This window comes from Gossypium raimondii, chromosome 5 (assembly GCF_025698545.1).
Source record: "Gossypium raimondii isolate GPD5lz chromosome 5, ASM2569854v1, whole genome shotgun sequence".
In the NCBI taxonomy this organism is placed as follows: domain Eukaryota; kingdom Viridiplantae; phylum Streptophyta; class Magnoliopsida; order Malvales; family Malvaceae; genus Gossypium; species Gossypium raimondii.
Genome location: NC_068569.1, coordinates 29,018,909 through 29,090,997, shown reverse-complemented (window position 1 = coordinate 29,090,997; position 72,089 = coordinate 29,018,909). Strand labels below are relative to the sequence as shown.

The 72,089-nt window shown below is 33.8% G+C and overlaps 5 protein-coding genes across 5 annotated transcripts; 2 read left to right on the top strand and 3 right to left on the bottom strand.

Annotated features, from left to right (window-relative positions):
- Positions 1-4,584: 4,584 nt before the first annotated feature.
- On the bottom strand, positions 4,585-8,785 carry LOC105765947 (putative nucleobase-ascorbate transporter 10). Its single transcript, XM_012585234.2, has 13 exons — positions 8,633-8,785; positions 8,342-8,439; positions 8,043-8,219; positions 7,763-7,863; positions 7,610-7,685; positions 7,302-7,361; positions 6,961-7,145; positions 6,626-6,722; positions 6,343-6,429; positions 5,975-6,033; positions 5,801-5,892; positions 5,296-5,528; positions 4,585-5,127 (listed from the first exon to the last, which is right to left on the bottom strand). Exons 1-13 carry the CDS (start codon positions 8,769-8,771, stop codon positions 4,909-4,911), a joined length of 1,623 nt encoding a protein of 540 aa, XP_012440688.1. The 5' UTR covers positions 8,772-8,785; the 3' UTR covers positions 4,585-4,908.
- Positions 8,786-22,752: 13,967 nt separating this feature from the next.
- On the top strand, positions 22,753-26,400 carry LOC105770891 (uncharacterized). The gene is made up of 8 exons (XM_012592250.2): positions 22,753-23,047; positions 23,378-23,451; positions 24,135-24,176; positions 24,867-24,908; positions 25,248-25,331; positions 25,438-25,525; positions 25,882-25,979; positions 26,081-26,400. The coding sequence occupies exons 1-8, from the start codon at positions 22,873-22,875 to the stop codon at positions 26,105-26,107; spliced, it is 630 nt and encodes a 209-aa protein (XP_012447704.1). The 5' UTR covers positions 22,753-22,872; the 3' UTR covers positions 26,108-26,400.
- A 902-nt stretch (positions 26,401-27,302) lies between these two features.
- LOC105770890 (U11/U12 small nuclear ribonucleoprotein 31 kDa protein) lies at positions 27,303-28,468 on the bottom strand. The gene has a single exon (XM_052631465.1). It carries the CDS (start codon positions 28,437-28,439, stop codon positions 27,672-27,674), a length of 768 nt encoding a protein of 255 aa, XP_052487425.1. The 5' UTR covers positions 28,440-28,468; the 3' UTR covers positions 27,303-27,671.
- A 15,940-nt stretch (positions 28,469-44,408) lies between these two features.
- On the bottom strand, positions 44,409-48,007 carry LOC105770886 (protein FLOWERING LOCUS D). The gene is made up of 4 exons (XM_012592247.2): positions 46,156-48,007; positions 44,842-45,603; positions 44,707-44,752; positions 44,409-44,587 (listed from the first exon to the last, which is right to left on the bottom strand). Exons 1-4 carry the CDS (start codon positions 47,906-47,908, stop codon positions 44,446-44,448), a joined length of 2,703 nt encoding a protein of 900 aa, XP_012447701.2. The 5' UTR covers positions 47,909-48,007; the 3' UTR covers positions 44,409-44,445.
- A 2,109-nt stretch (positions 48,008-50,116) lies between these two features.
- Positions 50,117-61,927, top strand: LOC105770887 (exocyst complex component SEC8). Its single transcript, XM_052631712.1, has 4 exons — positions 50,117-50,353; positions 50,843-50,917; positions 61,273-61,497; positions 61,580-61,927. The coding sequence occupies exons 1-3, from the start codon at positions 50,207-50,209 to the stop codon at positions 61,333-61,335; spliced, it is 285 nt and encodes a 94-aa protein (XP_052487672.1). The 5' UTR covers positions 50,117-50,206; the 3' UTR covers positions 61,336-61,497; positions 61,580-61,927.
- The last annotated feature ends 10,162 nt before the right edge of the window (positions 61,928-72,089 follow it).

Below are 72,089 nucleotides of genomic sequence, written 5' to 3'. Positions count from 1 at the left end.
TGCCAATAACCAATACTTGTAAAGGTAAGGCCTACAGAATATACCAATATTGGCAGTAAATATTGTGTGGTGGAGATGGGTTATCAATACTGATGTCACATCATTCTTCTATGTGTACCCGACCATTATAGGTTTCCAATATGATGTTTGCCTTCCTACATTGCTTGTAAACTTGGAGGAGAAATTGTTATATTAGCAAAACAAAGGGAAAATAAATGGCCATAAAATATTATTAAAAATAAAAAGAGAAATAGCAACACCAAAACATTAAAGAAGGTTCAAATTATAAAAGAAAAAATATTTTTCTAGTAAAAGGGCCAAAAATAAAAACATTATTAATAATAAAAGTGAGAAAAAAGAGCAAAGTTGAAACACTAAAGAGTGTCCAATTTAAAAATAAAATTAATTTCACTAGAAGAAGGGTTTGAACCTTCAAACTTATAGTTAACAGCCACACACTCTAACCAACTGAGCTATTCTAGCATATTATAACATTTAAAATTTTAATTAATTAATAAAGGATATTGATCGCACCCCACCGTGCTTGCGTCAAGACTATGAATCAACACAATTATAAATGTAGTGGTGTCTGCTAGTGTGAAAAGTAATAATTTTTATTGTCAGAATAGAACACTTCGAGTATTCCAATGATCTAACCCAAAAGAGTTCGGGTGATAAGGTGATTAACAATGAAAATGCATGTAAACAATAAGTCTAGCTAGCTACTCACTACATATTACAGTACGTCAATTAATATTCGAGGGGTGATTACACTATTTAACTATATAATACTAAAAGGGACTAAATTTCAAAATAGTAAAGAAACTTCAAATTAGAAATAAAATTGATTTCGCTAGAAGGATTGCGAACCGATGTGCCAATAACAAGTACTTTTGAAGGTAAGGCCTATTGAATAGACCAACATCGGCGGTGAATATTGTGTGGTGAAGATGGGTTATCAATTCTAATGTCACATCATTCTTCTATGTCTACCCAACCATTATAGGTTTCTAATATGATGTTTGCCTACTTACTTTACTTGTAAAACCTGTAGAAGGAGGAACTGCTATACTTGAAAAATAAAAGGAAAATAAATAGAATAAAATAATATTAAAAATAAAATAGAGTTACACGGCCTGGTACACGGGCGTGTGGCTTGGCCATGTGAACCAAGTCAGAGAGTTACACGGGCCGGGACACGGTCGTGTGTCCCTACTTCGAATGTCCACACGGCCTAAGACACTTGCGTGTGTCTCAGCCATGTCACCCCTGTAGTGTGAATTTTTCCATCTTTTCCCATGAAGTTTTAAATGTTTTTTATTTAGTCTCAAATCATTTCTAAAGTGTTTCTAAGGCCTCAAGGGCTCGAAAAAGGGACATTATGCATGTGTTTGAATGGAATATGATGTGTTTTATAAAATGATTGTAATTGAATGTTTTAAGTTAAAAGTTTTTGGTAATGCTTCGTAACTCTATTCCAGCAACGGATACAGGTTAGGGGTGTTACACTTCTTTTCTTTGTTTTTTTTATTTTGCTTCATTCTTTGCTTGTCATCTTACTATCGATTCTTTTTCATCTTTGTTACGAGCATGTTGTGGTGATATTAGTTTTGAGTGTAAGTAATTTGGTGTAAGTATTTTTGTTTTGTCTTTGGTGATAAAGGTTTTTGGCACTCAGTTTGCATTTTACTGTGTTGCGGATTTCGTGTTTGACAGTTTTTGCATTCTGATAGGAGAGGAATGTGTGGCGTTAGAAGAACCTTCGACAAATTAAGTACTTTAAACGACTTTGGTTGTTGTTAGTTTTGTGGTAAGTGTTCACATGTTTATTTAAGGCTGTTTTTCCTTTAGAAAAGGGGTAAATTTTGGGTTATTTAGTGTTGGTAATCGATTTGATTTGGTTTCGTGTGTAGGATTCAGAGTGCGCTATTGTGTGGTTTGTCAAAAATAACATCAGGTGTGTGTGTTTCTAACCCAAAACGTTGTTTAGAATTCAAAAAATCTGGGAAAATAGAGGTTTTTGAAACTGCTCTACGTCAAACGGTTGTGTGTTAGGCCGTGTGCACCACACGGGCGTGTGGTCGGTCGTGTGTCAGGCCGTGTGGAGCACACATGCGTGTGAGATTACATGGGCAATTTGGGTAAGCCGTGTGGGACACACGGGCATGTGTGATCATATGGACAAATTAGGTAGGTTGTGTGCACCCAATTTTCAAAAATTTTCACTTAGGCACGTTTGACTCAAAAATTCGTAATTAAACCTTCTGTGGGGTCTGTTTGGCTTAATTAAGACTCGAAATGTGACATATGTTAATATGTGACAGTATGTGATATGCTTAAAGTATGTGAAAAACTTATGTACGATTTGTGTTCTGATATATTTAAAAGCATAATTACGTGTAAGAACATGAATGACACTTGTATCTAGAATAACTGTTAGTATAAGCAATATGATATGTTATGATCTGTAAAATATATTTAGGTATGCATGCCATACCATTCATGTGATATGTACGTATGTTATTATGATTATGCATGTGCATTGGGGTGGGTTTGATATGATGGAGGAAGTGTTTTTTGGCAATATTACTGCAATTTTTGTAATTTCGGTGGTTAAACCGCAATATATATCTGGCAGCTCAGCTGCACCATTATGAGTGGCATACCACCATGACTTAGTGTGATTGGATGGACAAACTCTTGTAGTCCTATTTGGTGTGATTAGTTGAACAAAGTTGATGTGTAGCGGATGGGGGTAGGATTTGTTCTGATTTGATATGACATCCTGATATGATATATGCATTTGGAAATATGACATTCTGATCTGATATATGTTTTTGGTAATATGACATTCTGATATGATATTTGTATAAGTGCATGTTATAAGTAAACATTATGTTTGTGGACTGACTCACACATTGGGCTTCTAGCTCACCCGTTTGTTTAATACATTTTAGGTGATCTTTAGACTTAAGACCGAACGGCGTGCAGGAGCTCGGATTGATTTCCGGTTTGAATTATTTTAATTAATATCTCTGGACTATTGATTTTTGGACTAAGTTTTCAAGTTTGGTTTTGTTTTTAGGTTTTGATATATTTGTCGATTTTTGGGTGTTCTTAAACATAAAACTACAAAATCATATGAATTTGACAAATTGGAATTTGGTTTTCAAAACTTAAAAACTCTAAAAATATCCGCTGCAAAATTAAGTATCAAACTAAATGTTTTTCCGTAACATGAGTAAGTCCTGTGCATGAGTTTTTCTAAATAACAATGCAAAAGTTTTGCTAAAAATTAATATTTTCAAATCATGTGATTCCTAAAGTTGGAGTGAAATTTCTAAAAGTTTCTGCTGTTTTTTATAAATAAATGTTTAAGGGATCATGCTATGAAATAGGTATTTTCAAACTTGAGAATTTCTTCAAACTCATATGAGCTTAGTTAAATTTAAGATTTCAGGTCACACGATTTATAAGCTAGATTTTAAATTAGTTTTTCAAACAAGTTGATTTAACTTCTCCAGATTCGGCCATAACATCTAAGTTGGATATGAGGTGTTACTTACCTTGCTTGTAAACTTGGAGGAGGAGGAATTGCTATACGTGCAAAATAAAGGGAAAACAAATGGCCAAAAAAATATGAGAAATAAAAGAGAAAGAGCAACGACATAAATAGAGTGATAACTTATAATAAAAAAAAGCCCTTATCATCCTAAAGTTTATGTCAAGTTGACTTGTGATTCTACCTCAATCAACGACATTATATATATACACATGATGTGGGTGAATTTTGTGTAAAATATTAAAATTTATTTTAAAAAATTGGTTAAAGCAGTAGTGTTGAGGTTTTATAAATGTTGATTCATGGGCTCAAACTTCAAATCTTAGCATATGCAAGTTTTTTTATTGATTTTATTTAAAATATAAGAAATGAAATTACTCTTATAATAATAATAATTTATTTTAGTTGAAGAAATGTGTTTTAATTATTTTTCCAATTGAGTTAGTATCCAATTAATTTATGATGACAACTTGATCGAAGTTTAAAGTTAATAAAGATTGTATATTTAGCTTATTAACACATGGCTAGACTTATGAATTTATCGATACAAATATCATAGCACCTTATACCATATGCAACATTGCATTTTAGTCTTTTATTGAAAAATAAATAAATTTGTCCTTATATATTAGATGAAAGATCAAAATAGTCAATCTATTAAAATTGTGCTATTAAATAAATATAAGAATAATAAAATTTTAACCCTTAACTTTTATATATTTATTCAATTTAAACCCTACTCTTTTACTTTTATTCATACAACATTAGCTCCCAATCTTATCCTTGCTAATGCAATATTATTTGGTTTTATGTTATATCAAACATATATTAACAATTATAAAAAAATTCAGAAAACTATAAATAAAAATTATAATTCTAAAATTAAGAAAATGCCTCTTCAAAATTAAAAAAATAAAGTTAAAAATCTAAAAATGATAATTCCTTTTTCAAATTTACAATTAAAAAAAAAAACCATCATCTACCCTCAGTGAACTGTTAAAATTCTAACATAATATCCCCACAAACCCTATGATAAGTCTAGCCATGTTATCCTTAAGACAAGCGAAGGTCAATTACAAAACAAAACTATGTCACCATATTATGATCGAAAGCCAGTTGCCTCCAGACATCAACTTCTTTTATACAAAAAGAAAAATGAAAACACAGATAGATAAAGGAAAAAGAAGAGAGAGTGTAACATGAGGTAAAAGCAGCTGCTAGATTAGCCAAGGTGACTCAAAAACAGCTTCTTAAATAAAGGTGCAGGATAAAAAGGAAAATTAGGAAGATAAATCTAACTTGGAAAGCATATAATTTGTCACAGTAAATATTTATTTTTCAAAAGGTTAAATTGATGGGAAAAGCTTGTTAAGCCTGAAGGGTAGTGCATAGAATTCATCATTCCTAACATCTGATTTGTAAAAGCTAAACTTTTCCCACCAGTTCAATCCAATGTCCTTTCTGCTTTCATCATTTTCTCGACAGAGTGTTAAATCAAAGAATAAAGCAACCAAAGCAGCAACTGTTGTATGAGACATGAAGATCACAACCACTATGTCACTGAACTGCATTTCATTAGGAAAAAAAAAAGAAAGAAAATTGTTCAGTTGCTAATAAACAGGGAGTGATTAATTTATTAGAAAATTGTTCAATTTGGAGCATCATATCTCTATATAAACCTAGGTTGGCATGAGTCCGAAAATTTCAGACATGGATATTTCAAGGAATCTTACCAAACCAGTAGGGTGGGCTGATCTCCAACCACCATGAAAATATTCTCTGAAGTACTGTGGAACTGATAAACCCATGAAGAAAGAGAAGCCTAAAATGAATTTTGTTTTGAAACTATTCAAGTTACAGAATTGGAGAAAGCTAAGACCAGCAGAAGAGACAAAGCTGAAGAGAACGCAATATACTGCTGCCACAATTGGTAATGGTACAGAAGCGAAAAAGGCTCCAAATTTTGCTGGAAAAGTTCATAAGAGAGAACAGATGAGTAATCATTAAAAGAAAGAAATTATAGTGCAGCATCTATGGAAAAAATATGAAATGAAAACGTACTTAAAGCTCCTGTTTTTGACATGGAGTGAAATGGAAAATAACATTGAGTTTTGGTAGGGAGAAAAATGCAGTAAATGAAAAGGATGGAAAAGATGGTAATTTTTCCATCCATTTACTTCCCTTCCTTCCATTTTCTCTCCTACCAAACAGTGTTAGCGTTGAGCTTTGTGGGCTTACCAAATATAGAAAAGAAAATCATAAATCCAGCTGATATTTGAATTACTCTGCGGCTTCCAACTCTTGTCAATGCCAACAGGCCTACATTTTCACTATTGAAGAGCAAAGTATAGAGGTCAGCCTAACAGAACCAAATTTCAATTATGTTTAATGATAAGTTTCAAGTTTTATTACACTGATGCAGTATTGCCTGTAACAGAGCCAAGACAGCCATTGAGCAATACCCCAATTCCCTGAAAAAAAAATAAGAGGAAAAATTGCTTTGAATGTACAAAACAGGAAAAGTCTAGTTTGATTACGTAATGACCTGGCTTTCAGGGCGTCTCCCCCGCATCGCTTATGCACCGGTACCTCAATGGGAGACCTTTTCAAAACACAAGCACTTTGATGACAAAGTCTTGAGGAACCGACAAGTACTCAAAGAGGACAATACATCTAATGGAAGAGCATTCGAGGCAATGGATAACTCACGGTGCGTAAGAGGAGGCAGAGGAGAAGTCCCAGAACACCAGTCATTACCACATTTAAGAAACAAACCGTACCAGCCAACCAGCACCTCGACTAATAACAGAAGGTGGGACAGGTGTAGCACTACCATATCTTGCAGCTGCAAAGAATGTACCAGTTGACTGTGCAAATAAGAACATGATGATCAGTGAAATCTAAATATTTTCACTCTTGAGATCAAATCCACAACTTATGTTATTCAGACTCTGCATTTCATGTTCAATACATACTTCAGTAAAATTAAGTTACGACCCTCCAAATATATTAAAGAACTTAAAATGGAAAATTGTGAGTGAGACTTTGAAGGATTGCTCAAACCTCAAATAGAGAAACAAAAGCAGGAGCCATCATAACAATGGCATCTCCAGCATTAAAGGTGGGGCTTCCCCATTGAAAAGGATAAGGTAAATATATCCTGCAGTTAAGGACATAATTTGGGAGTAAGACCAAGTCAGAAAATAAAAATTAACATATAAAAGAATATTTAATCTTTGACAGGTTCAAGTATCCATATTCAACATATTCGGATATTAGAAAATGGGTATGGAGATGTAATTCTCCAAATATATGGTAAAGTTTTTTAAAAAAATTGGGCATACTTTTGACAGACACATGACCGTATCCGACACTCAATATGAGTCAAAATTACATACCAAGGAGCTGTGCTAATGAGTCCAGCACGATCGGTTCGACAGCTAATCTGGGTGTTCTCAGGTTTGTGCTTGTATACAGTAGTTGAGGTTAAAAGTTGAGCAAATAACCACGTAATTGAGACTGAGAAAAGGATTGAAAATCTGCCACAGAGGGAGCGCTTTGATTCTAAATAACGAGGAAGAAACTGCAAAATCATGAGAACTTCAGTGAAATGGAAATATCAACAGTAAAACAGTATAAACATTTGGATTATTTGGTTAACTATGAAGCTTAAGAGGGAATTTGTAAAGCTTTTAGTTCTTTAGTGTTTGACAAATTGTTTTCTAAAGAATAAACATACCTGTGAAATAAAAACCATGAGAATAATCCCTGGAAGGCCAACTTCTACACACTTTGCGAGCTTAATTAAATGGGGGAAAAGAAAGGAATCAGCTAAAATCATATAGCAAGAGATGGCTGCAGTAGCACTGAAATTATCAACAACTGAGAACAAAACAATGAAGGATTTTAACAATACAGTTTTAAGATATTTTCCATGTGCTGTCATAGATACTGAGATTTGATCGCCAACCTTGCGCAAGTTTACATCAAAAGTAAATGTAAAGATGTCACAGAACCTGGTCATTACAAGGATACACAAGAACTTACCATGGGGAAGCCAAGATGATAAAGTCCAAGCCCAGTAAAAGTTACGTATGGAACAACAGACAGAGGGCTAAGAAATCTGTAGAAGAGATAAAGTAGTGAGGATGATATATGCCAAACAATACAAGAATTAACCTAAATACTTGAAGATCTAACCTCACAGCATTTCTCCATAATCCCAAAAATCCTATCGTACACTGGAAAAATGCAGCACCTATGAGTGCACCCTGAATCCCTCTCATTGTTCGAACGAACCTCTGTAAAATGATCCAATTTATATGAAATTGAATTTCAAGGCTCCTAAAGTAAGAAGGTAAAAAGCTAGCTGCACTTTTAAGTAAGGTTACTCGAACTCGCTGTATGTGTTCAATACGGGAACATATCTACTTCAAGAAGAAAATTAAGAGGTGGTTAAAATGATGCAGTTGAAAAGAACCTCATAAGGATCTGAATAAGAAGTGTATCTGCTTGCTTGGATAATGGAAGTTACAGGAATCAAATAAGCATATGAACCCACTACTACTATGGGGAGTCGGGTTCCGAAAAATGACTGGAAAAGTGTGCTTAGCCCTGAAACAAAGAGTAAGTTCTGGATCACTGCTGCCTTCTCAGTCTGTGTTTAAAAAAAGAAAAAAGGGGTGGGGGTTTAGCTAGATTTAAATCACTTGCATAACATATCAAACAAAGAATAAAAAAAGGAAGAATCAAGCAAGATAAAACCAATTAAATCCTCACATTTCCACCGCCCATTTGAGGAACAATTATGCTTGGAATCAAAACAGTGATGCCAAGAGTGAGTAGATAATGCTGGAACCCCAATATAATTGCTTCGGCTGCATAAAATATTGAAAATATAAAGCAAAGAAGAGGTTCAATCAATTCAAAGTTTTTTCAGCTGATTCAATTCTATGTTTAGGTTCTAAAAGAAAAACCAAGGGACATTGCATGAAAATCATAAACTGTGACCAGAAGCCATTAGAACTAATCTAGTAATAAATAACAAATGAAACTAGAGTTTCTACATACGCCATGGAGGAGAGCTGTTGATGCAATATTGAATTCCGGGCAATTGCTCCTTCACTGAATGCGGTTGTGGCGCCTCAAACTTCTTACTATTGGCGGCAGCTCCGCCACCATCGTTACCATCACCACCATTTTGGGCCATGTTTGCAAATGCGAATGAAACGAGGCATTGCTTAAAAGGGAATGGAAAGGCTAACGTTACATAGTTTATAAAAATTAAATATTTATGGGAGATTTAAATGTTTGTAGCCTACATTCAATTTAAATCATTCTAATTTGACTGTAATGAATACGTTTTAATTGTAATTGTTCTAATAATTCAACCGTCATGTTGTTTTTGAAATTTATTAGGCGTTAAAATTTTATAATTGTGAAATAGTAAAAGTAGAGAAACATTCTAATTAGTATGAAAGAAATGAAATGAAACATTTATTAGCAAAAAGAATCTTACTAATAGCCAACTTCGTCCAGTTTCGGACCCTCCGACAGCAACGAAACCAAGTCTTCATCAACTTCAAGTCCCTTATCAACTTCTTAGCATGCACCGACGGACAACTCTATCCGCCGAGACGAAGGACGTCTGTAACGAAATCAGACAGAGAAGGGAAATGGAAAATAGACATAGAAGTTTCAATTTCTCCATTTTTCTGGGTTTCTTTTTCTTTTACTGAGAGAGAGGGAAGTGAGGGGAACGTACAAAAGAAATAAACATACATAGCATGAAAGAGAAAATTATAAGGAAAATATTAGTTAATTGACGAATGGCAGTTTTGAAATTTTTGTATAATAGATCTCTAATATAATAATACTAGATTTAGAGGAGTAAAACTCCACTAAGTTTCCAAAAATCAAAAAAAATTTAATTTTAACTTAATCAAATTAAGTTATTCGAGTTATTCAAATTGTCATAGTAACTCGAATAACTTATTAGAGTTTGAGTTGAGTTAAATTTAACAACTCAAATAATTCAAATAATGATTAGTGTAAATATTTTTTGGTCTCTGTCAAACTTTGAAAATGAACAAATTGATCTCTCTCTAACTAAAATTCAAAATATTTATAAAATTTCAAAATTTATATATTTTTTAAAATATATAATGAAAGTTAAAATTTTAAAAATATTAAAATAATAATTTTAGAGACTTAAATAAATAAATTAATCATTTAAGTTTATCATACTAAAAGTATTTTGTTTTGTTTTGAATATTTTTAATTATATATAATTTCAAATTTATGTAATTTAACATGAAATTGATTATATTATAACAATAGTTAAGGATTTAAATCCAGGCATAAAAGCTGAACAAACCAGCAAAGCAAAATACTGTGATATTTGGCTTTCATCTACTGAACAAATAATTAAGTAAACTACTAGTAACTTTGGTACCGTTGGACATAGCTTAGAGAAACATTTTGGATGTATTTTGATGCATCGTTTAGAGTTGATAGCTACTTTCTAAATATTTTCTATATATTGATTTATAGACTAATTTCAATCTTCTTCTTTTTTAATTTTTAATCGGTAACTTAATTTAATGATCATCTTTTATTTCTAAATATAGTTATAAACAAAATAAAATGATCAAAATAAAAAAATTAAAATATTAAAAAATCAATACACACCATATAATTGTTCAATACCGAAAGTTTTTTTAAGAGCACAAATATAATATATAATTTGCATTCAAATTATTACAAACAAAATTATTCAAAATTAATCATTACAAAACATAATTATAATTTAAACCAAAATAATTTTGGACAATAACAATTCAAATTTAGGCACTCAAAATCTCATTCTAAGCATAGCATTTTTTTTCATCTTGGAACAAGTTTGTGCTGACAGTACCGACCACATTGGATCAAAACCTTCACTAATAGTTTTCATTTGTTATCTTCAATATAATTCTCAACGATTTTAAATTAACTTTATGATATTTTACAATTTATGTAACCGTTTAATTAAACTAAAGATAAAATTAATGTTATGTCAAAAATTCACAACTTATCTTATTTAATGTAATTACGAACCATATTAAATAAAAATTTATCAAGATGAATGTTAAAACTCAACCATTTTCTCCTAATTCATAACAAATCAACATTGCACAATTCCCCACCATATCAATGATCAAATTCAATCCCAAATCTTACTTTTAAATAATATTACTAATTATAATCATACCTCTAAACAATGAATATTTTGCTACTATTATCACGATAGAAGTCAATCACAAATCTTACCAATCACTATTTGTATCCATACCTTTAAACAATGCACAAGTCGTTACCATTATGATGACCAAATTCAATCTCAAATCACACTTTTAACAATATAACTTATCACAATCGTATTTCTAAAATCTACACAATTTATTACCATTGTCAGAATCAAAATCAAATCTAAATCACCCTTTTAAACAATATAACTAATGAACAATCATACTTTTAAACAATCAACACATTGCCACCATTATCACAGTCAAATTCAAGCCTCAATCATACTCATGCTTCTAAATAATATAACTAAATTATCACAATCAAATTGGAGGTCAATTATGCTTAAACAATGTCCGTAATCACAATCACAATCACAATCATACTTTTCAACAATGCACAATTTGCGACCATTATCACAATCAAATTCGAGCTAGAATCTTACTTAATATAATCAGATAATCTAACACTAAATGCATATCTCAAACTCAAATTTATCTGACGTCAAATTTTACCCCAACAAAGTAATGTCATTTCCCTCATTAAACCACCCTTCCTAATCACTGATCAGAAAAAATTAAGCAAATATCCACACTAAAGATACAATAAATACACTGAAAATTAAGCGACGTCCATTATCAACGGCGATGGAAGCGCTGAGGGTTCTGCCGTTGAGTATTTTCTTGTGCATGACACTCATTGCGGATAGCGCGTCCTCGCGGGAAACAAACTGGACAAAGGCGACCCCCTTTGGATTCCTTGTGGCGCGGTCTAATTTGAGGACTGTTACGCAGGCAATTTTGCCAAAGGTGGAGAAGAGAGTGTGAAGGTCGGAGTTTGTGAGGGAGTAGTCGAGGTTGGAGACGTAAAGGGTTGGCTTCGATTAGGGAAGGCTTTTTTAGAAAAGTGACCCTTTAATTTTTAAAAATTATAAAAATGACTCAACTTCGAGATTAATTATGGGAATGACTTAAAATCTATAGTGGACACTAGTGCTGTTACTTCCCAAGGTGGCACCACCCAAAAATTTCACTCAATCATCAGTCAATCATTCAATTACTAGTTACATTTAAAAAAATAATATATTTTTATGGTGCTGCCACCTTCCCAAACGGCACTCGTATGTGTTTTTTGAAATATCCGTATTTTTACGAGTATTCCCGAAATAGAAAAAAAAATTAATTTTGGTGACAGCTCCAAATGTGGTGGCACCAGTGTCAGTAAAGTTTTTATTATTTTTGGGTGTCGCCTCTTTATGTGGAGTCACCAAAATTTATAAAATAAAAAGTTCTTGGTCCCAGCTCCAAATATGGCGGCACCGATATTTTTTTTTCTTTTTCGGTGCTACCTTTTCATGTGGAGACACCAAAATCTATAAAGAATACTTTATTTTTCTAGTGCCAACTCCAAATGTGGCGACACCAGCAATTTTAATTTAAAATTTTTCGATGTCACATTTTCATGTAGAGGCACGAAAACCAATAAAAAAATTCCCCCTAGTGCCAACTCCAAATGTGGCGGCACCAACATTTTTTTTTGAATTTTTCAGTGCTCTCTTCATGTGGAGGCCCTAAATTCAATAAAAAAAATTTTGGTGCCAACTCCAAATGTGATGGCACTAGGTAAATTTTTTTTAAAATTTTAGGTGTTGCCTATAAATGTGGCAGTAGCAAAATCAATATGTTTATATAATCTCCCATCTTAGGCAGAATTCATTTATCTGTGTTTGTTTTGTCACATTTATTGCTAATTGTTGAAGAGAGGAGAAAAAAAAGGCAAGTCTTTTTTTATATAGAAAAGAGAAGGCACAAAGAGCCTTAAATTAACATATTACATGTGGAAATTCCTAGTTTATCTTTTAGAATCAACTTCCTAACAAAAAATATAGGAAAATCAATGATTTCAAGTTCAGTCTCACTAGACGGACAAGTTCACGCCAGCCAATCAACCACTATGTTACCTTCCCTAGGGATGTACTGAAATGTAACTGCTTGGAAATAACAACACATCATTTTAACCTTTCGAGCAATAGTCAAGGTCTCCTTCAATATTTCAATAGCCATTCGACAATCACTTTCAGTAATAACTTTAGTATACTTCTTGAGCCGAGCAACTTCAAATCCATAGAGAATTGCCAAAGTTCAAAGTTTAAAGTGGAGCCTCTACCAAGGACTCTTCTAAATCCTTCCACCCAATTACCACGAGAGTCATGAACCACCCCACCAACAACAGACCAATTTTCATTCCTACTTGTCGCACCATCAATGTTGATTTTTATCCAATCACAGTCAGGTGGTTTCCATCTTCTCCATTCAACCTGATCACTTCTTTTTTGTTTTGATTAATTACCATATTATAGGCATTAGTAACTAAACATTCAGATCTTTTAATCAATTCATCTATTGTACTAAATACTTGTTGGAAAATGAAGGTGTTTTATTCTTCCACAACACCCAACACAGGGTCGCAAAAAAATTTGAGGATTTAATTCTCCTACTTTAAGTTTAAATTCATCTCTCAAATTGGCCATCACCCAATCAATTAAATCCAAGTCTATGAACCGCGAGAAATTATTAATCAGCACCACCTTCTGCCAACATTCAATCGCAGTCCTATAGTCCCTTAATACATGTCAATTTGTTTCTTAGACACCACCACAAATCAAGCAACCAGTATAATTCGACAGCCAGATTTTAACCCTTTCAACATTCGTAAGTAATCTTCAATGCATAACCAACCATAGAAAATGTTTAATCCTTGGTGGTAAGTCATTCCCCAAATCTCTTTCCAAGCAAAATTATTTTCGGTATCATAAATTTTGACTAAACTTTTATAAGCTTCCTTAATAGAAAACTTACTAGAAGCATTATATCTCTAACAACATTTGTCCTCTCCCAACTTATCACATGGTGGATGACACGTCACTAGGGGTGAGCAAAACTCGATTTGACACAAAAAAATTTGAAAATAAATTCAAATTTCGAGTTAAACGATTCGAGTTATTCGAGTTAACTAAATTTTTTTTTTTGAATTTTGAGTTCAAATCGATTTTAGTTTTCAAATTCGAATAATTCGAATAAACTGAATATCAAATTATAATATTTTACATTTTTACCTCAAACCCCCAAACCTTTTTACTTTTCCCCCAAAACTTACTCCTTCCCACTTTCCCTCAAAACTTTTACTTCCCTCTAGAGGTGTTCATGGGTCGGGCCGAGTCGGGCCCATAAAAAATTTGGCCTGAGTCCTAGGCCCAGGCCCGGCCCGAAATATGGGCCTGGAATTTTGTCAAAGCCTGGCCCGGGGAAAAATTCCTAAGCCTGGGCCCGGCCCGGCCCATTTTTTAAATAAACACAAAAAAAAATTTAGAAAATTAAAAAATGTATTTTAAAAATATTTTAAAAATAAAAAAGTATTTTAAAATATTTTTAAAAATAAAAAATATATATTTATTATATTCGGGTCTGGCCGGGCCCGGGCCAAAAAGTGGTACCCGAGGCCCGGCCCGTTTTCTAAACGGGCCTCATTTTTTTGCCCAAGCCCATATTTCGGGCCTATATTTTTACCCAAACCCTCCCATATTTAGGGTGGGCCGTCGGGCCGGGTCGGGCCACCCGGCCCATGAACACCTCTACTTCCCTCCCCTCCCAACCCTCTATCTACTCCAAAACTATTTCCCACCAATTTTTTTTAATATTTTTCCTCCAAAATTTTACTCTCCTCATTTACTTTTCCCCAAAATTTTACTCCCAAAAACCCTTAAAAGTTTTTATTTTCCCCAAAAAACTTTTACTTTCCTCCCATCCCACCCCCGATCTATCCCAAACTCATCCCCTCCCCCATTTGTTTTTTTAATATTTTCCCTCCAAAATTTTTCTTCCCCAAAACTTTTTATTTTCCCCCTAAACTTTTACTTCTCACCCTTTACTCCCAAAAAAAAAATCAAAATCATCCCAAAAAAAATCTCTAAACCTAAATAGTAATAATTTTATTTATATATACTATTTATATTATTAAATTAAATTTTACATTTTGTATTATTTATATTATTGAATTGTTTAATCAATTGAATTATTAATGATGTCATAAAATTTTCGTGTTAAAATTTTACGTTGGTATCAATTTCACATTTATCTTTAAAATAACTTTTATTAAAAAATCACATTTTACATTTAATCTATTTTTAATTTCAAAATACATAGTGACAAGAATCAGAAGATAATTGAAGTAACTAAACAAGCAAAAAAATTAATAAATAAATTATGAGGTGATAAAAGTTAATAACAAATTTGATTATGATGGACAAATTTGATTATGGTGAGTGACAGTGGTTACAAGGACCCAAAATTATTTTTTAAAAATTGAACTCGAACAAATATATTCGTTCTATTCAAATTTCATCTCACTCAACTCGATTCGAGAAAATTTCAAATCGAGTTAGGATAATAAAATATGATCCGTCAACTTGATTAACTCGAAATTTTTTCATTCGATTTGATCGAATGCTCACCCCTACACGCCACTATGTATTCCAAAACCTCCATGCTAAAAAATCGATGCAAGTCTATCCATTTCCATTTACCATCAGTATCCACAAAATTGGTCACTTTCGCTTGTGTAGGAATGTTTGGTACATTAAGCAAACGGTTACTAAGCAACCCCAAATTAGAGATCAAAACATCATGAATGAGACTAACAGATTGGCCATCGCCTATACTCCAACAAAGATTTTCCCTAAACCATTCCCAAATTTTAGACAACAACCGCCACACATAAGAGCTGTTAGTCCTGTGAATTGAAACCGGACAAATCTCACACATCCTGTACTTACTTCGCAAAACTTTAACCCATAATGTTTCAAGGTTAGTCACTAATTGATACGCTAGCTTCATAAGGAATGAAACAATCTGAGTAACCACTCTTCTCAAACCAAGCCCCCCAAACTTTATCAATTGACAGCAAATGTCCCATCCGACCAGGGGCAGCTTCCTTTCACCATTTGTAGATCCCCAAATAAAATTCCTCACAATTTGTTCAATCCTCTCACATAAACCAATAGGAATCATTGTCCATTGCATGAAATAGCTTGGAATAGCCAAAAGAACTAACTTAGCCAAAGTCACTCTTCCAGCTAGGTATAAAAGTTTGGCATTGAATCCATTTAACCTCTTGTACACCTTGTTAATTACAAATTGAGATGTACTTTTAGTAATTCTTCTGTGAAATAGAGGAATTCCTAAATAGATACCCAAATCTTCCACCTCTTGAAAATTCAAGACTCTCCTAATCAACCTCTTAACTGAAGCCGAATAATAAATCTTTGACTTACCGACATTCGTTTTTTGTCTTGAATATTCGCAAAACTGTTCAAGAATCTTCTTCATAGTTTCAGCATTATCCAGACTGGCCTCTCCAAATAAAACTAAATCATTAACGAAGAAGAGGTGGGAAAGGTTTGGGCCCCCTTTCCCCAAATTTATAGGTCTCCACATCCTATTAGAAACAAAGCAGTCTTTCTTTTTAGTTGGAGTATAAAACATAAAAATTTTATTGAAGATTAATAATCAAATTCTCATTTATGTTCATTTTGACGGGGCCATTTTACAAAGGCCGATTGGTTGTGTATTTGAATCTCGACAAAAGGTTAGAATGAGGTTAGATAAAAATGTAAGTGTGCTAGAAATGAAAGAAAGGATTGGTACCACAATAGCTCGACGTTGTAGGAGGAAAATGTCTAGACTATTCTACAGATTTTCAATTTCTTTCAATCCATCGAAATTTCAGCAAATGAAACTTGTAGGCAAAGAACACTTGGGCTAATGGCGGGAATTTATTGCTCAAATGGGGATGACAACACTTAACCAATTCAATTGCTGAGTTAGTCAATCCCGAGCCTATTAAAAATGTCACTCTATTAAGTCAACAATACGAGTTTGACTTTGATCTTAATGTCAGATGGACAGAATAATCTTGTTATAGAGGGCCATCAATAGGGGCTGAAAATACACAATATAGGTCGATAACGTATAATAACCCAATTCTAGTCCGTAATTTAAAGATACGTCCTGAAGTGAGGGGCACCGATGCAAACGGTGAAGGATGGCCCTATAATGATAGTCATTCTCACCATGATGGTGAAGAATATGGTGACCCCGACCAAGATGAAGTCTCAGATGATATCGACGATGAAGGTGTGAAGGAGGGTGAAAATGTACACCCCCTTTGGTCGAGCACCCAAGTCGTAGGATTATTATACAAAATGATCCTGGGGCAGACATGTTGAGTGTAGACCCCGATGCAACACATGCACCTGAGTTCCTTGAGTATAAAGATATACTACCTGCTCATCGATTGATGGCATATTTGAAAACGGAAGATTTGTTCGAAAAATTCAAAAAAAATATTACTGGTGTCACCACATTTGGAGTTGGGACTAGAGAACTAAATTGTTTTTATAGATTTTGGTGCCCCCACATGAAGAGGCGACACTGAAAAGTAAAAAAATAACATGGGACTAGAGAACTAAATTGTTTTTATAGATTTTGGGACTAGAGAACTGAATCGATTGTTGGGGATGTTAGTGGTGCATTGGATGTTGACACCATTTTTTGGATGGAAAACGGGGTCAACTTGAGTTTTGAAAAATGATACGGGAGTCGCCACCAATCCTTTTTTATGAGGTGTGATTGGATCACCTCGAAAAGTGGTTGTTTTTAATAAACGGTTTGATTTTATTAAAACAACAAGTTTGGTCCACGAAATTCAAAAAAAACGGGTTCGGGACGTTATGCACGAGGAAGGATTAGCACCCTCGATACGCCCAAAATTGGTACCTAGTTGATTACTTAATGTCTTAATGTCGAAAATTGAGAACTTTGGAGGATTTTAAAAAAATACGATCCTTCACGTTGAAAATTTTCAAGAAAAAGGGTATGTTTTACGTTATTCGAGAAAGATAATCATATCCAGTAAGTTAGGACACAATGTCTCGAATTCCCGATACGCGAATGAAAATGCTTGTTCAAAAGATATTTAACTATCTTGGATAAAAAAAGGGATCACGACCAGTAAGTTAGGACACGATCCTTTTTTAATTCCTGATATCGTTTAAAACTTGAGTTTGAAAAGATTCATGTAATAAAGTTTAAAAGAATATTCAATTGTTTAAATCCAATAAAGAAATCGCAACCCAATACATTAGGGCACAATTTATCAAAATATTAAACATTGAATATTACATTTATTTCGAAAAATTCTCATCTCGAGAAAACAACGTGTCACATCCAATGCGTTAGGACACAACATATTGAATTCTCGATAATGAGCTTTTTATCATTTTTAAAAGAGTAATCTCGATTATTTAAGTTCAACGAAGAAAGTTGGAACCCAATACGTTAGGGCTCGATTCTCTCGAAGATCCAAAATACCGAATATTACTTATTTCTAAAATTTCTTGCTTGAAATGTAAATAAAAGTGGGTGTAATGGAATAACAATGATAATGATGTAAGTAAAAATAATACAAGCAAAAACAAAAGATAAATAAATAAGAAGTCACATGTATATAAATAAAATCATTCACATATGTACAATAACGAGCAATAAACAAATAAAAATTCTAAAGCATAATAAATAATAATAATGGACATACAAATAAATGAAGAAAATAAATAAAAGATGAATATATGGATTTAAAAAATAAAAGCATAAATATTTACATATATAGGTATATAGATTATAAAATAAAATAAATATATATATAATATAAGTATATACATTATAAAAATTGTGTATGTACATAAATTTATAAAATATGAAATATATATATATGTATTCTAAAATTATTATATAAAATATATATATATAAGTAAACATGTACATATATATACGTATATAACTATCATGAAATATAAAAATATATATAAATATATGTGGATATGTAAACAAATTATAATATATACATAAAATATATAAGTATGTATATGTACATATATATGTATATGAATTAAAACATGGATATTTATACGTATACATATGTATATAAAAATATGAAATGTAAAAAAATATATTTATAATAAATAAAAAGTATGTACGTGAGTATATATAAAAATATGTATACATATATATAAAATATATATAAGAGCAATTATAATAATAATGGTAATAATAATAATAATAATATTAAAATAATGAAAATAATAATAATAATGAAAATGCTAAAAGGACTAAATCAAGTAAAAATAAAAATCTTGGTAATTTCAAATAAAAAGTCGAAAAGGACCGAATCGACATCGCCAGTAAAGCAGGGGACCAAAATGGGAAATAGACCAAGCGTTCAAAACGCAGACCTGCTATGGACTAAAATGAAATGAAATAAAATTTTGTGGCCAAATTAGAAAATGCAACAAGGACCGCATTTAAAACACCGCAAAGCGGAGGGGCCAATTGCGTAAATAACCCCTCAAGTGAAAAACACGCGGATCACGGTCTGGACGGGTCGTCGCCATGGTTGCGCCTAAACAGCGCCGTTTTGGATGTTTAAAGGTGGGCAAAGCAGTGCGTTTTGCCACCTATATAAATAAAAAAATTTTAAAAATTCATTTTCTCTTCTTCTCCAAAAAACTAAAAATTTCTCTGAAATCTCTCTCCTCCTTTTCTCCGGTCAATAGCCCTACGAGAGAGCTGTCATTATCTTGTCCGACCACCGACAGTGGTGGAAAATTCAAAAAGGTAATTTAAACTTTTTTGTATTTTGCTAATATAAACTGCTTTTATATGTATATATGTATGTATGAAAATAGGAAATGAACAGGTAAAAAAAGATGCGAAATGAAAAAGGAAAAAACCTTGGAGTAAATCTATTTTGTTTTTTATTTCTCTGCTAATGTTCTTTTCTTTACAAAAACGGAAGGAGCCCTGTTACAAGAATGAAGTTCGCCCCTTTACAATCTGCTTTCCATCGATTTTTATACCGAAAATAAAATAAAAACAAAGCCCCTATTGCTTGCTATTGTGGTTTTTCTTTATTGTTTGCAGTGGAGCAGTGGCGATGGGACGAGTGGCGGTAGTGGCAGTCTGGCTGCCAGCAGAGATGGTGGCGAGGCAAGTGGGGTCTGGCGCTAGGCTAGGCTAGGGTTCTTTTTACATTTTGTATTTTGGGCCTTTTGGGCCATTAGGGTTTAGTTTTAATTTTGGGTTTGGGCAGGAATGGGTTAGGTCAAAATGGGCCTGTACATTGGATATATGGTCGTTAGGTTGCATTGTGGTTCAAATGATTATAGGAAAATTACCATGGGACACTCATGATCAAGATGAATTAAGGGACAAGCTTTTGAGGGAGAATCACCCAATATCCCTAAAAACATGTCGGAGCTAGGAAAGAGTTTCTTAAGAAAATGCTTTACCATTGACCCAAACAAAAGGTGGAATGCCAGCGACCGACTATATCACCAATAATCTTCACTATGTTTTCAAATGCAAAAAGTATTATAGTTTCGAGATATTCTACCATCACCAGGTTTTACCATTCCTAATAAAGTCTTGTTAAGTTCTTAGAGGAAAAAAAATTAAGAAAGAAGATGGGTTCCTATCAAAACAAAGTGACGGGGTAGTATTTATGCTTTCTTTTGATTTAAAAATCAATGTGGAAATTTCATCATGGATTATATTTTTCCTCTTGTATTACATTATACTTGAAAAGAAAAACTATATTTCACGTGATATGTTTTGTATGGCTTTTTCATTACTTCAAATTATTATTATATATCATAGATATATATAATATTTTAATTTGATATGTTTAGTTTTTAAATTTAACTCGAATAATTTTATTTAATTGAAAAAATTTCAATTCAAATTTGGATGATAAAATAGGACTCGTGAACTTGATTAATTCGAAAATTTTTACTCGATTCGATCAAGCGCTCATCCCTAACTAAATTTATGTGAAAATTTTATATAACAAATATATTTATTATTTTTCATATAAAATTAAAAACTACGCTAAAATCAAAATTTTTATACGTATGATATATATATATATATATATATATATATATATATATATATATATATATATCTCAATGTGGATAAACTTTTATTGATTTATAAAAATATTAAAAGACAAAACACTCTCATAATCATATAATTTATTTCATAAATAAAATGAATAGTTTGATAATTCTCTAATTGAGCTAAATCCTGTTGATGGATGATCCCAATTCAATAAAAAACTTTATAAATAGTATACATAAATTTGGAATCATGGCTCTCCAACTATTTTTTGAGTTGTGTCTAGTTCTTTTGTTTAACTCATTTTTGATTTGTTCTCATATTATGAGTTTAGCTTTTTGGTCTAAGCTAACTTCTAAAATTAACAATTATTCGATCACATTAAAGCTTGAATTTAAGATTTTAAAAAAATATCAGAAAATAACTTCAAAAAAAAAATTCAAATCTCAATATATAAACAATTGCCGAGTTGAAACCTAAAAAATTATACTAACTTATTCATTTTCCTCTTGTACTTTGTTTTCTTTGATTTTAACTCTATTGTTTGTTATATGCATAAATTATTTCATAATTGTGTTGATTTAGAATAATCATCTCTTGTCAAGTAAAAAATCCTAATTTTATTTCTCCAAATTGTTTGCTTCTTTTTGTTTTTGCCTAGCGATGGTGTTAGTCTCCGGGTCAGTTATCGCCCACCTTTTTCTTTTGCCCATTAACCCTCTTTTTCTTTCGTCTTCTCATTCATTCTATACGTTTTCTCTCTTTTTGGTTTACAGATCTATTTTGTGAGTATTTTTGTTGTATTCACAAGTTTCTTTTAAAAAGTGGATAACTTTTCATTGACTTCTTAATCTGCTTCTATTTTGAGACTTTCAGAATAATAAATGATTTCATGAGTCGGTTTGGACTCGTGTTATCTTAAATTTTATATGTTTTTTGTTTGTTTTTTCATTGTTTAATAAGTTTTCACTTTTAGAAGTTTTTGTCTACTCTTGTAGTACGCTTTTTAGTCTTGCTTATGCATGTAGTCTTGCTTTTACGAGTAATTTTTGGGTTGATTTTGTTGTCATCCCCTCTAGTTTGGTAGATGCTCAATTCTTTTGTCGATTTATGCCCGCCACTTTAGACCATCTGGGGTTGATTTCCTTACTGTATTAAGTAATTACAATCAATCTTGATATGTTGAACTTGAGGTGTGACAGAACCGATTGTATTTAATTGATGCTAAAGCTGAAGCTTTTATTATGTTGATGAAGTTTGTCATTTAGCACGTATAACGGATGTTTGTTATTTCCTCTTGAATCATATAAATTTATTCATTGAATGAATTAATAAATTTCTCTTAAAAAAAAACCATATCGTTTATTTGCTCTTTCAAATTTTAACGTAGATTGTGAGGGAAATGAGCATAGGTTTCAATTTTGGACACCTCCGTCGCAAATAAGAGATTGTGAAGTTTGATGTATTTATCAAGTAAATTTATGAACTGTTGAATGAATGAGCTGTTCAATAGTACCACATTGGAAAGAGATTTTTATGTTACTCATACTATTGCCTTGTTTTTCCATTTTGTTAATATTCTATTTTACTTCTCTATAACTATAACCAACATAATCTATATTCTTACATTATTTTTCTTTATTAAAGGTGTTTACAAGTTAAATTAAACTACATCATTTTAAAATAATTTTGAGTTCGAGTGGGGTTAGCCCAAATTATTCATTTTATTATTTAACAATAAAAATATTAAATATATAATTTTATATTAATATTTTTATAATTTAAATTTAAATAAAATATATGGACTTACTGTATCGTAATTCAATTCACATCGGGCCGACACAGGACCGGTCTAAGATTGGTTACTATTTTGGTTTTCACGTGTTGATAGGTGGGTGATTTGATTAGAATGGTGGCCACTCAAACGGCTTATCAACTGAAACAGAACGCTATCAAGAAAATTGAGAGCCAAAGTTTCTGAACCCTGAAAAGAACTGAGGCAAATTAAATTAAAAGATGGCTTTTAGTGTTGGGTTTCGTTTCAATCTTCTGGGAAAGCCTCAATCTTCGCTAATTCCTTCAGTTTCTTCAATTTCTTTTGCGGTTTCTTCATTTTCAGCTAATAATGTTGTCTTTGATGGCTTCAAGAAACAGAACAACCCCATTACACAAACAAGAGCATCAGCTGAAGGTTTGCTTATCCTTTGAGACTCCATATCTGCTTTTCTTTTTTGGCTTTAATGAAACACTCTTTTGGTTTAAAATGGGTACCCATTATTTTGAACTTTGGTTAAGGCTATTGATTTCTTCTTTCTTGTTTTATTGGTGTTAATTATCATGAATTTTGGACATTACAAGAGTTACATATAGGAAATTTGGTCCACCAATACTTGTTTTCGAGTCTGAGTAACATAGACTGAGTCAATTCAATGTAATTTGTTAATTTGTATGCAAATTTCTTATGCTTAAGAGTTCTTCTTTGATGTGTACGTGTCGATATTCATATATTCGTGCTTTGCAGGACTTCCCAGTGAATTAGCCGAGGATTCGAAGTTCGTTCCATTGAATGCCGATGATCCCACATATGGTCCACCTGTAAGTTCCGGTCAGTTTCTTACCTCATTCTTGAGTGAATCTTTGCACTAAAAGTGTCAAATAATAACCATTCTCAACAGGAACCATTTACACTTTGGCTCCGAGCGTAACTGTTGGATATTTATATGCATCTTATATAAGCTTTTTCTAAAAATAATTCTATTTTTTCTCATTTTTGGAGTCTTTAGAGGTTCATTTCCCAATATATGTTGTGCTTATAACTTCAAACCTTTTAACTCCAAAAGCACTTTTGAAGTTATAAGTAATGTTAAACAGATAATTTTTGGAATCAAAAATGTTTTTGGACCTAATTGCAAAAACGCTTTTTCACAGCATTTTTAAAAAACAACGTTAAATTAGCCCAATAGTCAAAGTAACATAAAATTTGTTATGGAGAAAAATCCTTGTAACCATTCTCATCAAGCCTCATGAACGTAGCCTATGTTGCTTATACTTGGGTACAAGTGTGTCTGATATTTGTACGTATCTAAAAAGGGCATGTTCTTTTTTTTTCTAAAGTTTCTCGCATATTTGAAGTCTATCTAATATACATATTCATATATATGACAGCATCCTTAAAAGAAAATGAAGAGTTTGAGTAATATAAAATGTAGAACATAGATTATAAATACATTGTCTGAACCCATTTAACATTTGGGATTTTAATCTTTATTTGCTTGTAGGCTTTATTGTTGCTCGGATTTGAAGTCGGTGAGGCAGAGAAGGTAATGTTTGGTAACATTTTACTTGTCTTTTTGGATGAAACTTCATTATCTGTGGTACATTCTTTCCAGAGCTTGAATAGGTTATATGCACAATGTGAACAACATAGATTGTTGCATCCAAAATTTCATTAGGGTTTTCATAATCTTATAAAGGGAAAACTAATGGAGGATAAATTTTCTTTCCCCCATTTCTTGGTGTGGTTTAATACTAAGTTATTCAGACATCAATTCTTGCAATTTTTTTTTCTATGTATTTAGAGGATTGTACTTCCATACCTACGTCTGGATACGTGTCGGACACAAGCATTCAAGGAAAATAAAGAGTCGAATTAAGGTTTGAGGAAGGTTGAACATGAATTTACAACCCCTTTCTTGGAAGTTGGAGGGGGTCTGCAAGGGGGAACAGGTGTTGGATTACATCCTTTTCAAGAATTTATTTGGAGTCACCTTCTATTATATACTGTGAGTAGTACATTAGCTCTAAATCAACCTAGATCTCATTTAGTGTTGTGGGCGTGTCTGTGCCTAAGGTAATATAAGGGTCCTAGCGTCTGCAATTTACCCTGCGTCCTTGACAACAGTCGCATTTGTAAATAGTTGTTTTGCAGCTTAATGTGTGTTTGTGTTGGACTAATTCTTAGAATGACGGCCTTACTCGCCTTGCAAATTCTCCATGTCTTCTTTGAACAGATACGACAGTTCTTGAAAGAATTGGACGGTGACTTCATGGAGGTAATACTTATTTACTTTTGTTGTTTTGACTCTTTATTTCCTTAAAAGTGTTCATTTTTTACATCAATATCCAACAAAATGTGCAATGTGCCCGATAAGGGTATGTTCAACTTTTTCAAGATTTCTGTGTATGTGAAGGGTTTCTTTTAGTACCATATCCCATTTTTTTTTTTTTTGTTGATAAAAACCATATCCCATATTTATGTCCGAATATATGGTGTACATTTCTTCTACTTTAACATAAAAGAAAAGGGTGACATAAATTAAGATTGCCGCCTTCACATATCCTTTGAACATGTTGCAATATAATTTATCTCATTTGAATGGTTATATGTTCAGATTATTTATTGTACTGAAGACATGATTAATGGTTCTCTTTGGGAGGCCGTGAATACAAGGCAACCTAACTTGGAACAAGTGAAGGTTGATTTCTTACCATCTTTTTTTACATTCAAGTCACTTTCCTTCCTTCATCATCATAAGCATGCCAATCATGTTTAAATGTGATTTACACCATTACATTCTGCAGATTGCAAAATCACTGCCAAGGATCTGTTTTTTCTCTGGTCTTAGTGGGGAGGAGATGATGATGTTCATTGATGCTTTCCCTGAGACTGGTATCCTACACTTTTACCCCTATTGAAGTCTTATGTTTCCAATTCCCCCCCCCCCCCCAAAGTTCCTCTGTCCAGTATATATATTCGGATATAGCTATGGGGGTATGATCCTCCAAATGTTTGAGAAAACTAATAAAAGTTTAAACATTTGCAGGATACATAGCGTATCCGACACTCACCTCGAGTCTAAGCAACATAAGTTACAGTTGAATTCTATATTACACGGTCACATATTTGGACTGATATGAAAGTATAATTCTCCAAATACTGGAGAAAACTTGAAAGAAATTTGAGCATGTCAAGATTCAGGACTGAAATTATCAGACATTGCAATGGTTGCTTATATTTGCATGCAGGATTAGAGCCAGCTATATTTGCTGCACTAGTTCCCAACAGTGCTGATAAACCGGTAGCGGAGTTGATAGATGAAATTATGGGAGATCATGAAATTCTGGTGAGTTGGTGTTTCCCTAGTTACCTTTTCTACATTTACACCCAAATCCGAATAATATTATCCAGCAGCATATCTTATGCTTTTAAATGTCTTTAATGCAGGCTGCACAACAATCAGGGTCAACATAACACGTTGACCACTGCAACCGCAATGTTGGTTCTTAAGGATTTAAATCAAATCCCCTGATTCAGGCATAAAAGCTGAACAAACCAGCAAAGAAAAATACTGTGATATTTGGCTTTCATCTGCTGATCAATCCATTTGGTAAATTACTAGTCACTAGGGTACCGTTGGACATACCTTAGAGATGCATTTTGGATGTATTTTGATGGATCGTTTAGAGTTTATAGCTATTTTCTGTATATTGATTTACAGACTAATTTCAATCTTTTCTTTAATCAGTAACTTAATTTAATGATCATCTTTTATTTCTAAATATAAGTGTAAACAAAATAAAATGATCAAAATAGAAAAAGGAAACATTGAAAATTAATTTAAAATATAAAAAAAAATCAGTACATACCAATATAACTGTCCAATACCAAAACCTAATAAATTGGTACAGGTTCTTTTAAGTGAACAAGTACGACATATGATTTGCAATCAAATTACTACAAGCAAGCATGATTATGTTCTAAACCAAAATACCTTTGATTCAAAACTTCACTAATTGTTTTCATTTGTTATCTTCAATATAAATAAACTCAAGTGCAACACTCTCAACAATTTTAAATTAACTTTATGATATTTTACAATTTATGTAAAGATAAAATCAATGCTATGTCAAGAATTCACAGCTTATCTTGTTGAGTGCAAATACGAATGGTATTAAATAAAAAAATATATATCAAGATGAATGCTAAAACTCAGCCATTTTCTCCTGCTTCATAACGAATCAACAATGCACAATTCGCCACCATATCAATGATCATATTCAATCCCAAATCTTACTTTTAAACAATATAACTAATCACAACCATGCCTTCAAACAATGCATAATTTGCTACCATTATCGTGTTCGAATTCAATCCCAAATCGTACCAATCACTATTTGCATCCATACCTTTAAATAATGCACAATTCGCTACCATTATCATGATTGAATTCAATCCCAAATCGTACTTTTAAACAATATAACTGATCACAGTCACACTTTTAAACACTGCACAATTTACTACCACTGTCACAATCAAATTTGAGTCTAAATCACACTTTTAAACAATATACTAATCACAATCATACTTTTAAACGATGAACACATTGCCACCATTATCACAATCAAATTCAAGCCCTAATCACAATCATACTTCTAAACAATACAGCTAATCACAACCATATTTTCATTCGCCACCATCATTATCACAATCAAATTCGAGCTCGAATCTTACTTAATATAATCAGATAATCTAACACTAAATGCATGTCTCAAACTCAAATTTATCTAACATCAGATTTTACCCCAACAAAGCAACAACATCTCCCTCCCCAAATCACCCTTCCTAATCACTCATCCGAAAAAATTAAGCAAATATCCCACACTAATGATACAATAATACACAAGTGCAAGAACTGTTACAATCTATTCAAGCTTAAAGTCATAACAATAGTATAATGTACCTCAAATTTCAAATGATTCCAGGTTAAATTTGGGTGTGAAAAAGCAACCCCCTTTTCTCCATTTCCACCATTGAATCATTCTTCCTCATCACTCTCGTCACTAAAATAACTGGCTTTTCTTGTCATCTTCTTCTTCTTTTCCTCCGCCATCTCCGATTTCCTCAACCTCTCCTCCGCCGCCCCATCCACCACTGACGCCCAATTCTCCTCTTCAAACCCCTCTCCACCCTCTGATTCTTCCTCTCCCCAATCCCCACCATCCTCCCTCTTCTCTCCACCGCCGCCACCTCTCCGCCCTTTCTTTGGCACCGGTCTCTCCCTTGGCCCCAACTGATTCTTTGGACACTCATAAGATAAATGCCCACCAGCCCCACATTCATAACATCTAGACTTATCCTTATAAACCCTTTTCTTAATAAACTCCGGGGCTCGTCCATTATCGACGGCGATGGAAGCGCTGAGGGTTCTGCCGTTGAGTATTTTCCCGTGCATAACACTCGCCGCGGATAGCGCGTCCTCGCGGGAAACAAACTGGACGAAGGCGACCCCCTTTGAATTCCTTGTGGCGCGGTCTTTGAGGACTGTTACGCGGGCGATTTTGCCGAAGGTGGAGAAGAGAGTGTGGAGGTCGGAGTTTGTGAGGGAGTAGTCGAGGTTGGAGACGTAAAGGGTTGATTTCGATGGGGCTAGACCGCCGGACCCGCCGCCACCGCCGGTGGATTTGGAGGTGGCTAGATTGGGATTAGAGGAGGAGGACGAGGGTGGGGCGACGGCGGAGGAGTAGCGGAAATAAAAGGTTTCGTCTTCGTCACTATCGCTGTTTTTGGTGGATTTTCTTTTCATTTTCTTTAATTTGGAAATTCTAAAGGGCAAAGCTGTGACTATAAAGACGGGTAAATGCACATTTACTCAATCATCCTTCAACTTTAAGTCGCATATTATTTAGATCCAAAATTCAAAATTACCTTATTTTCCTCTTCTTTTTTTGAAATTAAAAATACAATATTTTCTAAACACGTTATAGCAATTCAATAATTAATTCAGAATAATTAGAGAATTGAATAAAAATAATAATGAAATTGCAACACACAATTGAATCATACAAACAACACAAAACAAATGTCATTTGTGCAAATTAAATCACCCACACATTCTATGCAAAACATATAAATTTTGAATCATTTAAACATCTGTTGACACCATTTTTTTTGATGAAACGGGGTCGACTTGGATTTTGAAAATAAAAACGAAAATGGGAGTCGCCACCAATCCTTTTTTTGATGAGGTGTGATCGGGTCACCTCAAAAAGTGGTTGTTTTTAATAAACGATTTAATTTTTATTAAAACAACGATTTTCGTCTACGAAATCCAAAAAACGGGTTCGGGAGTCGGTTATGCACGAGGAAGGATTAGCACCCTCGATACGCCCAAAATTGGTACCTAGTTGATTACTTAATGTCTTGGTGTCGAAAATTAAAAAACTCAAAAAGAATTTAAAAATACGATCCCTCTTTATATTGTTTTATCTTAAAAAAAATTACTTGGATAAATCAAAATGAAAAATGTCTTCTTATCTCGAATTAACAAGATGTCACATCCAGTAAGTTAGGACACGGCACCTCGTATTTTTTTTAGAGTAAGCTTGCCTTTTGTTTTTTTAAAACCTCATTCGTTTTAATTTTTAAAAGGATATTCAGTTATTTAGAATCAACGCGAGAAAAATCGAAGCTCAGTAAGTTAGGGCACGATTTCTCGAATTTTCTAAATCAGAATATTGCCTTTATTTTCAGAATTTTATGTGTTTGGAAATTTAAAAGGATATTTTGCTATTTAGGTTTAACGAGAAAATCGAGACCCAGTAAGTTAGGGTACAATTTATCGAATTTCCAAAATGCAAAATATTGCCTTATTAGAAAAAAATTCTTTTTGATGTACGGTGTTAATATGCATAGCAAAATAATAACGAATACGGTGGCATAAAAGCAACACGAGCAATAGCAACAAAAATAAGATCTGTGGTTTTGTCCGCTCCGCTACTGCTTAGGGAGATAAGACTTGATGCGATCCGCTCCACTATTGCTTAGGGAGATAAGATCTGTGGTTTTGTCAGCTCCGCTACTGCTTAGGGAGATAAGACTTGATGCGATCCGCTCCACTATTGCTTAGGGAGATAAGATCTGTGGTTTTGTCTGCTCCGCTACTGCTTAGGGAGATAAGACTTGATGCGATCCGCTCCACTATTGCTTAGGGAGATAAGATCTGTGGTTTCTTCACTCTATTCTACTGCCAAATACAGGGAGATAGAGTTATCGGCTTCAATGTACTCCACTGTAGTCAGGGAGGTAAAATCTGTCATCTTTGATCTGCTTCGCTACCAAATACAGGAAGGCAAGATCTGCAATCTTCAATCTACTCCACTGCCAAATACAGGGAGATAGAATTATCGGCTTCAATGTACTCCACTGTAGTCAGGGAGGTAAAATCTGCCATTTTCGATCTGCTTCGCTGCCAAATACAGGAAGGCAAGTTCTGCAATCTTCAATCTATTCCACTGCCAACCAGGGAGATAGAGTTATTGTCTTCAATGTACTCCACTGTAGTCACAGGGAGGTAAAATCTGCCATCTTCGATCTGCTTCGCTGCCAAATATAGGAAGGCAAGATCTGCAATCTTCAATCTATTCCACTGCCAACCAGGGAGATAGAGGTATCGGCTTCAATGTACTCCACTGTAGTCACAGGGAGGTAAAATCTGCCATCTTCGATCTGCTTCACTGCCAAATACAGGAAGGCAAGATCTGCAATCTTCAATCTATTCCACTGCCAACCAGGGAGATAGTGGTATCAGCTTCAATGTACTCCGCTCCACTGCAACTTCAGGGAGATAGAATTATCGGCTTCAATGTACTCCACTGTAGTCAGGGAGGTAAAATCTTCCATCTTCGATCTACTTCGCTGCCAAATACAGGAAAGCAAGATCTGCAATCTTCAATCTATTCCACTACCAACCAGGGAGATAGAGTTATTGGCTTCAATGTACTCCACTGTAGTCACAGGGAGGTAAAATTTGCCATTTTTTATCTTCAATCTATTCCACTGCCAACCAGGGAGATAGAGTTATCAGCTTCAATGTACTCCACTGTAGTCACAGGGAGGTAAAATCTGCCATCTTTGATCTGCTTCGCTGTCAATGCAGGAAGGCAAGATCTGCTATCTTCAGTCTGCTCCGCTGTCAGTACAGGAAGGCAAGACTAGTTTCTTCGATCTGCTTCACCGTCAGTACAGGAAGGCAAGATCTGCTATCTTTAGTCTGCTCTCTGGGGAACATGACCTGTAGAATCCATTTTATGGACCTATTTATGCTTAGTGTTTAGGATGACATGATCAGAATAAATCAAATGCTCCTAACTAGATGTGTATGAATGATATTTGAATGAATGTAAAATGTCATGAGAATGATCCCTTTTTAAAGTTTGGGTTGTCGTTGCTCGTTGTTCGTCAAGGTTCTATCACTGATGTTTTCCCGTTCAGCAAGTATCTTTGACAGAAGACTCAAAGAAATAGTCTCAATTTAAACTATCATTTCTCAAATGTTTCCAACCCTTAGGTTTGGTTAGTTCTAAACAATAGTCATGTTTCAGGTCATCGTATTATTTAGAAACTTTCAGAGTAATATGCAGAACTCCTTCTGTATGAGTATTGTCAGTCCATTAATCGTTATTTCAATGAAAAATGCTTGAAAAAGATTATCAAAATGGACAAAATAAAATTTTGTTGAGAGTAAAGATCTAAACAAACAAATCAATCAAGACAGCAAATTTTGCTGAGATACGAGATGTATAAGATGAAAAAGATTATCACAATGGATAAGATGGAAATTTGTTGAGAGCAAAGCTCTAAATGAACAAATTAATCAAGATAGCAAATTTTGCTAGAATACAAAATGAGAATAAATTAATCAAGATGGCGTATTTTGTCAAAAATACAAAAATGAATAAAATAGGAATAGGTGCCCCAGATATCATAGCATGAGCTTCTCTGCCCCAAACTTCTTGAGGACCCTTTTGAACTTGATATGTGTCTAGAAGTCCTAGAAGACTTTGTTGATGCCCCAAGATGTAGCATCTCTCTTTCTTATTAATTCGGAGAGGACAAGACTACCGCATGCCCCACCTTTGATCAAAATTTGAACTGCCCATTCCTGGGTTTTCAATTCAAAACCCCTTTGGTCTCAAGGCGCCCTTTGCGGGTTTTCACCTTGGCCTCTCCTTTTTCTTTTTTCGTTCTTCTTTTCTTTTTTCTTTTTCGTTTCTTTTTTTCAAATGAAGTATTTATTGCTTGAATCAAAATTCTCAATATTAGGCAGGTTTTTGCCATCCATCTTGGTCAATATCAATACTTTTCCAGATAAGACCTCCCACATAAGGTCCTTTCAGTTTGGGATCCACTTTCTTCTAAAGTACTTTTGTATGGGAAAGGTCTTCTTCGATATCAGGTCCCCCTCAAGGAATTTTTTTTTGGGCGAACCTTTTTTGTTGAACTCGCATCATTTACTGTTGGTACGTTTGACCATGACGGATAACTTTCAACCTTTCCTTATCAATCAAATTTAACTGATCATATCGGGCTTGGATCTATTCTGCTTCATCCAACTTTAGCTCTGACAAGATTCAAAGGGAAGGAATATCAACTTCGATGGGTAAGACTGCCCCTATTCCATATACCAATGGGAAATGAGGTGCCCCGGTAGATTTTTTTTTGTTTTTTATTTTTTATTTATTTTTACCTCCACTGAACTGTTCATTTTGGGCGACATGGTGTTAATCTTGAACAGACTGCAAACTTCTGATGTCGCGCTGTTGTTCAAATTCAATGCATTGTCTGATATGAGCCTTTTGGCATTCCATACAGAACATATGATTTCTTTTTCATGAATTTTCCATCTGTTCATTTTGACACCGGCATATGAAGCAGCTTTCACCCATTTAGTGAAGTAATCGATGACCACAAAGATGACTCGATGACCACCAGAAGCTTTCAGCGCGATCAATTCGATGACATCCATGCCCCTCATAGAGCAAGGTCATGGAAGAGTCATAACATGAAGAGATGAAGAAAGCACTTAAGTCTTGACTCCACAAATTTGACACTTGGTATAACTGATGCAATCCCCTTCCGTGGTGGACCAGCAGTAACCATATCTCATGATTTTCTTGGCCATTATAAATCAATGCATGTGTTCCTCAAACACCTCTTTTTTTCCTTAACAGCGTCTACGCGTCTTAGTAGCTCAGTCATATATTGATGCAAAAACATGACGTATCGCTTTGTCTCTGCGGTGATACAGGATTTGATCTTCAGCTCTTTCTCTTCTCTTAAGCTCACAATTTTCACTGATTCTTTGTAAAGTAAGATCTGTTTCTCGACTTGTTCTACCATCCTTAAGTCTCGATCATCTTCGAAGTTTTGAGGTTCCTCTAGACACATATCTTGCTCAAAAAAAAGTTCTGAGTTAATAGCAATGTCGCTCATATCGTTGATATCTGGAGTTCTGTTCTAGGGAACGAAAGAAGACTCAAAGAACTAATGAATCAAAAGGGAATTATTTGTGTGGTATGAGTATGAATAAAATGGAAGGAATAAAAAATGTTTGCCAAAACAAGACACAAAGATGCATTTCGTTGAAATAAAGAATAGTGGACATGTGCTTTTTTCACAAAAGGATTTTCTATTGCACCCAGGCTTAGAGCAATAAGAGCGTTCCAAATATTACGCTGAAATGGTCCTAAAAATTACAAGAATCTCCTCCACAGTCTAGTTGTTTAGAACACCTCTAGGGATGTAGAAACAAATTCCTGATAGATTTTTTTATGTCCCTTCTTCAAGGGCACAAACATCATTACCTTCCGAACCATCAATATATTCAAACAATTCTAATTTTTTATCATCCATCTGGTTCTGTACAATAGTTCTGAATTTAATACACTTTTGAATTTTAGGAAATTTATTGTATGCAATGAAATGTAATGTCAATGAAAAGATGCATGCAATGTAATGCAGATGCATGAATGCGTATTTTTTGGATTTTAAGAAATTTATTGTATGCAATGAAATGTAATGTTGATGCATGAATGCAAAAAAAGAGACATTGATTCTTGGTTCAATTCTATTAGAACAACTTTACTAGAAAACAAATCTCTTTACATAAAATGGATATATATATGGTTCTGCCCTCATAGGCGGAGATATTCGATCCTCTTCTTCATTTGAACGTTAAGATAAATCTCACGAACTCTTCAAAAGGGACGTATCTTCTATCTCCTTTTTACTCAATCCGGGCCGTGACTCGTTGCTCACTCAACCTCGTGGTGCTCGTTGGCTTCTCTTTTAAGAAAGTTCAGCGGCTCTCGAATAATCCTTGTCACCTAGAATTCTTGGGCCACGGAGCAATGGTTGTGTAGTCCTCCATTAAACTATCATCCTTCTCTTATCATATTTTCTTGGACCATATTCGGACAACTGTATTATTATCCATTTTATCAAGAAACCCATTTCCTTATGATAAGCTCTCTATTTAACAACCGAACGTGAATCAACACCTCTTTTTATGATGGAAATGCAATGCAATCATAACAAAAAGGAAAACAGGTTAGTACAAAGCAAAAGCAAGCAAGAATAAATAGAACACCTATTCGGGTGAATACTAGGGAATCGAAGTGGTTCTACCTAGGGTAGGCTCTTAGGGCTCTCTACATGTGGTTTAGTTCTAAAGCAAAGGTACCTGAACCAGCAGATTCCTCGATCCTTACCCATTATAGGCTCATACGGACCGAGTTCGGTTCAGGGGAATACATTTCCCTATGGCTGTACGGAGATGAAAATCTCACGAAGACATAGGTACGGATGTATCCCGAAAGCGATCCACTATCCCATGCGGAGGTGAAAACCTCACGAAGGCGTAGTTTCTCACTCCCACTTAAAAGGGTGTGACCCACGGTCATGCAATGTAATGCAGCAGTATACCAAGTTTAAACTACCACAGCAATCAAATCATAATGATAAAACCCAAAATCAAAACGAATGAAATGCAATGAAAGGATCGTCAATTTAAATCAAATTCTTAATTTTCGACGAAAAGACAAAAAATTATCAACTCGTGGCTTGACTCTCGTATTTTGTCCCCAGCGGAGTCGCCAAGTTGTTGACACCATTTTTTTTGATGAAACGGGGTCGACTTGGATTTTGAAAATAAAAACGAAAATGGGAGTCGCCACCAATCCTTTTTTTGATGAGGTGTGATCGGGTCACCTCAAAAAGTGGTTGTTTTTAATAAATGATTTAATTTTTATTAAAACAACGATTTTGGTCTACGAAATCCAAAAAACGGGTTCGGGAGTCGGTTACGCACGAGAAAGGATTAGCACCCTCGATACGCCCAAAATTGGTACCTAGTTGATTACTTAATGTCTTGGTGTCGAAAATTAAAAAACTCAAAAAGAATTTAAAAATACGATCCCTCTTTATATTGTTTTATCTTTAAAAAAATTACTTGGATAAATCAAAATGAAAATGCCTTCTTATCTCGAATTAACAAGATGTCACATCCAAGAAGTTAGGACACGGCACCTCGTATTTTTTTAAGAGTAAGCTTGCCTTTTGTTTTTAAAACCTCATTCGTTTTAATTTTAAAAGGATATTCGATTATTTAGAATCAACGCGAGAAAAATCGAAGCTCAGTAAGTTAGGGCACGATTTCTCGAATTTTCTAAATCAGAATATTGCCTTTATTTTCAGAATTTTATGTGTTTGGAAATTTAAAAGGATATTTTGCTATTTAGGTTTAACGAGAAAATCGAGACCCAGTAAGTTAGGGTACAATTTATCGAATTTCCAAAATGCAAAATATTGCCTTATTAGAAAAAAATTCTTTTTGATGTACGGTGTTAATATGCATAGCAAAACAATAACGAATACGGTGGCATAAAAGCAACACGAGCAATAGCAACAAAAATAAGATAATAAAAGGGACCAATCAGTAACATACAAAATGACAAATACATAGGCAAATAAAATCGAATCTTTCTTTCTAAATAATAATGAAAGTGTAAATAAATAAATAAATAAATAACGAATAGATGTAAAACGATATGCATGAATGTACACAAAATTATGAAAATATGAAAAATCTATATACGTGTACATATTGTGAGATTATTAAATATAAAAATATATGTAAGTATGTATATACATGTATAGGTATATGAATTAAAATATGTAAATATATAAGTATATATATATGCATATATATAATATGAAATAAAAAAATGTGTATTTAAAATAAATAAAGAATATGTACATGTATATAAATTATAAAAAGAATATGTATGTGCATATATAATGACTAAAATCAAATAATAAGAAAGATATTAGGTAAATAATAAATATATATATGTATATATATAACTTAAAATAAATAATAGAGGAACTCCCCTTTTCTTTAAAAAAAATAATTAAATGAACTAAAGGATGAAATAAAATCAAATCAAAATCCGGGGGTCCAAACTATAAATAAATAAAAAGGGATCGCCGATGACTGAAATGAAACGTGCTCAAAATCAAGGGACCGATTGTGAAGATTCCCCTTCCCTTATGCGCATCGTTTTGCGCAGGACTGGGTTGGAATAGGCGCCAAATTATATGGCCAAAATCGAAAATAATAAAAAGGTCAGATTGCACCTCAGCGCCAGATGGAGGGACCGAATGCGTAAATTACCCATTAGGGCAAAGAGGCGCAGGTCACCCCCTCAAACGGCGCCGTTTTAGCTTCTATAAACAGCACAAAAAAAAACAAAAAAAAACAAAAGAAGTCCCCTCCTTTACTTTTAGAAAAAAAAAAAAGAGAGCCAAGGGTCTCTCCCTCTCAGCCTTTCCAGATCCGGCCAACAAGGCCATTGCCATGCACCGCCGTGACCGCCTTGGACGGTGGGGTGGCTGCAAGCATAGAAATTTGCTTTAAGCCCGTTTGAGATCTGATGAGGCCGAGCTTGCTTGGCCTGAATACCGAGAGAAAGAACCTTTTGGCCCCGCCTTTAGAGCCGATTTCGGCGACGGAGAGGGCTCCGACGACGCGGCCAAGGGCGCCCAAGGTATTTCTTTCCTCTTTTTATTTTCGTTTATAAAAAAAAAAACAATAATAATAATAATAAATAAAGGTAAAAGAATATAGAAAGATTGAAAATAAAGAAAATCCTTAAAACTTTGTTTCTTTCTTTTTATTTCCCCAGATTCGCCCAAGAGAAGAAGAATACAAAGAAATCGGAAATGGCTTTTATAGCCAAGATTACAACTCTCCATCTCTATTGTTTTTGCCTTTTTGCCATTTGTTTTCTTCTCTCTGCTGCGTTTTTACTGCTCTTTGCAGGTGGTGTCAGACGCGTTGGTGCAGGCGTCGGCAAAGGCGTGCGAGTGGCGGCTGGTCAGAGGCGTGCATGCGCAAGGGAGGTGAAGCGACGGCAGCTACAAAGCAGAGGCTAGGGTTTTTTTTTTGTTTGGCTGAAAACTAGTATAGTTTTGGGCCATTCGGGACTCTAAGGTTTTTATCATTATTGGTCATTTGGATTGGGTCTGTTTTTGGGTTAATTTTGTTGTAATGGTCTGGTAATTCTTTATTGGTCTTGGTCTATTTGGGTTTTATGGTCTGGGCCCGGGCAAAATTTGAGTCTTACAACATCAATATGCTAAAAATCATTGTCATATTAAATATTTTTTTATTGCATTGCAGATCTCCTCTCCCCTGCAACATGTGGTTGGAACTGAAGGGACCTCAAAGCAACATGTTGTCATAATAATACTTGACTTTTGATGGGAATTATGAAGGGGGGAACTGGGTATTTATTCAAGCTAAGTCGAACCAGAAAGTGGAGTTCCATTCATGAAGAAGACAAAAGGAGAAGAAATGGATAGAAGAGTGTAAGGATTGAGTGTTCACCGCAAGTAACAAGTTTTTATGAAACTAGTTTTAGAGAAATTGAGGTTAGGAATTTCGTTATTTTCTTGTGAAGGAAGAGAAGTGTAATTTTAGAAAGCAGTTTCATTTATTATTATTATTATTATTATTCTGGCCTTCAACATATGATTGGATTGAATGAGTTCTTTTCCTAAAACACTGCCACATGGTAACTGGTGATTGGGCTACGCGTCAAGTGAGGTTAGAATTTAACATTGTTAATGAGTGTAACAAAAATACAGATACCATATTGAGCAAATTGGAAGTACATGTGATGATTATTATCCCTTATAATAATTACTTCAACATGTATTTACACCCACTGTAATTCAATCATATGAAACTTTCCAAAATAAATTTATCACATTATTATATGAATACTAAAATACATATGATTGATTACAAACTTGTAGTATCTATTCCTCTGATTATGTGGGCGCTTTGATGTAGTTTTAGCTGAGAAAATTGAATTTCCATTTGTAACATAGTTTCAGAATATTGTTTTGAATTGATTTGCATCTCGGCTTAATCAACTTCCATTTTCATGATTACAACATAACATAAATGAGAAAGTGATAATTAGTATAATAGATTTGTAACTTAAATGTGGTTCTAGAATTCCTTAAACCTAACCTTTTTTTTGTTAATCAAACCTTATTATATCAACAAAAACGACACTCTTACCCATGGAAACAGGAAGAAGTATAATTTTGCATTAAAACTTACATGTTGGTATTCATCACAAATGAACCAACTTGCACTTTGAATAAAGAATTTATGCTACTATTCCTATACAATGAACGGTTTAGATTAACAGATAATTTCACCTTCTTCAATCTCTTCATCACGTGTTTGATGAACAACCCCAGTCCCAGGCGATGAAGAAGATCCAATCAGAATCTCAAATTCCTTCTCAGCTTCCCAATTGATCTCAATCCCAGCCGTGTTTTTCATGTTCTGTAATGCAATCCCAGCGGCTTTTCTGTCTCTTTCCCGTTGCCTTTTTAACTCCAACAACTCAGCTTCCAGCACCGACTTTTCGTCAACTAGTCTTCGTTCGAATCTTTCCTTTTCTTGTTTCAACTTTCTGGGATCAGCATTCTCGCCCTCACCCTTCTTCTTCTGCTGAGCTTTGAAGATGGTGTCTGCAAAACGACACTTCAGCATTGCCGCCCGTAGGGCCTTGGGGTTTGATGTTGTAAACCCTAGACCTACGCCCTCTGCTTTGGCTGCAATATCTGTTGAAAACCTCAGGCCTTTTTCAATGTTCGGTCTCTTCTCCGATGGAATACGGGTGACGACTGCCGTCTCTGCAATATCATCGATAAGGGTTAGATCATATAATATGTGAAATTTCAAAATCCAAGAGGTTATCAAAAACTCCTCGACGTACCTAGGGTTGGATGTTGCATGAGGGCTTTCACTACGGCCGAACACTGCGGACGGGCCACTACCGTCTTCGGCCTCTTCTCGGGCCGGCCACCTTCTAAAACCTCCGCTTCGAATTGGCGCTTGGAAGCAATTGGCGCTGAATTCTCTTTTGAAAATCGGAACTTGAGAGAGTGTTTTACTGGAATCATTTCCGTCCTGATTTCTTGATTCCAGAAAAGCTGAAAGCTTGATGAGGTGTGTAGTTGGAATGGGTTCTCCGACGAAAAGAACTAAAATTGCATGTGAATGGAAGTAGAAGAAGCAGGAAATAAAAAAGAGTAATGAGCAAGAATGTTAATCACTACTTACTGAGACGTTCTAATTTGGGTAAGTCGGTCTTGATTTATATATATATATATATATTAAAAAAAGAAAAATAAAAGAAATAAAATGAGAGGAAAAAGTGAAAAAGGTTAAATTACTAATTCAGTCTTAATAGAATGTGGTGTTTGTAAAAACAAACATTAAAATAACTCAAAAAAGTTATTAAAATCTAAAAGATATTTAAAATTGTAAAGAAGAAAATCTAAAAAAAAAAAAAAAGACTTCCATTATCGCGATTGTCATCATCATCTAACCCAACCCAAAGTTTCTACTTCCTAAATCTTCAATTATGGTCTCCATTTTTGCCCATCATTTTAGTTCCTTACATCTAAAATTTTGATCCTACAAGGAGTCAAATGGCGTCAAGAACAAGTGCTTAAGATACGATCAGTGAGCAAGATTTTGTGTAGCAGTAGAAATAGGGTCGTAATGGTGGTCATGACCAAGTCAGCCAACCGTTGATGTCCTCCAGAGGTGGAATTTCAGACATGTTTTTACAATAGGTATACTTAATGTTGTTAAATTGGATATAATCCCTGGTGTGGATGGTTGTTTATTTCTAATGAACTTGGTTTATCCCTTCTGGCAGAGTTTAGTTATGTATCTGTTATTCGATTTCCATTTTTCTCATTCTTTAAAAAAACCATATAATTTTTAATGTATTTATGCTTTTTTTATTTTGATTATATTTTGTATTTATATTTAATCATTTCGTCATCACTATCAACAAAATTTTGGCCCATTCTAGAATATTAATTCATGTTTAAGTGCTTAAATCCGCAAGTACCAATTGTAATTATACATAGTTGAAGTCATAAGTTTCCTCAACTTAAGGTAAGTGAGAATACAACTACTCATGTCTCGGATCATTCATCCAGGTTCGAAGCCTCGTCTGAAAAATGGAAGGTTTGAACAAAAAATTATGAAGCTCAAAAAATAGACTTTGATCAAATTTAAGGCCCATTTTCTATACCAATCGAGTATTGGCCAAGAGTTTTTGGGCCAAGCTAGGCCCAAATATATTAATTATATATTTATATTTATATTTATATTAAATCACTAACTCAACAACAATTAAACACTTTTTCCAAAACCAAAAAAAAAAAAAAACTTATCCAACTAAATAATCCAACCCAATATATTAAATTTTAAAAATATATTTAACACGATAGAACATCTATTATATTTATTTGTGTTTTTTAATATAATAAAACATTTATTATATTTGTGGTAGTGTTTTTTATGTAAATTTTTTAATGGGTCAAAAACTTTTATTTTAGCGCTTTTAATATATTTAGTGTAATATTTTTAAAATAATCTGAAAAAATCAAATATGGGTGGATCAAAGCGATTATAAATTATTATCTTAATATAATTCAAAATTTCACCTGCATCATTCTTTGTAGGCATGCTTCAAACAAAATTATTATCTCAAAATTCTAAAATCGATTATAAAAACTATATAAAGTTAACATTTAGGTTTTGAAAATATTCATTATGACAAATTTACAAATCTTAAAGCCATATAAAATAATTCAACATCTTGTTGAGTTAAGATTTCATAAAACTATATGCATCATGCAAAACTGAAAATAAAATAAAATATCCAAAATTGAAAAAAGATAACTAGAAAATTCATCTAAACTAAATTGAATCAACTCTCCCAAACTTAAATCAAACATTATCCTCAATGTTCCAAAAATAAACGAAGAATTAAAAACTTATTGTTAAAGTGCTCAAAAAATATATCGAAGTTAACTCATCATTTGCTCTTTTTGAAGCACCAACAACTCGTATTGTTAAGGTGTGGTGATACTTATGACACAATATCAAATAAAAAATTAAAAATAATAAAAGCAACTAAAAAAAATTTAAGTGAGGGTAGACCAAGAATTAATTTCATAATCGTATCTATCTTTTGTCCACGTGTTCATCAAACAAGTCCAACAAAAATGAGAAAAAATCACATAACAAATAAAAACGGTCTTACCAAATGTTCGAAGTCACTCCCTTTATGTACATTCGAAATTGTTCTTCTATTGTGATTGGTTTTGAAGAAAAATAGAAAAGCAACTAAAGTGAGTAAAACGGATATAAAATTTTGAAATACCAAAATATCCTTAAAATGTTCGGGGTGTCCACTCCACCAAAAAAACACTAAAAAGATTGAGCTAGGAGGGTTTTCGTCGGAACTACGGCGCCGGATAGAGGCCGAGTTTCGAAGTTTGTGGCGTAGGGGCAACGACGTACCATCCTACAGTCGCGCACTAGGCGTTAACTCCGAAGCTAGGGCACTTTGTTTTGATGATTATACAAAATCTGAAAAACAGTAAGTGCACCAAATAACATACCATGTACATGTATATGTATATATATATATATATATATATATATATACGTACGTGTATGTGTAAAGAGCTTACAAATTTTACAAATTTCTCGCCAAGGAGGTGGCTGCAATTCACCACGGGTAGACAGTTGACAAACCTACGAGTCATTGTATGGTCTTCCTTCGCATTTACGCTATTTATTTCTCAGCCAAATATAATTATATTAATAAACCCAGGAAGGGTGAAAAACTAACCAAAAGGTTAGTAAACAAGATAAGCTAAATACAAACACCTTTGAAGAAATCAACATCACTGCATCAAGGACACAACGGTACACCTAAATGAAGGACACTCCTAAAAACACCCAAGACACTCTTACGAGCATCCACATAAAGCAGCAGTGCCTCCAAAAAATCACCAAAATTGTGCAGCAATGGCCACCTTAATAGATTGTGAAGGCATAAAGAAAACATCAAAATACAAGCTGCGTTGGAAGTCATTGATCAAACAAATTAAAGCCATCCATGTGATCTTAAAGACAAAATACCAAATAATGAGAGTCAAAGCACCATTTAGACAAATATTTAAAGAATTAAATTACCAATCTGAGTAATTACCAATACCAACTCCTAGGCCATAGTCTCTTCACCTAAACCATACCCTTTGGACAAAGGTGAAGCCTTCAAATCACTCTTTTGTTCAATGTGACTCAATCAACTTCAACAAAATGGAGCCTCAAGCTGCTCTCACAACTCATCTCGGACCAGAGATTTGAGTGAAATCCAGCTAATTTTTAAGGTAGTCTCGGGCTAAAGCTAAAAAGCATCCTTGTTCTTTCCAGTGACAGCATCAGTGGTTGAAGCCCCTCATCTTAGTTGGAATAAGTAGCTGCTCACTTTGTCTGTCGTGGTGAGGATGACTGTAAATCCTATAAAAAAAATTGATGTATGTTTTCCTTCTCAGTGTCTAACCAGAAAGCCTCAGTCACAGAAGAACATTTTCCTCCATTTAATTTTCCATCGCGACCGGCTTCACAATTGATAAACAGTTTGCCATGGCCAAACTCCTATCACAAGCTTCGGAATTGCTGATGTTAGTGAGGAGATTCAGAAAATCAAGTTAGCGGCAGAGAGTGGCAGGTACATCTTCAACAAGGATATTAATGAGTGCATCTCAAGACCATTGACAGCATCTGCCTCTTGCTCAATGTACATCATTTTTAACCTTTCAGAAGAAAGGCAAACTGTGGAAGGACATCTTTACGGTGATAATGATCGAGCCAACAGTACTATAACCTAATGGTGGGAATAGCTATTTTGCTCCAATTCTTCATTTTTTTCAAGCAACCATATGTATCCAATGCATATATGGACGTAGGTATAAGGATAGGACTCTCCAAGAATCCTCCAAATACATTATGTTTTTAATAAAATAAAAAAATTTAAAAATCCCTATAGGCTGCATAGCTGTTTCTGATCCAAATCAAAGTAATATAGGGGAATAGAAACATTTGATTCCACCTTGTGTAGCAACACTTTGAAGAACTCAGATAGAAGCTCCAAGTATTTAAAGGGCATTTGCAGAATATTCTTAGTCAATGTCGCTGAACTGTGTAATGTTGCAGGTCAAATTTTATATGGTTTTGTGTTTGAGGATAGTAAACGGGATTGGTATGTCAGTATAGATTGTTAACATTGGGCTGTCTGGTACCCAAGTGTTGGGGGTCATTAGTTAGGCCTTAAATGGCATATTTGGAATTACATTAGCACAATATTATACGGGAAATGAGAAGTGGTGGCTGGGCAGGGTACCGAAAATTACAAAGAAAAACTTCCTCTCTAATATTCTATTTTCTCTCTAACATTTGTTCTTCTGTTTCTAGTTCTTTTTTTTTTTTCTGCTTCTATTCTTAAATCACTTTATTACTCGGATATTGGGCACGCATCATGTAACTCTTATTAGACCTTCAGTTTCCATAATCAAAATAGATCCTTGGTTTTTTTGCCCTATGAAATGGAAGATTTTTTCCTATATTTAGATTTCCCCTTTGAAAAATATTAACATCTTCTACAACAACAGATGGATATAAGTGCATTTTGATAAAATTCATTATCTTGGTTTTTCCATCACAATGCAATTCAAATCAAGAACAAACAAGTGCCAATAGCAACAGCTAGCTCCCCCATAATTTTTATAAGGAGAAAAAGACCTCTAACGGTATGTTCGGAAACATGTGTTTGAAAATTCGGATTTGGATTTCACTTGTTTCATAAATTATGAGAACGAAAAGTATACATTATATATAAATTAGTAATGGTTCAATGCGAATATACATGAAAGGTATAAACTATGAATTTCAAATTCACAAAAAATCTATAGGTATTTTAAGTTCAATACTAAATAGGCATCTACCCGATTTATGAGTTCGTGTTCCATTCACACAAGTTTTATTACACCATTACACTATTTTCGAAATTCAAAAGTTCCTAAACTAACTTAAATGAACTAGGGAAAGAATTTTGTTTTATTTTTTTAAACCTAGAGATTCAGGAAAGATGGAACAAAGGCAAAATTAGAACAATTAAGACATTTCACAGGAAAACAGTTGATATTACTTTAGGCATAGAGCATACAATATAATAATAATAATAATAATAATAATAATAATAATAATAATAATAATAATAATAATAAAACTACAGAAACAATTGACCGCATAACATAGAACTGCACCAACAAATTGTAGCTATAGAAGGAAACTAGAAAACTTCAGACATACCTGAACTAGAAGAGTCGGGAGGAGCTTGCTTTATCAGTTTTATTTCCTCTGACAGATTGCCATTCGCCGCATTCACAACCGGAGGAATCAACCCTTTAGTTTTGCGCGCTATCTTGGCCTTTCTGTGAAAAATAATGACAAATAATGGGAAAGAAGGATCAAGTAATATTCTCCACTAATCACATGGAGATCTTTAACATATATAAGAATAAAATTAAATGTTTTGGCTCTTAAGTCTTACCTGATGAACTTTTGCTTTAAAGTGCCAGTTTTCAGCATTGATGTCCCTTTTACCAAACCATAGGAATATTATTTCATATGCAAATTTCATCTTTTGGGATAAAGATATAATAACGGAATATCTTATAACTCTCACCTGATTTTGGAGCCAAAGGAGTTGAAGAAGGTTTTCGAACGCCCCTTTGTGCTTTAATAGAAGCAATGATGGAATCGGCAGTAGGTCCCAAACCCTTCCGTCCCACCAGCTTAATTCCCAGCTTTTCGCACAGATAGTTCAACCTCATCTCATCACCACCTCTCACTTCTCTCAGCTCAAATGCCTGTTTCTTTGATAACAATGTATAAACATGCAACTGTTGTTGCTGATTAAAATGTGATTGGAGCTGCTGAAAAAGCACCTTATTCGAATGTTGCTGATCCGTCTTTGAGCTTTCCAGATTCTTCTTTCGGGGCTCACTAATTGTCACCCTTAGAATGGCTGGTGACTTCGGATTAGCATTCTTTTGACAAAAAATAACAGAAAAACTCCCAAATTCCAGATCAGGCTCTCTGAATAAATCCATAAGGGCAGAAGCATAAGAATGAGCATTACTTGATGGACTCCTGTTGATCTTTTTCTTTGCAGTCCGAGACTTTGCATATTTAGCCATATTTGCAGCTTCCCGAAGTCCAGTAAGAAAAGCTCCATGCATGGTAGCAGGGTATCGCCTTGTAGTGGCCTCCCCTGCAAAGAAAAGTCTTCCGTCCCCCACACTTTCAGCTAATATATCATAGTCATCTCCGGATGCTCCCACTGCAACATTAGAGTATGAACCTAGGCTGAAGGGATCACCACCCCATCTGGTACAGACAGTTTGGAGGGGCTCGGGGACAGTGATACCTTGTGGTTCATATATACCTGCATGCAAAAATACACAAAGCACCAGGATTGTTTCACACAACCAACAATGCTTAAATTTTGTCATCCTAGATGCGAACCATTGGCGGTTAACAATTATACGACCAAATTCAAAACAAGTTAAAAATGAACATAAAGTTTACTACATTAATGAGTTCACTTGATTGGTTCACATACAAAGGACACTTTGCCCTTTCTTTATATACTATGCACATCAAACAATGAGACAACCTGTGCTGTTATTTAATACTCAAGAAAGTTGCAACTAAAATGAAGCCCCTGCAGGCAATACATATAAAGATACAAAAAAAGTTATCATAATGCCAGCCCTCTCTTTATAGCATGTGCATATAAAACCAATTAGAAAGTGCCTGGCTTATCAACTATTCAAGGAGGTTACAATTAATTGAGCCATACGAGTAACCAATACATAAAGAAGATAAAAACGCATTGTTGCAGCTAATAAATGTATTTAGTTTCAAGCTTAGATTAAAAAAGAAGCTGAATAGATAAAGCATGCTAAGTGTTGACACATAAAATCGAATTAAATACCCTTGAGAATTCGGAGAACCTGGGCCACAACATCTATAGGAGGCAGAGTCTCAAACCTGTGTGCAGCTTCTCCTGCTACTAAAGCAAGCAATAGAGGACCACCGGAAACTGTTGCATAGCTATAGAACAGAAAAAACTCCCCTCGACTGCTTGGATCATTAGTAAGATGCCCAAAGGTATCAAAGTCTGTACCCCAAAATACATAAGGAAAAAGCATTCCAACCTTATTCAATAACCCAAATCCCAACCTCTTTATTCCATCAAGCTTCCTCTGAGGCAACTCTGGGACAAACTTGATTGACCCACTCTTTAGAACTCCGAGAGGTACCGTACATAATGCCATATCACCTTCATACACCTGACTTCCTGTCATAACCTGCACTCCATCATTGCCATAATTGATAGTATGCACAGTTTTCTCGTACAAAATAGGCACATTCTCGGCCAGAGCTTGAACCAACCTTCCATTTCCTCCAGGCAAGAAACAATGATCCCCTCCCATATCATATGGATCATCTTGGTCCCAAAATGCAAGTGAAAGCTTTGAAACCAATCCGGCATTTGCATATTCTAAATTTGCAAGATGCCAATTGAACAAATTAATCTCTTCTTCAGTCACTGCATCCCTATAAACCTCTCTAAATGTCTCTAATGCGGCCCCAAGTGAAACATCCGTAGAAACCTCCCCCATCAACTGCCTAAGCTCGCTAGCTTTATCCAAAAGCCTATTAAAGGCCATCTCCACCTTCATATCCATATCTGGATCCACCGAACTCCCATCTGTCCTGTAAAGTGGACATTTATCCCTCACCTTAAAAAGAGAAGAACCCAATTGTTTCGCCAGAATCCCTAACGGATTCCCCAAGGTACCCGTTAACACACTCCCACCTAAATCAGCAGCTGCACTCACTCTATTCCCTCCCTCCATCTTCTTCGTATAAACCCTCCCGCCGGCTCGTTTCCTCCCTTCCAGAACTGTCACCTTAAACCCAAACCTCATTAACTGTCTAGCCGTAGCCAGTCCTGCTAACCCGGCACCAATAATAACCACATTACTTCTACTCGGTTCCGCAGGAAATTTTTCCTTAATTGCAGGGGCAATCCCAAAATTTATATATCCATACGTAACTAAATAATTATATGCAGAATTTAAAATCGTGCTACAATGTTTCGGTATAGAATCAACAAACATGTCTTTAGTCACCCAATTGGATGGATTTTCGCGCCATTTTGCAATAATGTGATTTCGAATGAGAATATAATTTACCTGCTCGATGCCACCAATGGAGGAAATGACGCCGAAATCAATTTCTTCCTCGGTGAGGGAATCTGCAGGGAATCCAGCAGAAAGAGCGGTGAGAGCCTCTGCCGTTGATTCCTTACTGATCACAATGATCTCGTCGTCAGTTTTGGGTTGTGTAGTTTGTTCCGTTGCCGCTGATGATGAGGGTATTGAATTAAGGTCAAGGTTAGGATTAGAGTTCGGGAGGTTGGGGCTGAAGGAGCCATTGGTGAAGGTAAGGAACTGATACGCCGACGTCGCGCCACTGCGTTGAGGTCGGCCGCGTCGTCGTTTTTTGGGGGTTGGAAAGGAAATTAGATGATCATTGAGAGGAGGAGCGGCATTCGGGTTAAGGATTGGGATTGGATGGAAATTAGGATTAGAGGTAGGATTTGGTAAGGGAGGAGTGAGAGTAAAATGGGGAAGAGGGAATTGAGAGAAATCATCCGGGGTTTGATTTGGTGGATTCATCGAGAGTTTTCTTTCACACTAGTTAATGTGAGAAGAGGAGTGGGAGAACAGGGTGGCAATGGCGGAAGAAAAGACGGTGTTTGTTTCCTGAGAAAACAAAGAATTACAGAAACAATTTAACAATTTTGATTATTGAGTCGCAATTCAAAACGGGCCGTCAGTCACGGAAAAAAAATTGTTAAAATTAGAAATAATAAGATCACTCCTTCTTGATACTAAACAGCCCGTATAACTAAAACGAAACTCACCGTTTTGACCCCTTTTAATTCCCCTAGTAAACGCAGCGTAATAACAGTAACATACTATTTCAACGGCTATAACTGAATTTCAAAAACAAACAGAAATAAAAGGTTCCTAACATTCTTTCACTGATTCACAGTTCCAATTCTCTTCTTTTTCTTGTTCTTTCTTGATTTATAGATTTTATTTACTTTTCATAAAATGATTTGATCTCTTTTAGTTCTTTGAATCACATGATTTTCCGTGTTGAAATTTCAACTTTCTTTCGATTTCTTCTATTTATTCGGTGATTTTAATCAAACTTCGCATTGCTTGATATTTCGTCTGTTCTGGTGTTCGGCGTGCTGGATCTGAACCCGTTTCTCTTGATTTTAGGTTTTTATTTAACTAATTTTCTGCCTGTTGTTTGGTCACCTGTATAATAATGGAAATTGATTGGAAAGGAATTTCTGAAGTTTATAATTTTCTTTTCAGTAATTCCTTATCGTTATTAGTAGCATAAAAAATTCATCCCAACTGTTCTCTTTCTTGCACTGAGCTCTAAGAACGTAGCTGGAAATGATAAAATGTTTACTTTTTTTTAGGCGATTTTTATTTATTTTTGTTCGGATTTTTCTTTTCAGGTGGATTAGAGGTTTTGTTGCCATTAGTTGTGTTCACGCTGTTCTTCGGAGGGGTTTTAGCGTGGGAGAAATGAAAGGCTTTTTGTGATGGGGATTTTTGATGGATTTCCGTTCATCCAGATAAATAAGTAAGCTTAATTCACTCTTCTTCTGGTCCTCAGAGTTTAAGCTTAATTCCTATACCAATGTCCGAATATGTGTTGGACACTAATACTTCCACAAATTGAATTCAGAAAGTTTTAAGAGTATGAGCAACATAGGTTGTTGCTCTACTACTTTGTTTTTGCTATTGCTTGTGAAAGATTACCGACAAGCAGAATTCTGATTAATTAGCCATGAATAAATGACCACAAAATAACATAATTCTAATATAGATTTTCTATATACATGTAAATGTCATGTGATTTGGTCTTGAGGAAAAAATGCACTAGTAATATAATATATAGTTATTCTTGAAAGCAACACTCTTCTCATATTCAAACAATTTTTTTTTTTTTTGCGTTTAGAAATAAAAACCAAGTAATAAAAGTAACAGCAAAATGGGGTCATTATTATTGCAAAATTTGGCAATCATCTTGAGGCTGGTGGAGTTGGAACAGTATTCTGATTGTTGCTATGGTTTAGATTAGGATGCTTTACTTAGATGGTAATATTTTTTTGATTGGTAGGCAGCTTCATTTGCTGTTATCAAGCACCTGCTTTTGGTGAAGAACAGTATTCTTAGATTGCCCTATGTGTTTCAGACTTTCAGTATATTTTTCATGGTTCTTCTTCTGATTTCTTACGATTAATTGCAGCACTTAAGGGATGAACTTTGTAGAATAGATGAGAGTTAGGCAACTGCACGTTTTGATTCACTACCTAATGTTGTCCGTATCCTGACATCAAAAGATGGTAAAGGTGAGCTCCAGTTTTTAAAGGAACAAAGTGATGTTGTAGATGAAGTTGTGCATGCTTATCACGGGAGATTCAACAAAGCAATTCAATATTACTCTACAAACAGATGTCTCATTGTGTCGTGATTTATTGTTCAAGAGGGATTCCTGCTGAGTTAGAAATGGATAGGGTCAAACATATGTTTCAGAGAATTTCGCATTAATTTTTCTTGCCTTGTTTTTTAATCTTTTCGTATTAATTTATTGTTCAAAAATCACATGGGAAAACACCAACAGTAGTTTAAAAGTTTTTTAGTATTAGCCATTTTTTTTAATCCATTTTTTTAATCGAGTAGGAGAATTTTGTTATGCTGATTGAATTTTCTCTCTCTCTATATATATTGCTTTTTCTTTGCAGTAGCCATTCATTATTTCTTTCTTTAAGTGTGGTGGTTGGAAACTTTTGTTTTCATTTCCTTGTTGAGTTGCAAATTTTGTAGGTGTAACTACTTTGACATTTTCAATTTGTTAATCGTCTCCTTATCAACATCTATTGTTGTATGCATGTCTACCATATAGGTGTTGATCTCATTCAAGGATGGAATAAGAAAGTTCCCAATGTTTCCCAAGAAGGTTATGGCTCTACAACTGTCTTGCCTGAACAAGGCATTTATCTAGCAGCACCTTTATACCGGCACATTCATCAGGTTTGGGACCATGAGAATCAAATATCTGTGTTTTCAAACTTTTCTTTGGTTACATGTTCATAGATGGGTCTGCAAATGCCTTCTGTAATCTGATATATGGTGCAGTTTACTAAGTCTTTCCATGTTAGTCTGATTTGAGTTTCTTAGGAATAAACTTGGTGTGTGTAGCATTTGAGTCAGGAGGAGAATGTTAGTGTCTCAAAGGCCGCAAAGTCTTTTTGTCATTAAGATGATTAAGTCTTAGGGAGACTGTTAGCTTGTTAGTAGGAGTAGGAAGCTAGGAGTTGTTGGAATTTGTTAGCTTGAGTCATGTGTATAAACATTGTTTGATTAATGAATTTGATTATCTTTCCCCATTCTTGCTTTTTGTGCTTCCATTAGTTGTCAGCTAAATTATCGCTTTGATTCTAATTCGATCATTATTCATATTAGTTTTTATTTAGTGTATTATCTCTATTCCTCTAACAATATGAACATACATTTGATTAGGCTTTGGCCAACATGAAATCAATCAACTTGTTTGGAGTTCAGCAGATATGTTGGAATTCAATTACTCTAGGACAGGTTAGTATGTCTTTTCATTTTCAGATGGGATGGGGTGGGGTAGCGGGATGGCATTTATTTTATCTTTGAAAGTGCTTGAAATAATATGACAGTATTCCCTTTTTTTCTCTAGCTCATCCACTTTATTATGCAATTCTGTTGTGATTTTCTTGTCTGTTGAGTCCATTCTCAAGTTTTCTTTATATGAAGATTACTGTTAAGGAATGGCTTACATGCAGCTAAGTCAATTTTTTGCTGCATGCATGTTGTAGCAAGACAACATGCTGACCTTGTTTGCATTTTGTTACTTAGTTACATTTGAACTAAGTTGGTAATGTGTTTGTTTTGATTAGGTGCTAATTGACTTGATCAAATAAGCTTATCTATGTGTACAAGTTAAGTTTTAAAAGTTTCAAGATGAATTAATGGTGTTAGGTATTTTTTTAGTTGACTGTTTTGTTTTTACTCAAGCTGATTACTTTTTTGAAAGGATGTGAACTTCAATTATCAATGATGTTGAATCTTTCAGCAACTTTTCTTCTCGTTTTGGTTCTAAGATAAGCAGTTTCATTCTTAGTTCAAAAGCTTGATTCCTTTGTTCTGTACTACAAGTCATTGAAGCTTGTTGCTTAAGATTGTGCTTTGTTTTCATCTCTGTTTCAGAACACCTACAATTGGTATCTAGAGCCAACTTCTTAGAGGGCCCTTTTCTTTTTTCTTTTCTCAAGTCAACATGTCTTCATCTAGTTTCCCTCCAACTCCACCACCAATCTTTAATAGTGAAAGCTACCATATTTAGGTAGTAAAAATGAAGACCTAATGTAAGCATTTGACTTGTGGGAGGTTGTCAATGTTGATCTTGAACCACCACCCTTGAGAGCTAGCCACACGGTTGCTCAAATCAGGCAACACTCTAATGATAGAGCCAAGAGATACAAGGCAATGTCCTGCCTTCAAAATAGTGCGTCGAACTTGATTCCAAGATTTCTTCATTGGAAGACTCGAGAGATTTATCAACAATCTCTTTAACTGACCTAATTAATGCTCTCTATGCTCAGGAACAAAGAAGAGCTAGCAGACAGGAGGAGCATCATGATGGTGCATTTCAGGCCAAAAGCAAAACAACCTCGTGCTCCTCTAGTTACAAAAGGAAGAAGAGCTGGACAAACAACAAAAAGAAGTCTAAAAGAGATGGAGGAATGAGAAAATATATCATGCTCTCGTTGTAAAAAGACTACTCATTGAGAATTATACTGCTGGTTCAGTTTTGATGTGTAATGCAAAACTTATAAGCAGTTAGGCCATGTTGAAAAAGTTTGCAAGAATAGGGGCCAACAAAAACAACAGCAACCACAACAGTTTAAAACTCAAGCTCAAGTAGCTAAAAAGAGCCATGCTCAGGAGGAGCAAGTGTTTGATGTTTCTTGTTTAGCACTCAAGAGAAAGAGCACAAAAGGATGATTGATTGATGGCAGCTGTACCAACCACATGATTCCTGATGCTAGTATCTTCAAGTGGATCGACAACAACTTTAACTTAAAAGTGAAAGTTGGCAATAGACAATCATTAAAATAGAGGGAAATGAGATGTGTTGATTGAAACTCCTTCAAGTACCAAACTTGTTTCAAAGGTTCTCTTAGTACTTGAAATAGATAGAAATCTGCTAAGTGTTGCTCAGTTACTTGAGAAAGGGTATTAGGTTGTGTTTAAGAACAAAGAATGCATGGTTAATGATCCAAGTGGATCTAAGCTTATGTCAGTAGCCATGACTGATAGGAGCTTTGTTGTTGACTGAAATAAGGAAACTACTAGTGCTTATGCAACTACCTTAGATAAGTCTGAATTGTGGCATAGGAGGATGGGCCATGTCAATTATAGATCCTTACTTCAGTTATCTAATGAGGGTTTGGTTGATAATTTTACAAAATTGGTTGAACAACAAGGTGTTTGTAAAGTGTGCCAGTTGGAAAAGCAAGCTAAGCTCCCATTTCCAGCAAACAAGGCCTGGAGGGCTTCTGAAAAACTATAGTTGGTTCACATTTATGTGTGTGGTCCTATGAGGACTCAATCCTTGAATGGCAGCAGGTATTTCATCCTTTTCATTAATGATTATTTCAGGTTTTGCTGGGTTTATTTTTTTCAAGTTGAAGTCAGAAGTTGCTTCAGTATTTTGGACGTTCAAGTAGCAATTGAGACTTAATCAGGTTGCAAGCTCAGAACTATAAAATCAGATAACGGGACAGAGTACACTGCAGATCTGTTTCGAAGGTTTTGTAAAGAGTCAGTGGTTGAACATTAACTCTCCAACACCTACACACCCCAACAAAATGGTGTTAGTTAAAGGAAGAATCGAACCCTGATAGATATGGCTGGATGTCTGATGTTTGAAAGAAATTTGCGTAAAAGTTTTTGAGCTGAAGCAGTAAACACTGTTGTTTATCTTCAAAACAGGCTACCAATCAAAGCCTTGTTGGATAAAACTCCATTTGAATTCTGGTTTGGATGCAAACCATCAGTTGCACATTTGAGAATTTTGGTTGCATTTGTTATGCACATTTTCCTACTGTTAAAAATGACAAATTGGAAAAAAAAAAGCTCAACCTGGCATCTTTGTGGGCTATAGAAGTGTTAAAAAGGGCTATAAAATCCTTGATCCTTCAACTTACAAGGTGTTTGTAAGTAAGGATGTAGTGTTTGATGAGAATTCAACATGAAACTAGGATAAAGTTGAGCCAGAAAATGTTACTAAAGCCTTAGTAACAAGGCCAAATAAAGCTGATCAGATTGAGCAAGAAATGGATTTTAATGATGTGTCTGTTAAGGGAACCAGATTAATCAATGAAAGGGTTGACATAGCTACTATTGAGCCAACTAGTTATGAAGAAGTAGAAGCATTACAAGGCTGGAAGGAAGCCATGTTGGATGAAATGGACATGATTCACAAGAATCAAATTGGGAGCTGGTTCAAAGGACAGTCTATAAGAAAGTCATAGGGTGAAATGGGTGTTTAGAGCCAAACACTATGCTGATGGAACCTTGAACAAGCTAAAGGTGGAGGCTTTCAGCCAAAAATATGGCGTTGACTACTTTAATTCCTTTGCACCTGTGGCAAGATTAGATATTATCATACTTTTTCTTTCTTTGGCAGCTCAAAGGCAGTGAAAGATACATCAACTTCATGTAAAGTCTACCTTCCTCAATAGATTCCTCAAAGAGGAAATATATGTTGAACAACCTGATGGTTTCAAGGTGGCTGGTGTAGAAACAAAAGTGTACAAGCTTAAAAAGGCTTTGTATGGCTTAAAATAAACACCAAAAGCCTGGTATGACAGAATGACAACTATTTATCAAGCTTGGGCTTTGAAAGAAGCATTAGTGAGCCAACTTTGTATGTGAAGAAAGCTAGAGATGAAACACTTCTAATAGTTTTCTTAAATGTGGATGATTTGCTGGTGACTGGTGGAAATGATGATTTGTTAGTTGAATTCAAAAGGGAAATGGAAAATGTATTTGAAATGTCTGATTTAGGTGAAATGTCTTATTTTCTTGGTATAGAGGTATCTTAAACTTAGCAGGGAATTTTTATAAGTCAAAAGGCATTTGCCTTAAAGATCTTGAACAAATTTTGCATGAAAAATTGCAAAGCATCTAGTACTCCAATTACTATTGGTGAAAAACTTACTAGCCAATGTGATTTTGAAAGGGTAAGTGAATCTGGTTATAGAAGCCTAGTGGGATGTTTACTCTATTTAACAACCTCAAGGCCTGATATTGTATTTGTTGTCAGAATTTTGTCCAAATTCATGCACTGTTGCAATGTGACTTACTTTCAAGCAACAAAAAGGGTTCTAAGATACATCAAAGGGACTCTGAGCTATGGAGTCAAGTTCAACAAGGCTGATAACTTGAAGCTTGTTGGATTTGTATATAGTGATTTGTTTACTCTAGGATATGAATAGTATTTTAGGGTATCTGTTTACTCTAGGATCAATTTTTTTCTGTTGGAGTTCGAAGAAGCAGACCATTGTAGCTCAATCAACGTTTGAGGTTGAATACGTTGCAGCTACTGCAACTATTAATCAAGCCATTTGCCTAAAGAAACTCTTTGTGATTTGAACTTGCACCAAAGAGAATCAACAGAGATTAAATGTGACAATCAATCTGCTATTGTAATTGTAAAGAATCCAGTGTTTCATGGCAAAACAAATCATTTCAAGACTAAGTTTCATTTTTCAGAGAAGTGGAGCAATCATATGATGTCAAGCTGATTCATTGCAATTCTGAAGATTAATTGGCAGACATCTTGACAAAGCCTCTTGGAACAGCAAGGTTCGAGAACTCAAGAGTCAAGTTGGGAGTTTGCAGCATGAAAGCCAATGAGGAGTGTTAAGGAATGACTTACATGCAACCAAGTCAATATTTTGTTGCATGCATCTTGTAGCAAGACAACATGCTAACCTTGTTTGTATTCTGTTACTTAGTTACATTTGAACAAAGTTAGTCATGTGTTTGTTTTGATTAGGTGCTAATTGACTTGATCAAATCAGCTTATTTATGTGTATAAATTAATTTTTATAAGTTTCAAGATGAATTAGTGGTGTTAGGTATGTTTTAGTTGACTGTTTTTTTTTACTCAAGCTGATTACTTTTTTAAAAGGATGTAAACTTCAGTTATCAATGATGTTGAATCTTTCATCAATTTTTCTTCTTGTTTTGGTTCTAAGATAAGAAGTTTCATTCTTAGTTCAAAAGCTTGATTCCTTTGTTGTGTACTGCAAGTCATTGAAGCTTGTTGCTTAAGACTTTGCTTTGTTTTCATTTCTATTTCAAAACACCAACAATTACAGTCTTGACTTTTCCCTTACAAGCAAACTCTCAGTCTTATCCTATGTTGCTCCAACTCTTCATTTTTCTTGAACCATGTCTGACACCCAAGTCATACACATTTTTGGCCATGCGAATATGACCCTCCAAGCAGTAAAAATTGTCTGAGAAAGTAACAGTTCCCTATTTGCAAAATTGTATGCTCACTTTCATCTTTTTTACCTTTACTTTTCTCATACAAAAGGATAATCGGTTCTTATGAAAAAGGCTATGCATTATTGTTGAAGTTAGTTTCCATGCATCATGTGGAGAAGCTAAGGTGGCCAAGCAGATCACATGCAGCAAAAAACACAACATCCAGTCGAGCCAAGCTTTGCAGTAGGTGAAGGACAATGCTACTGTCCTGTTTGTTTTCTTTTTGGTTACTCAAATTATCATTTTGTAATCTAGTTAGGTTTAAACTTAGTTGGTAAATCTTTTTTATGTAATTTCAGATATTGCTTGACTGAAATTCAGCAATGTAACTAGTGCAAGCTAGTCTAGCTACCTTTCAATGTATTAAGTGGTGTTAGGTAAATGTTTAGGTAGTATTTTGACTTGTAAGCTTGACTCATATTTGATATATGTAATGGCAACATGCCAATGTTTTGTTAATGAAAAAATTCAGCTTGTTTTCATTCATATACTCTCTATTCTTTGCTTTCAATTTCTGTTCTTACAAAAAGGAAGGTTTCTACTTTTTTTCTTCTCCAAGTCACGAGGCTTGCTGACCAAGCAAAGCTAAATCAGCTTGCTTACTGCCTTTAACACCAATAATTGGTATCTAGAGCCTTAGTCTTAGTGGACCTGTTACAAGTGAAACACAATTCGAATGGCTTCTTCAGGCTTTTCTCCAACAGCCCCACCAGGTTTCAATAGAGAGGGCTTTCACATCTAGGTGGTCAAGATGAAGACTTACCTGCAGGCTTTTGATCTATGGGAAGTTGTGAACACTGATGCTGAGCCAGCACCACTTAGGGCCAATCCTACAATGGCTCAGATCAGACAACATGCTGATGAAAGGACCAAGAGGTATAAAGCCATATCCTGTATTCAAAATTGTGTCTCAAATGTCATTTTCACCAGAATCATGGCTTGCGAGACATCAAAGCAAGCCTGGGACAAGCTTAAGGAGGAGTTCCAAGGCATAGAAAGGACAAGGCAGCAACAACTGTTGACTTTGAGAAGAGATTTTGAAAACTTGAAGATGAAGGAAGAAGAAACAGTAAAGCAGTATGCTGATAGGATCATTACAGTGGTCAACAGCATAAGGCTCCTTGGTGAGTAGTTTAATGAAGCAAGGATAGTGGAGAAAGTCCTCTCTACCTTACCTGAGAGGTATGAGGCAAAAATATCCTCTTCAGAGGATTCAAGAGACTTAGCTAGCATCTCTCTAACTGAGTTAATCAACTCATTCTATACCTAGGAGAAAAAGAGAGCTAGTAGAGTTGAAGACCACCAAGAAGGTGCTTTTCAAGCCAAAGCCAGAGAAGCCTCGAGCACCAATGCCTACAACGGCAAAAAGGTGTGGAAAAATAGGCCTAAGCCTGATGCTGCAAGGAGAGAAGACCAACATTGCAGACATTGCAAAAGTCCTGGTCATCCAGAAGAAAAATGATGGTTAGACTAGATGCACTATGTCAATATTGCAAGAAGAGAGACCATGTTGAAAGGGTCTGCAAAAACAAAGGCAGGCCTAAGCAGATTCACTCATAGCAGAAAAATGAAGAAGTTCGAGTGGCTAAAGATAGTAGTGACCATGAAAAGCAGGTCTTTGCTGTGTCTTGCTCTACTAATCAGAAGAAGGGATCAAAAGGCTGTATGTTGAACAGTGGTTGCACTAACCACATGTCACCAGATGTATTCATTTTCAAAACTTTGGATAGAAGCTGCAAAACCAAAGTAAAGGTTGGCAATAGTCAGTTCATAAAGGCTAAAGGAAAGGGGGATGTGTTGATAAGCACTCCCACAGGTGCCAAAGTTATCTCGAATTACTATTGGTGCCTGAGATTGATAGAAACCTTCTCAGCATTGTTCAACTGCTTGAGAAAGGTTATTCAGTTGTATTCAAGGGCAAAGAATGTCAGATTGCTGATCCAAGTGGATCAAGTCTCATGATATTCACTATGACTAATAAATGCTTTGAAGTTGACTGGCCAAATGACACATATTCAGCTTGTAATGCCTCTACTGATGATTCCAAGCTTTGGCATCAAAGGCTTGGACATGCAAACTTCAAATCAATGGCTCAGATGGTCAGTGAAGGTTTAGCTGAAAATTTCACCAACACAGTGAAGAATGATCAAGTTTGTGAGGTGTGTCAGCTAGGAAAACAAGCAAGACATCCATTTCCTGCAAATAGAGCATAGAGAGCCTTAGAAAGGTTGCAGTTGGTGCACACTAATGTGTGTGGCCCAATGAAGACTGAATTACTCAATGGAAACAGGTACTTTATTCTTTTCATTGATGATTGTACCATATATTGCTGGATATTCTTCTTAAAACACAAGTCTGAAGTAGCTCAAGTGTTTATGAAGTTCAAAGTTGCAGTTGAAATAGAAACTGGATGCAAGTTAAAGTCTGTAAGATCAGACAATGGGACTGAGTACACCTCAGCTCAGTTTCAAGCTATTTGTAATGATACTGGTATTAAACACCAGTTAACCAATGTCTATACACATCAGCAAAATAAAGTAAGTAAAAGAAAAAACAGAAGTCTGTTGGATATGGCAAGGTGCCTTCTGTTTCAGAAGAAATTGCCTAAGACCATGTGGGCTGAAGCAGTCAATACTACTATTTATATCCAGAATAGACTTCCAACTAAGGCACTAGCTCACAAGACACCTTTTGAAGCTTAGTTCAGATTCAAGCCATCGTTAGCTCATCTGAAAGTCTTTGGCTGTCTATGTTATACTCAGATTCTAACTGTGAAAAGAGATAAGCTATCAAAGAGGGCCCAACCTCTATTCTGGTAGGCTATAGCTCAGTCAAGAAAGGTTACAGGATCTTGCATCCTTCAACCAAAAAAATCCAAGTTAGCAGGGATGTAGTCTTTGATGAAAAAGGTTGCTAGAATTGGGAAAGAAATGAGCCAGAAGCTATTTCTGAAGAACTGATGGCTGATCAAATTGAACCTGATCACATTGGTTCTGAAATGGACATAAATGATGTGCCTGTCAGGGGCACAAGGCTCTTGGATGAAATTTATGAGAGGGCACAAGTAGCTACAGTTGAACCAAGCAGTTTTGAGGAAGCAAAAGTAGATGAAGGATGGAAGCAAACTATGTTTGATGAGATTAACTTGATTCAAAAGAATCAGACATGGGAGTTGGTTGAAAAGCCTGTTAATAAGAAGACCATTTGTGTAAAATGGGTCTATCGAGCCAAACAGAATGTAGATGACAGTCTAAACAAGCTGAAAGCTAGGCTTGTTGTCAAAGGCTTCAGCCAAAGATATGGTCTAGACTGCATGAAGACTTTTGCACTAGTAGGTAGGCTTGATACAGTCAGAATGTTAGTTGTTTTGGCTGCATAAAGCCAGTGGACCATTCATCAGTTAGATGTGAAGTCAGCATTTCTTAATGGCTTCTTGGAAGAAGAACTTTACATTGATCAGCCTCAGGGATTTGTTGTTTTTGGGAAGGAACATATGGTATACAGGCTCAAAAAGGCCTTATATGGCTTGAAACAAACTCCTAGAGCCTGGTATGCTCGAATTGACTCCTATTTGCTCAGTTTGGGATTTGAGAGAAGTGTTAATGAACCAATACTTTATGTCAAGAAAAATCAAGTCGAAACACAGCTCATCTTATCCCTTTATGTTGATGATCTCTTGGTGACAGAAGGAGGCAAGATTATGCTGGTTGACTTCAAAAGCAAAATGATGAAGATGTTTGAAATGTCTGATTTGGGTAAAATGAATTACTTTATTGGAATGGAGGTGATGCAAACTGAAAAAGGAATCTTTCTCAGTCAGAGATCCTTTGCTATGAAGATTCTAGACAAGTTTTCTATAAAGAACTACAAGCCAACCAGCACACCAATGGCTGTTGGGATGAAACTATCGAGACAAGGAATTGGTGAGCCAGTTTGTGAGACAATGTATAGAAGCCTTATTGGTAGCCTGCTATATTTGACAGCAATCAGACCCGATATCATGTTTACTATTACTGTGCTGTCAAGATTTATGATTTGTTGTAATAATCAGCACTTTCAAGCAGCTAAAAGAGTGCTGAGGTACATCAAATGCACTATTGGCCATGGTGTGTTATTCAAAAGGGTTGAAAGCATAAGGCTAACAGGCTATGCTGACAGTGGCTGGCTGGTTCGTGTGATGATATGAAAAGCACTTTTAGATATGCTTTTACCCTTGGCTCAGGCATGTTTTGTTGGAGCTCAAAAAAACAAAACCTTGTGGCACAGTCAACAGCAGAAGCTGAATATGTTGCTGTTGTAGGTGCTGTAAATCAAGCCATATGGCTTAGAAAAATTCTGGTCGATTTGAACCAACATCAAGAAGGAGCAACAGAGATTTATTGTGATAACAAGTCTGCTGTTACAATTGTAAAGAATCCTGTTTTCCATGGTAGAATAAAGCATTTTAATATTAAGCTACATGTGATAAGGGAAATGGAGTAAGCTCATGAGATCGAGCTGGTTCATTGCAATTCAGAGGAGCAAATCGTTGATATTTTTACAAAGGCACTTAATGTGTCAAAATTTGTAAATCTAAGGAAGCAACTAAGTGTTACAAGCATGGAAACTAAGGAGGAGTGTTGAAGTTAGTTTCCATGCATCATGCGGAGAAGCTAAGGTAGCCAAGCAGATCACATGCAGCAAAAAGCACAACATCCAGTCGAGCCAAGCTTTGCAGCAGCTGAAGGATAATGCTACTGTCCTGTTTGTTTTCTTTTTAGTTACTCAAATGATCATTTTATAATCTAGTTATGTTTAAACTTAGTTGGCAAATCCTTTTTATGTAATTTCAGATATTGCTTGACTGAAATTCAGCAATGTAACTAGTGCAAGCTAGTCTAGCTACCTTTCAATGTATTAAGTGGTGTTAGGTAAATGTTTAGGTAGTATTTTGACTTGTAAGCTTGACTCATATTTGATATATGTAATGGCAACATGCCAATGTTTTGTTAATGAAAAAATTCAGCTTGTTTTCATTCATATACTCTCTATTCTTTGCTTTCAATTTCTGTTCTTACAAAAAGGAAGGTTTCTACTTTGTTTCTTCTCCAAGTCACGAGGCTTGCTGACCAAGCAAAGCTAAATCAGCTTGCTTACTGCCTTTAACACCAACAATTATTCTAGCATCAGTTGATAACCCTATCCTTTCGTGTAGTCTTGATTGGTTTTGCTTTATGGTCTTAATGTTTTGCTAAGAGTTTGATTAAAAATAAGTTCCAAAGCTTTTTGAAAATACAACTGGTTTAGATGTATCCTTCTGATTTAGGTTTTGCATGTATGAAATGATCCTAATTTTACCATCACTGCTATAATTACAGGCCCTTGCAGTTATCCCTTCAATTGACAGTGAAGCTGTACAACAGAGACTTGATCATGTTTGAACCTATTATGAACTGTTAAATATGCCATTTGAGGCAAGCTATTGGAATTCATAGTCCATTTTGTTGTTGGTGAATAAAATTTTTTGCCATTCCAATTGATTTCTACTTTCCTTTATTCAAGGCCTTCATTACCGAGCACGAGCACTTGTTAACAGCTGCAGCGTAAGTAGCGTTAACTATTTCTTCTAGTTGAACCAAAATATTTCCCGTTAGTTTAGTGACAAATTATGCCTCGTTTCGACAGGTATGCTAATCTTCTAAAAGTCCAAGTCCCTGGAAGAGAGATACCCCTCCTGATGCACAAGATCAAATATCAGAGATTTTATCACGTTAGCAATCGAATTATATCTCCCAAACCATATGATTTTTGCTCACATGGTTAATTTCTGGTCTCCCTATCAGTACAGCAGAGTCTATCAGTCTTTTCCTTTGAAGTTATCGTCCGTCATGCTCCAACTACGGGTATTTTTTTGTTGAATGCCAAAGATACGAGGTTTGTTTTATTGCATTCGTAATTATAATTTGCTCTTTGTGTAGTATCAATTTTGTGAGCTGCGTGTTTCTCCATTTTTCTTCATTGCTTTTGATTAGTATCTATCACCCAGGGATTAAAAGTGCAAATTTCATGTTATGTTGTTAATCACATGCTAGTTGTCTTGTTGTTGTGGACATCGTACCTTCTAATTTTTAACCCATGCTCAATCAATATGTCGATATGAGTACGAGAATATGGGCTTTCAACATCCATCTAACAACTTCCCCAAAAAAGTTAACATACACGTTAGGTATATACATATCTCACATTTACACCTATAAATTAGTTATTAGATGTGTGGAAAAACCAAATCAAGAACCGGCAGCGTGTCCAATATATATGAACCGAAGAAATCATTAACTAGTTAAAGGCTGGTTCAACCGTTATTAAACTGGTTTGGACTAGTAAAATCTTAATTTTGTTATAAAATAAAAAGTAAAAAAGGTACAAAACAAGAGAAATAGGATAATAAAGAGAAGTATTTATTTTATTTATCAATACAAATATTTATTATGTTTCTTTACAAAACTTAGTTAAGAGAAAAAAAGTATGTGCATCTATTTCCTTTATGATAATATCACATAATATCTCATATTTTACATATTCAACTTAAAATATTAGTTTTCAAATGATCATTTGGATTTTATAAACTTTTATTAAAACATTCTTTTGGAAGTTATGAGTGAGGAAGAATTTTGGAAAAATATATTTTGATGAGTTTTAACAATAATCATAACAAATGTTGACCATGATCTTTCAATAATCATAAACATGTTCAAATCAAATCAACCCAAAGATATCGTACAATCTCTTAAGAATTTTTATATATTTCTAGCATTCTAAAACTTTTAAAATTATATAGTGATTCATATAAATATTGTAACAACAATTATTAGATGCATGTCAAATTTTTGTGAATTATCAAATTAATAAGATATCTAAAATTATTGTATTCATTATAAATTGATTACCATATAATACTCAAAATTTTTGTTAGATGAGTGGTTAGAATGAAAAGATTTACTGATATCATGATTTTTGAGTTTTGCCCCATTATATGTAGACTTAGTTGAAGAGGATTATTTTAAATATTTAAAGGCGAATGAGCCTATTTATTAGTTTTGCTTAATGTTGTCTTATTTTATATTTATATATATATATATATATATATATATATATATAAAATATTTTTACATGAAGTGTGGTTTAAAACCATTTGGGTTTAGAAGGAATTTTTTTGTTTTGGCAAATTTTCTTTGCTAGTATGAGCTTAAACAAGAAACCCATTTAACGAAGCTCTTGCTTGGGTCCAAGGAATTGGAAAATACTTCCGGTTCTGAAATTTTGACCTTAAAAAGAGGTCATCACTTCGAGTAATTGGGGCATGTAAATGTAGGTTATGAAGATTTTGAGGTGGGTTTTCTTCAATAGAATGACAATGGTTGTGGGGAAGTTGCAATTAATGGTGACGCTACAGCCATTGTAGAATAACAACAAGAATAAAGAATAGTATCCTGGGAATATTTATTTACTAGAGAATTTTATAAATAATGTGCAAAATGAGAGAATAAAATGAAATATGCATTTTTATTTATCAATAGATATATTTATAATACTTCTCCAAAGTTTTTATTTATAGACATAAAAATATAAATAAAATAAAATTTTATTTCTAATGAATATTAAAGTCTTAAAATATATATATATTTTATTTTAATAGACATTTACTTTATAAAAAAATATTTATAATATTTTTATTTTTTATGTAATCAATAAGACTAACTTTTAAACTCTTAATTTGGTATGAAAGATAATGTCATTAAATCAAATATATGGTTTCTAGTTATGAACTTTATCTATTTCTTTTCAAGTTCTTAACATTGGCTATATGTTTATTAATTCTAACCGATTATGATAGAGTAATTCTAATTGTTAGAATTTTCAAATTATTTGCTTATGTTGTTTGAAGTAATATTTGTTATGATACTCATTATTATCGACTCGATATCGGTTTGGATCCTGATCCGTACTCTACACAATTCGCACTTCAAGTTCGTGTGTAAGGCGCTCGCACCCTTCTATGAGATCGCACGATGAGGATTCGCATCTTCATATAGGCGAACTCACATCGTAGTAGGGTACATGTCGACATGCATGGTAACCTACCTATTATATCACATCCATGAACAGTAAATATATCATATAAATACATAGTTTAACCCATCTAAAGGGGACAAACACAAAAATACTCAACAATTTGGTGGGATGAGCGTGGACAAACTTCCAATCTCTAGATTTTCAAATTGCTAAAAAACCAAAATGACTCACCCCAACGAGAATTTCCCCACTAATTTCCCATAGGACAGTTAGAAGTTTCTGGGACTGGTAATCAGCCCAGCGAGATGAACCTTTTTGTTGACTGGTTTGTTGATCGACAAGAGAATTTGGGTAAACCAGGCCATGCAGGTGCTTCCAACTTTTTCGATCTCAATGCTCCCTCTGGTCAGGGATCGTCATTTCCCTTTGATCAGGGAGCATCGCCACAACAATTGTTCAGTTTGCAGGAGTAGTTGAGGTTGATGAAGGAGCAAATGACTCGGCAAAGTGATAGGTTCGAACAATAAGTGTTTCAGCAGGAACTGTTAAGACAAAACGAAGAGTTGAGGAGGAAGATGTTGTTTGACAACTCTAATCTTCAAGATCATGTCATGCCTACCCAAGAGGAAGATGCATGAGCACATGCAAACCCGTGGCAAAACAAATTGGATGCTCTATGTAGAGATGTGCGAGCATTGCATCATAATGTCCAGGATATGGATTTGTTGTTTTGTTCTAACAATCCACTAGCTCCAGAGATAACAGTTGTGAGCCTACCAACTGAGTTTAAGGTTCCGAAAAAATGTTTGAAGGAAGAAGAGATCCTCGAGCACATCTCATGCAATATAACGATTATATGAATATGCTAGGGGGCCTCCAATGCAACCAAGTGTAAAGCCTTTTCGAAAACCCTTAAAGGAAGTGCGAAATATTGTTATTTGTCTTTACCATAGGGCTCCATCTAGAGCTTCTCGCAGTTGGGCCAGATGTTCTTAGGAAGATTTTGAGCTCATAGAACAATAATGAGCTCTCCTATGGGTTTGATGTCAGTTAAATAGAGAGATAGAGAATCTTTGTAAGATTATATTAAACATTTCCATGCAGCTACGTTAAACACAAAGAATTTGGAGGATTAGTGGGTCATTGATGCATTTATCATGAACGTTCAGAATGAACACGTGCGATATTCATTTTCTTTTGCCTTCGCTAGAGTACTCACTTCAGAGCGTCATGAAAGGACGTCCTGAATGACATGACCACTTCCTCTAGTCCTAACCATTGTGTTCTATAAAACTAGAAAAAATCTCAAGAACTATAGAAATTTTAAGGAAATTACCTCTGAAATTATTCTTCTCAACAATGGCTTCTTCTCCAAAATCTTAGATTCAAACAGTGTAATTTTTAAGGCTCAAGTAACTTCCTTTTAAAAGGGTTTTTGCACTTTAACTATTCATATATTCGAGAATAAGGGCACAATTAGCTGTGTATAGCTGTATCACTTCTTAACACATGGTGAAATGTATGTTGCAAGTTAAAATATAAGGCGTATCTAATAAGTTTCTCTTTATGTGACCTCTCATCTCATAAAACTAGGTTCCAAAAGAGTCACTTTATAACTCTTCTTTGAACCAGGTGGGGTCAAATTGTTATGATACTCACTATTACCGACTTGCTATCCGTTTGAGTCTTGACCCGTACTTTACACTGCTTGCACTTCGAGTTCGCGTGTAGGGCGCTCACACCCTTCTATGAGATCGCATAATGTGGGTTCGCACAATCATATAGACGAACCCACATCGTATAAATACATGTTAACCCTAGAGTAAGGTACGTGTCGACGTGCATGGTAACCTACCTATTATATCACATCCATAAATAATAATCATATTATACAAATACATAGTTTAACCCATTTGAAGAGGACATACCAAGAAATACTCAACAACACTAATTTTTGGACATAGATAAGTTAATGCATATAAGCATATAAAAATATACATTATAAAAATTTAAGGTAAATTACACTATTAATCATTTAATTATCGTAAAATTACAATTTGATTACTCAATTATACAAAATTACAATTTAATTATTCAATTATTCAAGATTATAATTTTTATCACATAATCCTATATGTCATAAAAAGATGATATGGTCTTTTTTAATTAGTATAATATCTTAATATTTACATATTATATCAATTTAGTTTTAATTTTAAAACGTTTAGTTTTCATTGTTTATAAATTGTGTTGATTTTAATTTTAAAAATTCAAAAAAATAATGTAAATGTAAAATGAATTATATAATTGAATTAGTATTTGATATATTGGTAATAGAATTTCTTTTTGGTGAATTATAATAACAGGGCAAAGCTCAAACAACAAACATAATTAACGCGACTCGAACCCAGGTCACACCTGGGACAATGAACACCCTCAACCATAAAAAGTTACCTTTCTTTTTTTATATTTTATTTTTTACTATATCCTAAAAGTTGTGTTACTTTTTTTATTTTTTATGTCGCATCCCTTTAAACCCTATTTAGCTAATTTTACACCAACTGATTCAAATAATTTTGTATATAAGTTTCTGCATGAATGGACGAGATAACACTGAAAATTTTTGAGAATTAAAGCTGAAATAACCTAAATTGAAATTTCTTAAAGGAACCCACGATATAGTTGTTTTTTATATTTAAGTAAAATTAAAATTTTAATTTAGTTACTGATTTTTAAGAGAGAATAAATATAGAATTTAAACAGTGGCTCGGTCCTGCTTCGGCCCCGCATATGGTATATATCTTACTTTGTTCTACAAGATGAACAATTTATTTATTTATTTTCATTTTTAAATATTTTATTTTGACAGAATTATTAAAATGCCATTAAAAAGAGTAGTTCTGAATTTTGAATAATAAAAGCTGATAGGTGTTTGTTTCGAGGATATATTACACAGGGCTCGAGCTTTCTTTATCATTTTAAATGATACAACAAACTTAAATTATAGGGTCAGGTAACTAAATAAATTATAGGACCAGGTTTATAGAATTTTATAGAGAAAATTAGACATGTCACAAAATTAATTATTTCAACAAAATAAATAGGGTTAATTTATGTATATATGTCGAAAAAATCATTAATTGAGAAATTATGCTAAAATATTAGAAATTTATTGATCTACGTCATTTTTAGAGAGAAAGGACAGTGAAAACGCCCTCTCTAAGATGCATTTTCACTTTGCTAAAAATTATTTCTTTTTTTTCTTGCGGTTGAAAATTAGAAATTTGTAGATTTATTTTTATCCGTGTTTGAGATAAACATAGTTATAATTTTAAGAAATATTTAATTTTAAGAAATAGTTAATATATTTTAATTATGTTGAATAATTCAAATAATATCATTTCACATTAATTGCATAAAATAAAAATGTTTTATCTAATAAAATAAAAGAAATACACGTAAATCAAGTCTAGTCATGTTCCATTAAGAATCAAAATAATATAAATAAATAATTATTAAAATTTATATAAGTATATGAAAAATCTAACTATAACATGTAAAATACACAAATATAATATAAATGTATCGATTGCCAAATCTCATTAATAAGAACATAGTTTTGCTCTTTTAGGATTTCATTCCACAAAAATTTTTCCTTTTCCGGATGAGAAACTTCATTGTTATGAAAAGCTTCAAAAATAAAGAAAGAATGTCGGAAGGTTCCCAATACAAAGGAACAAATAAGCTCAAAGCTAAACATATAATAGATAATCGAATTTTATCGGGGTTGAAATAAAATTGTAAAATTTTGAGGATTCAAAGTTAAATATATTGTGTTAAAAATATTTAATTTAAATTATTTATATTTTAGAAAAGCCAAAATTTGAAATTTTTTTCATTTAACTAAATATTTAAAATGCTTAAATTTAATATTTTATTTATTGAAAGATCTTATATAGTAATTTCACCACTAAGCTAAAGAAGTTCAACGCCCCTCGCTATGCCTCTTATTGCCGGACCAAAAGTCAGGTCATATCGATTGAACATGGATGAAGATGAAATCTTTATAGTAAAATTTTCTAGATATCAAAAGCATAGATAAAGTGACATACACCTTCATGTGAATGATTGCATTTAATATAATTTTCATTAGGTCAAATCAGTTGAATCAGAAATAAGTTGGAGTACTAATTTAAATTGAGGGGCCAAATTAGTTTATCTGTGAACCGACTAAATCGACCGGATCGACCGATCGATTCAATCATCGGTTATGTTTTGAAAACCTTATTTGTCATTGAAGAAACATATATAAAAATAGACCAAAAAAGAGAAAACAGTTTAGAGAGAGAAGTATCATTTAATACAATCTACAATTTTCATCATCATCATCTTCTAATTTTACATTTGAAAACAACATTTTGGAATAAAAGTTTCCAAAAATACCTATGTATATTTTGGTTTTTAGCTTAAGAGTTGTTTAAGGTGACCATGAGTTGTTTCGGGTCATGACTTAATTGTTAAAAAAGGGCTTAATGATAAATAAAAAAAAGTCCTCAATCAAAAATTAAAAAAATCAATTGAGCCATTATGAAAAAAGTGCACTCAACTGAGCTTTCAGTGACCTAAAAAAAAATTCTAGTGGCCTCTTCTACTAATAGAAATCATCAATTGATCGGTTTGACCGTTAACATCGCTGACATGGCCGATGAAAGCCACTAGAAATTGAAGGCTCAATTGATTTTTTGAAGTCACTGAAGGCTCAATTGATTTTTCGATTTTTTACTAAGGGTTTTTTTTACCCTTAAGCCTTAGTAAAAAAATTGTGTTAAATTATTGTTTGGGGCTTGAACTTGACAACAACTTCCACATTGTATTTTAATTTTTTGTTGTCTAAATTAGCCATTGAACTCGGTAATTGTACCCATATTAGGGCTTGAACTAGGCAATTCTTCCCACGTTGAGGCTTTACTTTTTTTTTTTTAAGTTAGTCCTTAAACTTGGCAATTGTTCTCATATTGGACCTAAATTGTAGGGTTTTCAAAATAAATTTAGGGGCTAACTTGGATTAAAAAAAGGTATAGGCTCCAATGTAGAAACAATTGCCAAGTTTCTAGACTAACTTGAACAAAGAAAAGTTCAGACCCCAATGAGAGAGTAGTTGCCAAATTCAGGTCTCAAAAGATAATTTAACCCAAAAACAATGTGTAGATGCTAGAATCTAGCTATAATAACATGATACAAATATACCAATATGTCAAAATTTATATAATACAATTTGTTGTATCAATTCAAATATACAATGACAAACTATATTAACACAATTTGAATATATGAATGATTAAATTTACAAGTAAAATATTAATTAAGTGATTGAAAAAAGTTGAAGTCAAAATGTTTCAAATATTTTAACAAAATTTAAATTTAAATATCATCTAATTTTAGATGATTATATAAAAATAATAATCTTCTAGTAAAATAGCTTTTAAAGCTAAGTAATTTATTTCAAATATACATATAAATATTATATGGTTAGATTGAAACCCAACATGCATTCCATTTTGATAAGGTCGAAAAAGTTCCCAACAATTTTCCCAAATTATTGCAAGGTTGGTTGGGCCATGCTGCCTAAAGGTAGACAAATCTTAATGAATATATATGATGTTGATTGATCAAACACTTATGATGTTGACAGTTTTATCTTTTCAATGCCCCACCTATCTTTGAAAAATTTGTAATTCAACGCTTCAAACTTGTTTTGCCTCCAAAACAATATATATTCAAAAATAAAAATGAAATATATGATATTTTTTTAATTAATGTATTAATAGAAATTAAAAAACATCATAGTGTAAGTGAATTTTATATAAAATATATAAATCAAAATTTGTTCATAAGTGAAGTGCGGGATATTTGTAAATTTTAGGTTTTATCCTTACATATTTTTTAAGTTATCTTATTTAAAAATTATAAAAATATTTATTACTTTTAAAAGTTGATTTTAAAAAATTGAATTGATGCATGACATAACACGAATGTTTAAATATAGTAGTGATACATGAAAAATCTCTAGATGAGTTTGATTAGGGTGAATGTATCTAAGGGTGAGTTTGGATGGGCGGTGCGTTTACCTGCGGTTAGTGTAAAAACAGTGGTAGCGGTGAGATTAGATACTGTAGTAATACTGTAGCGTGAGACAAAAAGTAAGCTAAACGCACCGCACTCAATCGCCCATCCAAACCCACCCTAATAAGTTTTTCTATTTTAGGGATTTGATCAAATTAGTCTTTTTATTATTAAATGGGTCAATTTAGTTCTTTTACTATTAAAAAAAGAATCAAATAAGTTCAAATTGGAATGAAATTAACATTTATTGTTTAAAAAAGTTTTTATAGTTTTGTAAATGAAATCTTTTGTCTAGAATTAAGTCGCAATTGAAAAATTTCTAGACATTTTTATATAGCAGATGTTAACTCTATTAAAATTTGGACTTATTTGATTCTTTTTAATAATAGAGAGGCTAATTTAATCTAGTCCTATTAATATAGGGACCTCCAAAATACTTTAACCTTTGATAAGAATAGTTAATATGATAAAAAATAAAATTATATAATTATAAATATATTTACGACATTTATAATTTTAATATTCAAATTGCTAACCACCATGTTTTAACCATAAACACCTCATTTTAAATTTATCCTTGATATTTTTAATTTCTACTTGTGGGTATTAGAGGTTCTTTCAATAATATAAAAATATGATAATAAAATTACGATTTTTATTTCGTATTTGATATACTATACTTTCATAAATCTAAATGTGATAAACAAATATCTTTGTTATTAATAAGTGTGATTTGCCCATATCTATAATCTATAATATATATAAGAATGAAAAATTATTAAACCCACAAAATTACATTCACTAAATTAACATTTAAAACACTATTTCTTAAATAATTATAACAAGATATTCATTTCTTGATTTTATTATAACATTATCAACCATAATTAATAATAAAATAAATTCGTATCACAACTCTTATAGCGCATATTTTTTAGTTTTTAATTAGTGATAGTGATTTATTTTAAGTTATCCTAAATTACACGTACTATTTTAAATTAATTTTTATTTAATTAATGTTACATTTATATATAAATTAAAATTACACTTTATTATAAATTAAAATCTGATAAATAATGAATTAAACTTTCATCATAATTTAAAGAAATAATTTCTTATTATTTAAACTATTTTTACTTGAAATAAGAAAATATTTTTACTATTATGTTAAAACTATATAAAATTTTGACTAGATAAATTGTGATAAAATATGAAATTACACTTTATACTCATATTGAATGATATTTTTATTGTGATTTGAACTATTAAAATTTATAAGTAATATCTCATTATATTTTAATTACTTTATATTACATAAAATAAAAATAAGCATTTGTGAATATATGCCCAACAAAAATCATAGAAGTTTCTTTTTTTTTCATTAAAAATTATTTTTATGTGACACGTGTTCAAAACCCAACCATTGATTGATTATGATTGCAAAGAAATCAGAGCCCTCCGCTAATGTTTTCTCACATGGAAGCATGTGAAATCAGCCAAGTACTACCAAAGCAGCATTTTGGACTTATTATATTTTAAAAAATAAAAATGCAAATTAAAAAAAAAGTAATCATTTTTAGTCAACCGAACAGTCCTTCGGTCGATTGGAACATAATTATTTATTATCACACCAATGATTTTTTTTAAATACGATGAATGGTGTATTTCTTTCGTATTTTCATATTTTAATTATTTTTATATTGAATGAATAACCATATCACATTTAAAAATCTATTATTTTCCGACAAGACACAATTCAGTGTGTCCATGTTCAGCTTACACTTTGAGGACCCCACATGGTAACTGAAATAAGTACTGAATTGAAACTAAACAAGTCAACCAAACAGTCCTTTGGTAGATAGGGATATTATTTGTTTATTTATTTATTATTTACTATTTTTTTAAGTTACTGTTTTTATTTTTTAAATATTATATTCGACCATCAATATTTGGTAATTCTAATTAGCATATCAGAAACAACTCAGGGAAGTTTTTGTTT

Coding starts and splice junctions, on each gene's coding strand:
- LOC105770887 (XM_052631712.1), top strand. CDS start 50,207: ATGCATGTCTACCATATAGGTGTTGATCTCATTCAAGGATGGAATAAG. Junction 50,354..50,842: donor TATACCGGCACATTCATCAG/GTTTGGGACCAT, acceptor ACATTTGATTAG/GCTTTGGCCAACATGAAATC. Junction 50,918..61,272: donor ATTCAATTACTCTAGGACAG/GTTAGTATGTCT, acceptor CTATAATTACAG/GCCCTTGCAGTTATCCCTTC.
- LOC105770890 (XM_052631465.1), bottom strand. CDS start 28,439: ATGAAAAGAAAATCCACCAAAAACAGCGATAGTGACGAAGACGAAACC.
- LOC105770886 (XM_012592247.2), bottom strand. CDS start 47,908: ATGAATCCACCAAATCAAACCCCGGATGATTTCTCTCAATTCCCTCTT. Junction 45,604..46,155: donor GGTTCTCCGAATTCTCAAGG/GTATTTAATTCG, acceptor TTTTGCATGCAG/GTATATATGAACCACAAGGT. Junction 44,588..44,706: donor TTAAAGCAAAAGTTCATCAG/GTAAGACTTAAG, acceptor TATTTTTCACAG/AAAGGCCAAGATAGCGCGCA.
- LOC105765947 (XM_012585234.2), bottom strand. CDS start 8,771: ATGGCCCAAAATGGTGGTGATGGTAACGATGGTGGCGGAGCTGCCGCC. Junction 7,686..7,762: donor TTATGGAGAAATGCTGTGAG/GTTAGATCTTCA, acceptor TCTCTTCTACAG/ATTTCTTAGCCCTCTGTCTG. Junction 6,034..6,342: donor GTCGAGGTGCTGGTTGGCTG/GTACGGTTTGTT, acceptor TTTTTTTTTCAG/GGAATTGGGGTATTGCTCAA.
- LOC105770891 (XM_012592250.2), top strand. CDS start 22,873: ATGGCTTTTAGTGTTGGGTTTCGTTTCAATCTTCTGGGAAAGCCTCAA. Junction 24,909..25,247: donor TGGACGGTGACTTCATGGAG/GTAATACTTATT, acceptor TTATATGTTCAG/ATTATTTATTGTACTGAAGA. Junction 25,332..25,437: donor CTAACTTGGAACAAGTGAAG/GTTGATTTCTTA, acceptor TACATTCTGCAG/ATTGCAAAATCACTGCCAAG.